We start from the raw sequence: 72,089 nt of genomic DNA on the forward strand, positions 1-72,089 counted from the left end.
TGGGGGAAAGTTCAGATTTTTAAGGAGCTATGGATGAACGACCACTCAAGTATGTCAAAAGTTTTTTCCAAATCAATTTTTAAGAGTAATTTTGCCCTAGCCTTTGGCAGGGTGACGTCTTTGGAAGAGTACTATAATAACATTATCTGCTGATCTTTTAGGAATGAAGGTGCATTGGGTTGGGTTAATGATTTTGTCAAGGTAGGGTCTAATCCTATTATGGATCTTATTAATAGTTTTGTACCCCGGTGTTGCATAGATTGATAGGTTTGAAGTGGGTTATGCTAGTGGGGTTTTTGATCTTGGGATTAGGGTGACTATGATCTTGTTTAGTTCAGGATGTTAGTTGTTAAAAGCATTAAAGCATAGCTTGCTTGTGCTACTTTTTGTGTCAGACCAGCAATCCTAATAGTGGGAGGTTTCTTTTCTTGTAGAAGATTGTTTTAAAAATATTCCAATTCCAATTGGTGATGTGTTCTGTGAAGGTTCTAAGGGCAGCATGGTAATTGCAATTGTTTGCCCAGTGTTGGTTAACAATGTTTTTAAAATTCGGATGACTTAACACATGATCTTAAATCTGAATCTATAGAAGGTTTTCCAATAGGTTTGTCAGTATTTAAAAGTATTGGGCAATGGTCAGAGTGAGTAGCAGGTAGGTGGGTAAGAGTCATGTCAGTGTAATGCTGCAACCAGTCAGAGGCCTTGAGTGTCACATTCTGCAATACATGCTCGAGGATGTTTGGAACTCGCCGTTCTTGGTTGTTGTTGAAGGGATTCTCCTTTGGTTGGTTCAGAGGGGATAATGGTTCCTCCAATAGTATCTCTAGCACTACTTGCTCTTCCTCCTTGATGTTAGTTGTTATGCATTTACAAATTTTGTTTCACTATACATAAGGTAATAGTGTAATTAAAGTTTGGTGATAAGACAATCTGACACGTCATGCATTGATCATTGCCTAAAATATTAAGGGGTCGCTTGGTATGATGAATAAGGAAAAAATAGTCCCGAGATAAAAAGTTAGTACCACCATATCCTTGTTTGGTTACTAAAAAGTAGTACTGGGATAAGTTATCCCTTGCAAAGTGTGGAATAACAATCCCGGGACTAGTTATCCTAAGATAAAATAATAAAAAGGACAAAAATAGCCCTGAGGTCTCTCAAAACCTTTTTTTTACTAATTAAGGTGGAGGGTAATTTTGTAAACAAACTACTTTTTCTTAAAAATTATGCAGTGCATGTTACTTTTAATATAACAAACCAAACAATCAATAAGAAATAATATCAGGATAACTAATCTCAACATAAATAATCCCAACATAACTAATCCTATCATAACTTGTCTTCAAACCAAACGACCCCTAAAGTATTTATTACATGCTAATTACTTGTCATAAATATTATGATATATGTAGATTGCATTCCTTTTTACTTGACTAATCTTGGAAGAACCATTACTAAAATTTACAACTAAAGAAGGAAACAACTTAACATTATTTCTACACGTGCTACAGATACTTGGGTAGATAATAAGGTATAACAAAATTGTGTTTATTCCTATTTTGCTTGAATGTCATTCCTATATATGTCCACTTGCATTCACTTCAAGAATCAGAACAACAATTATTGGAGAAATTAAAATGACTTCTTTTTTTCCTTCATACGTCCTTCTTTTAGTACTTGTTGCAAGCATTTACAATTTCCAAACCTCTTTGTGTACTATCGCTGAGGACGAGGCATTAATAAAAGGTATATGTAGACAAGTACAAGATCCCACATTTTGCTTAACCGTTTTCAGACAAAATTTACATAATCATCCATATATCCCTACTGATGTTACGCAAGTTGCTATCAGCCAAGCATTACACTTTGCTAACAACAATCGTGTCTTCATAGAGGATTCTAAAGCAAAAGCAAAAGACAAAGAAACCCAAGACTTGTACGCTATTTGTGATATCGGCTATGGATTCTTGGTAACCGAGCTCCAAGATTCTATACAATCATTAGCTAAGAAAGATTATGTTTCTTTGGAAAATGCACTTTCCAAGTGTCCCAGATTTGTGAGCGATTGTCAGAATGCACTTGGTAGCAAGACAACGCCTGATATGTTAGGAAGGAGTAGGAGACAGTTTGATCTTGTATTAATGGCAAAAATTGCTGAAGGCCTTATTAAGCAATAGATAGTTTAAATGACTGTTATAAATTAACTTGTCTTTCTTGAAATTTGGTATATTAAGAGAAAATTGCTCTTCCAAATAAATCGTTCTTATATCTCAAGTGACTTATCACATCATGTCTAAGTTTATCATTTTCGTTTCAACCTAAACAGATTTGTATAAAGTACTTTTAAGACCGCTTTCAATTACTCATTTGTTGCATTTATAGCCTGTTTGACCAAGCTTATTTTTCCCCCAAAAGTACTTATTTTTTCAATAAGTGCTTATTTGAAAAAAAATGAGGTGTTTGGCCAAGCTTTTGGGAGAAAATAAGTGCTTTTGGGGAGTAGCAGAAACAGTTTTTCAGAAGCTAAAAAAAACAGCTTTTGCCCGAAAGCACTTTTTTGAAAAGTACTTTTGAAAAAATACAAATAGAAGCACTTTTTAAAAGCTTGGCCAAACACTAATGAATGCTCAAAAGTACTTTTTTAATTAATTGGCCAAACACAAACTAATTTTCGCTAAAAGTGTTTTTTTGAAAAGTACTTTTTAAAATAAGCAAATTTTAAAAGCTTGGCCAAACAGGCTATTACTATCTTATAGGCAAGGTATAAGTTAAGTATGAGCCTCAAGACATATCATATTAATAAAAGAATGTACACCAAGATGTTAGTCTCAAGTTGTTATTTAAACGCATGTAAATAAGGAAAGACGCAAGGATTGATCATGACCCTTCATTCTTCTTTTCGAGACTCTTGATCAATGTCCTACGCAAGATCTCATAAGCTGATTCGAATAGAGATTCAGAATAAGCTTCGACGTTGATAGTTTTTTTGTAGTAAGGTGAATTGGGTCGCACCCAGTGACACAGTCACATCGAGTGAAGGATGATCAGTTGAACATCTTTCATCGGAAAATTACACCTTTCTATGTATATAGATATATATTAAACCATTAGTATCCTTAACGGAATTCATAGCTTCGCTACTGATTGCACTAGAAGGGTTTTGCCCACTTTTTTTCTTTTATTTTCTTCTCCGAAATGCAACCTCAAAACAATGTTGATTTGAGGCTGCCTTCTGAAAAATTGGATGCACAAAATGAGGCGATTGTTTGTTAGCACTTCAAACGTTTTCTTTCTAAAATTCTAAATCTACCTAAACACAAACGTTCCAGTTTTGTTATAAAACTATTTAATATTGTAATACCACCAAGCAAGTCCCAAATGAGTTACTATAATGCTGGGGCATTTTCTAGGATCCCTATGAATACTTCTACTTATTTTGCAATTATTCGTAGTTTGGATGATTGAATATTTCAACTCCTGAGAGGTGCTTAGAGTTTCTAGTCCTACTTATAAACTCTAGTTCATATACTAAATTAGGGTGTGTTTTTAGTGGTGATTTCTCCTGCGTGGTAGTTTAATGATTGAATTTAAGTAATTTACACCACCAACATAGCATTTTCGTTATACTATCAAGTTATCCAAATATATCTACAGGTAAACCTCCTTAACATGTGAAATTTTAATCTTATAAAACATGTGGAATTTGTAATTTCAAATATAAGATAAGTTACCGGCTACAACACATGAATGTGATCTAGTTGTTCATTACATTATTTTCAAAGTGGGGTTTAACGTTGGTCATATACCTAGACAACCCCTTAAAGCTGGCACGATTTGTCAGTTAGACACCTAAAGTGACGAGTTATTCCCAAAAACTTAAATCGTGGACAAGTTGTTCCTTTGAAACCAAAATTGATGCCAAAAAAAAAAAAAAAAAAAAAAAAAAACTTCTTTATCCTGATTTGCACATTTGAAAAAAAAATTCAATTAGTACAACAAAATATGAGAAATTTCAAGCATGCTCATATATTCCTCTCAATACTCTATTCTCAAAAACAACATTTACACTTAATTTTGATCAAGATTCAAGTCAAGATTCTTTTAATGTTGATAAAGCATCCTTTGTTGCTGCAGATATCACAGCATCTGAAGCATTTGGCAAATAATAGTACTTCCCTGGGGAAACAACAATTCAGAAATTTATCAGATATAGTAGCACTTGGAAGAAGTATATGAAACAAAACGAGTAACAACAAACCTTGAGCTACTCTTGCGATTTCTTTGGCAAAACCTGTAGAAACAAACTTATTTTCTGTATCTATAATGAGGAGAGACATTCCTGCTTTGTATATTTTACCAGCCACCTCGAGAATTTCATCCTACAAAAGCATTGCGATAGATCTTAAAAAATAATGATGCTCAAGAAAGCGTTCCTCTTAAAGAAAGGCGGATGGAACATAAGTTCAATGGATTTAACTGAACCCAACATTACAAAGCATCAATACCACAACTGCGTCTCAAAACCAAACAAGTTGGATGGGGTCGGTTATATGAATTCCCACTGGCCATTTGATATTAGGAAGCATTTCATATATATGTGAAAAATCACTAAAATTTAACAAATATTAAATTCTAAACCAGTAATTCTAAAAGCACAATGAGTTCAGTGATGCGAATCATAAAGGTTGAACTGATCAAGCTTAAAATCTGGATCCGCCTCTGTTCCGCTATATGCAGTGATTATGCTAAGGTGAGTTTTCTGAAGATGCTCCTTTGTACACAGGTAAAGATGATACTTTATGTCCATTTAATATAAATTTGGAGGAAATGGTTCTCAGTTCATTAACATGAAAATTCAGGTATGTAAAAAGACACTATAGCCAAGGCAATATGTTTCTGCCAACACGTCACCTTGACGTAAACATGAGGCAAGTCCTGTAGCCTTTAGAACCATGAAAAGCCATTTATCTTGTGTGGCAACTCTGAGGTATAGGGGTAACTTGAAGTAGGCGTTTCTAATTTCAAGTCAAAATGAGCAATTTTATTTCAAGTAGGGTACCAAAGAATTTAAAGAAAGTCAATTTGGTTATTTACCTTCAGCTCTTGAGCAGAAGGCCTGGGTACATCAGAAGTATCAGCTTCAGGATCATTGGATCTTTTAAGGGATATATTAGCTCTACCATCCGTAATTGCAACAATCATGATACGTCCAACATCACCACTCTTTTCTGCATTCATCCCAACTCTAACGGCCTGAAAAAGGTTGGCTCAAACAATCACATAACAGAAACAAAATTGAAGAAAAAGTCCGATATCATCCGCAGCACTAGAAATTGATCCAATTCACATACTGTTGTAAGCCCATGAGCAAGGGGAGAACCCCCACCACAGGGAAGTTTTTCAAGACGATTTCTTGCCATCGATATTGACCTAGAAGGAGGCAACAAAACTTCAGCAGCATCTCCTCGGAAGGGAATGATACAGACCTGTTTCAAAGTTTATCATTGAAAGTTAAGAAATTTCATATGGTCTCCCCAGATAATCCATGCCGAGGAGACAAGCTCATAGTTAGATACGATCAGCTGGAAATTAACCAATAGGAAAAGAAAGAGATTGAGAAAAGGATGAAATCAATGAACTGTAGTCATAAAGAATCTGAAAAGGAGAATATCTGATAAGTAGTTGACTTAAGGAACTTTTACTTAGTTTAGAAAACTAAAGCAACCGCTTCAGGTATATGCAGCAAGTGCATATCTGAAAAAATCACTGAATGGAAAGAGCATGAGATTTACTTTACTACTATAGTCTTTTACAAGCTGGCTGTTTCAGATCACTCACTAACTGTTTTCCATCTTCATAACACTCTTACTTTTTTGATTTGCAAGTGAAATATAACACCAAGGACTTATTACTGACTAAACTATTCAGGGCTCAGACCGTTATGAAGTAGAAAGAAATGCTTAACCCTCTTCTATGGGAATTTTATCTAGCTTCTGAGGTGATTAGTTTATAAAACATGAATTCTATGTTAAGCAATTCCAACTGATTCAGGTTAGACCCAGAAAGAGTACTCCTGTTCAAATATAATAAACACCTGCATGATAATTCTAACCTGTTCAAACATAACAAACTCCTACAGGATAATTCTAAGGATAACAGCTGAAGTTGACTGTGGAAAATGAGCATGATTCATCTTGCGGTTCATCTATTTGTTTCTCAAGGGATCTAATTTTTCCGTCCATGATCCAATTAAGAGCCCCCACTCTCACCTCAATATATGTTAGTTTTCTATATTAGGACCCAAGGCAGCGAAAGGACAGAAAAAGACTTGATTTTAGAAATGGATATAGTAGTAAAATTTGGGGCAAATATCACATTCAGTGACAACAGCAAACAAATGCTTCTATGACTGAAAGTTGACCTGATCTCTGCTTGTATAACTCTCTGCAAGTAGTTTAAGTGCTGCTCCTTTGGCATTCTGCATTCTATTCAATGCCATACTCCCACTAGCGTCGACTACGAATATCACCTGAAAGGCACAAATTCATAGAGAGCGGGATTAAGTCAATACTTGTCTACTTGTGTTATGTCCTTCAGTAGAAATCTCAAATATCATAACCGTGGTTCTCGATATACCATTTGCTAATTAACCAAATTGCTATCAAATATTCAAATTTATATAACAGCTAAGGTAACAAAGGCTAGCTTTAAGCTAAGTTACTCGGACTCGCCTACAATGTCATCGGGTGCATGTCGGATCCTTCAAAAGTAGTGTATTTTTGGAGGATCCGACACGGGTGCGGCAACACTTTCGAAGAGTCCGAGAAACTTAGGCTTTGAGTAGTATAGTTAGAATTGAAGCTTCTACCCATACTCTGATCAATTTGAAGATCTGCAAGTTTGAATGAACAATATCAAATTCATAACCATGATTCTCAACGTATATCATTTGCTCATTTACCACAAGTTATAAACTTATAAGTCAAATAATAAACTTAAAATATCAATTACGATAGCACAGGCCAGATTTAAGAAGCTAGTTTGAATAGAAGCTTCTATCCATAATGTGATTGAAGTTTCCAAGATCTGCAAGTTTCAATGAACAATATCAAGTGCGAATTTACTATATGTTCCATTATGCCAATCTCTTGCTTCTTTTTCATGGCATCAGCCTATCAGATGAAAGACCTAGTTTTGTGCATTAAGAAATAATAAGAATTATAAAGAATGTTTATTTTATTCGTTGCTTATCAAAAAATAATTATAAAGAATGTTGACATATAAGTACCTTAACAAGAACATAGCTGCAAAAGACCAGATGTAAACTTCAAGGAGGTAAATTTTTTTAAAAAAAATTAACTTTACCAGAGCTCCTGCTTTGCGTGCCATTCTTTTGGCTCTCATGTCAGTTTTCTCTACATAAACCTTCCGAGTTTTTTGGAGGTCCTTTGCTCTTCGTAACTTCTGATATGGCGCAGCTGCTCTTAGAGTTGCATCAACTGCCAATCTCTTCACTGGACCCTGTCTAGGTCAAACATCCTTGTTAGAAAAGACAATCAAACACTAGTTTGATATATGATAAATTGTTTGGTGTTTACTGTAACCATTAATTTGATCAATTCTGCAAGGGAAATCAATAAGCCAAAGAAACTAATAGGCATAATAAAGGAAAAGAACCAGTAACCTTTGGAAGCATCGGCTTTATATATCGACCTCTATCTTCAGAGAAGATCACATTCTTTGCTCGTCCAGCCTTTCCTTTGCGCCTTTGTGCTTGTTGTGCAAAGAAGAGAAGCTTTTCATCCACCAAACCACCTTCCGCATCAAAAATAAACTCGTCAGGTACTTGCGGTTGCTGCTCGTTTTCCTCATCTTTCTCATCCTGTTAACAAATTAAAAGGTCTGGTCAAAGAGATCAATCATTTCCCTTCCCTTCCCTCCCAGCTTCTTGTTGGTTGGGGCAGAAAGGAGCAAATGAACCCCCCAACCCCAACCCTCCAAAAGAGAAAATAGAGAGAGAGCCGAGAGAAAAAAATTCCTTGTCAACAAACCTCTTGATTTTCTTCTTCTTCTTCTTCTTCTTCTTTGTCTTCTTCTTCATTCTGCTCTTCTGAAGAATCTTGATTTTGGGGAGGCGGAGGGGGAGGAGGTGGCTGCTGGTTTTGCTGGTCTGGTGGGTTTTCCATTATAATCGAACGTGGGAGGATGACTAGCTCTACCTGCATCACTGGATTTATTAGCATATATATGCCGAATCGCTTGCCAAGGAAAAAGACTTCTGGATTGATGAGCAAAGCGCAAAAACAGACTAACAAATGCAACCTTACTGAGATGCATGATGTGGAAGCAAAGCTGCCTAAGGGTAAGGATTATTAGTATACATATTGAAATGAGATGGGATGCTTATTACCAATATCAGACATCATCCAAGAAACATGTTAGAAATTTGATTCCACTATGTTGTGCCTTCAGCTACCTTAATTCCACAACCAATTAATATAAGGGAGAGGGTCTCATCCAATCTGGTATTTAACACCGGTGGTCCCAGATGACACAAGGTTATGAAATAAATACAACAATCCAACTCCTTTCCAAATACTGAAAGCACACTGTATCAAATCATGCACTGTTGATGAAGACAATGTAGCACAGAGCTTTATACTTAGAACCCTTTTAAAAATAAAAAAAGGTCATAGCGAGTTCAAGGAAAATCATCTTTCTAACCTCCTCAAAATTTTATATGCAGAAATTTAAATGCAGCAAGGAACTTCTTTTTCCAAAAGAATCTTGTATCTCTACCAGAATCAATGCTATGAGCCCCATCGACTAAATAGTTCAGCAACAATAAGGGCTCAACCCTTGATAATAAGGATATGGATGATTTATGCAACAGATAATAATATCATCAACTGAAGCCCTCAAAATCAAAATAACAAAACCAAGATATCCAGAAGGAATGGAGAAATCAACAAGGTCAACTGCTACTCTTTTCTTAATTTCAAAAAAAGAAAATTAATTAATAATAATGCCTCAAGTTGATGATAAACATTATGTTATGCTCTCCAAATAGCATCGATTTAAGAACAAGAAACACCAAGAGACGGGCAGAGAATGGAACAAGCATGTCTGTGTGAATTTTCTGCCAAGGATTGGTGTGCGAAGCCAGATATACAATATCACAATTCAGACAACAAAGAATTGACCGAAGCAATACTGTACCATAATACAACATTCAATGAATAAAATAAAGAACGGTTATTTAATTATGTAACAGTTTGAGAATACGACTAAGGAAACACCAAACCAGCAAATACGTACAGCTTTTTTCAGGTCATCAACAGATACTCTTTCACGTCCATCGATGGCAGCTAAGCATTTGGCTACACGAGCAGCATATAGTTCAGCTCGGTGCCCCTGTTATTTGAATAAAATGATAATAGAATAAGTATGCCTTTACGTTAGATCAACATAAAGAATTCCATCAGCAGCAATATTAAATGAAATAGCCCTACCATCTTCTTTTCTAACTTCAAGTCAATAAAGTTTTTTGTCAAATATAAGGTGGCATCTTTAGTCAGTTTGAGATAGTGTGAATCAAGATCAGGTTGCACTTGATAGACTTCTACATGGAAAACTCAAATTCGTTGCATACTAGGGTTTTTCTTTAATATTACATTTTATGCTCTATTCTGCAAGGACTTTGAAGAACCCTCTCAACTTAGGATGTCAATAATAGGAGTCTTTCTGTGTAGGACGGATTACTTTGATCTAATGAAAGCTATTCCCAAGACTTAAGCTTCAGCGTAGAGCACTTCAACAGCAATTGAGGAGGATTTCAATATTAAATACCTGACAGCCACCACGGATGGCTTCCATGACCAGGTATTTCAGTTGATCTCTACTGATTGTGACATCCTTTAGATACTCCCTTGCCAAAATTATCTGCAGAAGAGCTATCAGATCATTGGTTGACTAATAGAAACAGGGCAAGTTAAAGTAACAAAATCATGTGAGCAGTAATATTAATTCATGAATTAAGAAAAATGACAGGTAATAGAAGTTTTCTAAACGCTTATAGGAATTTATGCATACATAAACTGCTCTACCCCAAAAGGCTGGACAGTGTAATGAAACAACTCCCTCAATAAAGCATAAATAATTAAATACCAGTATTCACTCAACAGACATCTATCTTTTACTTGGTTTCTACGAAGTGAGCATATCATGATAATATTCTGAAGCCACTTAATGATCAATGATCTAGAGTATATGTTTTCTATTCAGCACACAATACCTGTGTTTTTCCACTGTCTGTTTCTTCATCCACCATTTTAAAAACTTCGTTGCTACACTCCTGAAAACGCGTTGCTATGTCAACAGCTGCAACACGATCTTCAAAGCTCATTGGGAGATCTGCACTGCAGTACAATTCTATGATTATTAATTGAAGAAGACAACTGTACCTCTAACGGCAGGTTAAAATAGGACATGAAGCATAAGGATCATATGCACCTTAGCAAATGCCGGAACCCAGAAATAAGAGTTCACTGAGATTGAAACAAAATGGTAAAAGCTAAAAAGATCAGGTTCAGGTATATTTATACCTAGCCAGTAGCCATTGGATTATTCACCAAACATAGAAGTATCCTGAAAAGGTTTTTGCATAGTTATTTGAAAGGCTATTTTGTACCTTAAATTAATGGCTATACGGTCCAGCAGATGTTCACGAACTGCACCTTCTTCGGGGTTATATGTAGCAATTAGTAGTGGTTTGCATGGATGGCAAAAGCTGATTCCTTCTCTTTCTACAGTATTGACTCCCTCAGTCAATACATTAAGAAGTAGGTTACTTATACCTTCATCTAGTAGGTTGATCTCATCAACATATAGAACTCCTCGATGAGCTTCTGCAAGGAGGCCTGGTTGAAAGACAGTGGTTCCAGATTTCACGGACTCCTCAACATCAACAGATCCAATCAATCTATCTTCTGTGACACCAAGCGGAATCTACAATACACGTGTATGTTGGAAAATGTAAATGAGAAAAGAACCATCTCTACCTTGGAAAAGTATCTAGTGCACAATTACCTGAACAAATGGAGATTTAACTATTTGGGTCTTGAAATTTCCGTCAGAGTCATATTCTACCCTTTTAGCAAGCCCGTCTTCCCACCTGAAGGCTATCAACTATGTTTACTGTTCGCCAAGTAAATAAAACCAAAGACAATTCTAAGCCTAAAAAGCTAGAAATAATCTGGACATCTGAAGTTTTCCCATAGGAATTGTGATTTGTAGAGAAACGTTAAATGAGCTAGGGTGCAAGAACTAGCTACTATTAAACAGTAGGTTTCAACTTATATGATATCAAACAAAAAGAAATTTGATTCCAATGTTAAGGTTGAGTACAGATGCAAGCCAGAACGGCAGATGCAATCCTGCTCCAAAACACATAAACTCACCACCTCTTCATGTAAGAACATTCCTTCAGCAACAACTTTTGAGAAAGCAAAGCAGCTTGGTATATAAGCTAATAGAATATGCGATAAAACTTCAGAGCAAACTAGTTGAACATAAATTTGAAATAAACTAACTTTCAAGAGCCATGTCTTGAAGTTCTCTTAGTATCTCTTTTACTTCCAATGTCATTTCAAGAGTTCTATGTCATGCCATTTCAAAAGCTATCTTCAATACATAATTAATTAAAATTCAGTAAGCTTACTCTTCGGGACAGTTAGGATCAGCATTGGCCATTGATCCAACAACTACTTCAATTGGTGGCAGAATAGCATGCAACCCACGTGCCATCACAGTTTTCGCTGTTCCACGCTTCCCAGATATTGCAATTCCTCCGATCTCACGGTCAATGGCCCCAAGTAAAAGAGCCGTTTTAATAGCATCCTGCACAAAGTTGGTCCCAAAATAGACATGTTGATGAAAAACTAACTATTATGCATTTAAACATCAAAAAGAGCATTGAATACAAAGTCAACAAATATTGCATAGTGCAAAGCATTAAAAGTGTACGCCTTCCATAGACTATAACATGTGGGGAGAGCATAAAAGTTGACTGAACAAAAGCGAATTTTGGTTGAGAGCCGTGATCAAAATCAGTTCTTAGCATCAGAGCTGTTCCATTCAACTGCTTCCTCCCCACTTCTGCATAAGAAAACATCATTCTCCCCCTACATTTTGCCATTTCGAACGAAACTGACAAACTCTGCCATATCTCACCCTTGCCAGTACCAAGAAACTCATTAATCAGTCGATCAACTATGCCTCAATCCCAAACTAGTTGAGCCGGCTACATGAATCCTCTATATTGATTCCTCTCTAGACACATTTCCTTCCCAATACTATATAGATGTTCCTTTAACAAATTCAGAGTTTCTCTAGATTCACATTATTCCGCATATTGATACACAAATCTCTTACCGCACTAATGAAAACAAAAGTTACTCCAGTGACACTTGAATGTTCAACAACAACAACATACCCAATGTAATCCCACAAGTGGGGTCTGGGGAGGGTAAGATGTGCGCAGACCTTATCTCTACCTTTGTGGGGTAGAGAGGTTGTTTCCGATAGACCCTCGTCTCAAAGGAAGCAATCCAAACGGTAATGAAAGGAAAATAATAACAACAAAAGGCAGACACACAAAGCAAATAAAGCAACAGTAGTAGTAAGAAATGGAGAATACGTACGATACTACGTGAATACTAAAGATATAGTACTAAGCTACTAAGATTAAGACACTACTCGGCTACCTGCTACTCCAGTATAAAAAATACTACCAAGATTACGACACTACTCGGCTACCTACTACTCTTCTACCCTAGTCCTCGACCTCCATACCTTCCTACCTACAACTTGAATGTTCAATTCCCAAAAAGTCACCATGCGTCATTTCATAAATTTAGACAGACTCAAATAATTAACCAACTCGGTCACAAAATTCACTAAGGCAAAAATCACTTTGACTGAAGTTACAAGAGCTTTAAGCGTTAAATCAATAACTTTAGGAAGGTTACAACTTACAAACAAGGATTGATCCTTTAGAGATATCCATTGTGGCAAATTGGTATTTATGTGGCTTCAAAACAAGCCCCACACTGGTAAATTTCTCTACAACATTAAGATTTATGGTTCTTGAAGTAGCATTTGCACTAGCAAGTTTGATGGGAGATGTAGATAAACAATTACTAGAAGTCACTACAAAGCATTAGAAGCTTATGGAATAACGCATTCGATTAGTATTTACACGGATAACACCAAAGGCGAATCCAAAATTTATACTTAATAGGTTCAGCCTTAAGATTCTTAGCTGAACCCGTTGTACTTCTAAGATTATCGGTACAGAATTCAATATCTGTTGAAATTTTAGTAGTTTTTCACCTATTCTATTAAAACCTGTAGCCAATAACTACATCTTGCACTAAGCTTATTCTATTAATACGTCGAGGGCACCTAGATGTTAATCTTTGACGTTCATTAAGCAACATTTGCACCAGTTAGTTGTGATGGAAAGATTTAGATAGACAATTAGTACTACAAGTCACTAAAAAGCATTAGAAGCATATGGAATAACACATTTGCTTAGTATTTACACGGATAACAACAAAAGTGAATCCAAGATTTAAACTTGATAGTTCAACCTTACAGTTAACTAATTGTACTTTTAATATTATGGCTCAAAACTAAATATTTGGTGAAACTTTAGTAGTTTGCAAGTATTCGGTTGAACCCGTAGCTAATACACTACAAGTCTACAACAACAAATAGTACTACTGCTACACGTCAGTCCCAAACAAGGTGGATCAGCTATATGAATCCCTACTGCTTCATTTACGCTCATTTCATATCATCTTGCACTAAATTTATTCTATTAACATGCCTAAGTCACAGCAAACTATTACTCCCTTTGTCCCAAAATAAGTGTCGTTTTAGCAAAAAATAACAGCCGCTTTAGGAATTCAACAAAAAAAAAATTAGTAATTGTTTCCAACTACACCCTTATATTAAAGAATTACTTCTTCTCAATAGTCCTCAATTCTCGACAAATATCTACTCCCTCTGTCCCACTTTATGTGACACACTTTCCTTTTTAGTCTGTCCAAAAAAAATGATACTATTCTATATTTAGAAATAATTTAACTTAAAACTTTCCCATTTACCCTTAATAAAATGATTTACAGCTACACAAATATCTATGGCTTGTTTTAGACCACGAGTTTCAAAAGTCCTACTTTTTTCCTTAATTGAGACGGAGGGAGTAATAAATAGGGGTAATTTAGTAAACTATATATTGTATTTATTGATTTCTTAATGGGCGTGAAATGAGCTAAAGCAACACTTTTTTTTATGAGTCCGTACAGCATAAACCCCGCTCCTAGCCCGCAAACCACACAGGAGAGATAACCAGCACTAGGCAAGCCCGACCCAGAAGGCAAATCACCTACTGTTTGTAGATAGGGGAGCTAAAGCGACACTTATTTTGGGATGGGGGGGAGTAATACAATTAAGTATCAAACAGTTAAAGATTAGAGGAAATGTAAGTATACCTGTCCAACAACAGCAGCCAAAGGAAAATACTGTCTACCAAAAGAAGCATTCTTTTGTTTCTTTTCTTGAACTTCTACTGCAACAGCTCCATTAGGTGAATCAATAGTTGCAGTTGCATTTATTCTAAGGCCAAATCTTAGTTTATTTCTCCTTGTAAAACAAGTTGAAGATAGAATTGGACATGGTTTTAAATATGTAAAGAATGTTGAAGATTGTGAACTAGATAAAGATGTGTATGTTAGAGTTGAAGTTGAAGAAGAAAATCCCATTTTTTATAGCTTTGAAGAATTTTCTTTAACTGAATTTTGAAGAAGAAGAAGAGTTGAGTGATAGTGTTTGTTCTCTACTTTTGAGTTTCTGTTATCTATTTTTCTATCTTGTTGGATTTTCTTTTCTTTTTCTATTATTTTATTTTTCAGTCTAATTTTTCTAGTTGTTGACACGTAAGCAGATTGGATGGGGTCGGGTCGGGTCGAGCTGTTGCGGGTTAATATGTCCAATAATAAAAAGGATATGGGGGCGGGACGAATTGATTAAATGACACTCTACAAAATATAACAGATTGTCTATGTGTTGTGTCAGAAATGCCCATACATACGGAGGGTCATATGAGGGTCATATACATCTACTCCCTCCGTTTCAATTTATGTGAATCTTTTCGGAGTATGAGGGTCAAATTTTATTACTTTGATCTTAAATTTTGATATAGATTTTTCAAGTTTGTAATAATAAAATTTATATATTTAGAAACTACATTAAAAGTACTATACGTCATGATAATTTATAATTAAAATAATTTAGAAAAAACATAAGGAAAGCGTGGTCAAAGAGCCACCTCGTAGACTCTCCAAATAATAAAGGGTTCACATAAATTGAAACAGAGGGAGTATTATTTTTGTAAAGACCACTTTTAACTAATTTCCTCTAGGGCCAGCTAAAAGATGATGAAAAGAAAATGAAAATGGGTGGGTTCGGGTTAAACGGGTGGGTTTCTAAAAAAATCAACAACAACAATAACAACATACCCAGTGTAGTCTCACATAGTGGGGTCTGGGGAGCGTAAGATGTATGCTGGCCTTACCTCTACCTTTATAGGGTAGAGAGGCTGTTTCCGATAGATCTCAGCTAAATAGAACATAGTCAAATGCAGAAATGTAAGAGAAATAAGACAGCAAAATATGAAGATAACAAACAAAGGTAACACAGTCATACACACATAAGGATAATGATCTACGCGGTACCAAAATAAAAATATAACTACTAATAAAGAGAACAAGAAGAGATGGAAAGGCTCAGTGCAACGAAAATCAACTACCTACTAACCTTCTATCCTAATTCTCGACCTCCAAATCTTCCTATCTAAGGTCATGTCCTCCGTCAACTGAAGTTGTGCCATGTCCTGTCTAATCACCTCCCTCCAGTTCTTCTTCGTTCTACCTCTATCTCTCCTAACTCCTGCGACCGCCAATCTCTCGCACCTCCTAACTGGTGCATCATCGCTCCTCCTCTTCACATGCCCGAACCATCTCAGTCTCACTTCCATCATCTTGTTCGCCACAGACACCACCCCAACCTTGTCCTGTATATCTTCATTCCTAATCATATCCCTCCTAGTATGACCACACATCCATCTGAGCATTCGCATCTCCGCTACCTTCATCTTCTGGACGTGAACGTTCTTGACAGGCCAACATTCTGCCCCATACAATAAAGATGGTCTAACCACCACTTTGTAGAACTTACCTTTCAGCCTAGGCGATAATTTCTTATCGCAAAGCACCCCAGAGGCGAGCCTCCATTTCATCCACTCTGCACCAATCCGATGTGCGACATCCTCGTCAATCTCCCCGTCCCCTTGTATTACGGACCCAAGATACTTGAAACTTTCTCTTTTGGGTATACCTTGCGCCTCGATCTTTACTTCCATATCTGACTCCTGCGTTACGCCACTGAACTTGCACTCCATGTACTCCGTCTTAGTCCTGCTCAACCTGAAGCCTTTCGATTCTAAAGTCGGTCTCCAATCTTCCAGCTTACCATTAACTCCACTACACGTCTCGTCAATCAAAACGATATCGTCTGCAAAAAGCATACACCACGGCACCTCTTCCTGAAGATTCTTCGTCAACTCGTCTATCACTAAGGCAAATAAAAACGGGCTAAGGGCTGATCCCTGGTGCAACCCCATCACGACCGGAAATGATTCTGAAGCACCACCCACTATCCTAACCCGAGTCTTGGCACCCTCGTACATGTCCTTAATTGCCCTGATGTAGGCCACAGGCACACCTCTAGACTCCAGACATCTCCAAAGGACCTCCCAAGGGACTTTATCATATGCCTTCTCCAAGTCAATAAACACCAAGTGTAAGTCTCTCTTTTTGTCCCTATACTGCTCCACCAATCTCCTGACAAGATGTATAGCTTCCGTAGTCGAGCGCCCTGGCATGAAACCAAACTGGTTCTCGAATATCGACACATCCCTCCTCATCCTCATCTCGACCACCCGCACCCAGACTTTCATGGTGTGACTTAGCAACTTGATACCCCTATAGTTATTGCAACTCTAAATATCTCCCTTGTGCTTGTACAACGGGACCATCGTACTCCACCTCCAGTCCTCTAAAAGAATCGGATATTTAAAATTGGGTGAATCATTTGGTACTAAGCTTGACATGTGTCCCTCCGTTAAAAATAAAAACAAATTTGTGTCAAAGTATAATGAGAAGAGTATATTTGAACTGAAAGTATAATGGAAGGGATATATTTAGACTGAAAGCATAACTAGGGATATATTTAAACTATTTCTAATAGTACATGGGAATATTTAACCCTTTTCTAATGAAAAAATTGTTATGTGGTTACCAATAATGAGGAGTTTAATATATTAGGTGAATCAACAGTAGCGGTTGCGTTTTTTCTAAGCCAAAATCTTAGTTTATTTCTTCTTGTGAAACAAGTTGAAGATAGAATTGGACATGGTTTCAAATATGTAAAGAACTAGACCGCACATGACGGTGCGCACACTTTGGATTATAGTGTATTTATGTGTATGTAGTTGTGTTTGGTAGTGATAATATATATATATTATATTACTAATAAACATACATAAGTTGGCACTGTTTTTATGCATATATATATACTATGTTCAAAACAAGATTAATATAACATTATAGTTTGTGCTCCGTATCCAAAACTTTATTATATTAGTGTTTGCTACGAATACAAAGTTGGCAAAAATTTATTAATATTTTTTAAAAGAGAAGGCTTATTTAAAAGGAAACTATTTTCCTCTCTTTGAGATAAAATAATAGCAATATTTAAGCATTAATTGATACTTTGAATTTTAATTCGATTAATTTAAAGGTATAAAATATTCTATTGTTAATGTATGTAGATTGGACCTAAACAATACTTATTATTTTTTATCAAATTCTGATTTGAATAATTCTAATTCAAATTATTAAATTAATCTTCCATGTTTAAAACGAAACAAAGTAGAAATTTAAACGAAGAACTACTATTTTTTAATTTTTGGTAAATATTCTTGGTTTAGCTCATTTTACTTGTCATGTTGTCTTTTGCACTGTTTTTTAAGAAAACGTCAATTAGAATTATAATTTGACTAATTTACCTTATTAATTATTTGACCTCCATTTAATATTATTTTTTCTTTTACGACATTAATCTCTTTTCACATTTATTAGAGTAAGAATAAAAATGAAAAAGTAATTAAATTCTATCTTATTTTAAAATATAAATATTTTAAGTATATTTATTTTAGTAAACATAACAAATAAATGCCATAGCAGAATAGCAAATATAACAGTTAAATATATAGATTAGATCTCAGGCTAATATAAGAAAAGAAAGGAAATTGTATGGTTTGGCTACTTAACCTTTTGAAGAAAAGCAATAATATGGCGTTCATGTTTTTTGCTGTACAATAATTTCATTTTCTCCCACTAATGAGTTGATATACATGTGGCAATGAATCTACCATTATTGACTTAATGGGGATACTTTGGGAATTACATGAATATTGTTTGATTTTTAATATGGGGTGCACTTTTTTTTTTAATATGGGGTCCACTTTTTTTTTTTTTGATATTGCTTAATTTTTTTAATATGGGGTTCACTTTTTTTTTTACATGAGTTTGGAGATGGTGGAGTCCTTTTTTTCCTTTTTTTTTAATATTGCTTGGTGTTTTTAGTATGGGGCCCACTTATTTTTTTTTTTTTTTATCTGTGACTGACGACGAAACATGAGTTAAACCCATGCGTCTATATAGTAGTAATGTTGAAGATTGTGAACTAGATAAAGATGTATATGTTAGAGTTGAAGTTGTAGAAGAAAATACCATTTTTTATAGCATTTGAAGTTTTCAAGAAATGAAGAAGAAGAAGAGTGAATGATAGTGTTTGTTCTGTACTTTGGAGTTTCTGTTATCTTTTTTCCTATCTTCTTTGATTTTCTATTTTTCTTTTTCTTTTTTTATATACTCCATCCATCTCATTTTAAGCAGGTTATTTAACTGACACAAAATTTAAAAAATAGAGGAACATAGAAAATTTATATGGCTAGAAATTATTATAAAAAAATAAATTTAAGATTAAATTATTAATAAATATAAAAAGGTGTCACTCTTTTTTGGAGTCCGGAGCCAAAATGGCATATTTTTACAGCAATTAGACCAAAATAGGCTGTCTTTTTTTTTTTATACCCAAATGGGTATTTCGTTGATCATTCAACGAAATACCCCAGTTACTGTTCATAGCAGCAACTCTTTTTTTTTTTTTTTTTTTTTTTTGCTATTTCGTGGATTGTTCCACGAAATAGCTTTTTTTTTAATTTTTTTTTGCATTTCGTGGAACAATCCACGAAATAGCTTCTTTTTTTTTTTTTAATTTCGTGAAAAAAATGATTTTTTTTTTTACATATCATGACACAATCCACGAAATAGATGTTTTTTTATTTTATTTCGTGAATAAAAAAAGAAATAGGAAATTATAATTTTTTTTTTTGTTTTTGCATTTCGTGTATTAAAAAACGAAATAGGATAAAAAATTTTCTAATTTCGTTCGTATAAAAAGGAAATTGGAAAATATATATATATATATATTATTTCGTGTATTAATGAAGGAAATTGATTTGTTTTTTTATTTTTTTTGCATTTCGTAATCTAATGAACGAAATAGGTTTTTTTTTTTTTTGTATTTAGTGAATAAAAAAACGAAATAGGAAATTATATACATATATATATATATATATATATATTTTGCATTTCATGTATTAAAAAACGAAATAGGAATATATATATATATATATATTTCATTCATGTACCAATGAAATAGGATGAATATATATATATATTTGTGTTTCATTTATAAAAACATTTATATATTCACGAAATAAAAAAAAATCTTATTTCGTTTTTTAATAAACGAAAAAAAAATTGTTGTAAAGTCAAGACATAACTTTATTTTAAATATAAATATAATTCTAAAAAATATAGGGAGAAAAACTAGTTGTAAAGTCGTCAAACTTTAGATGGTCATAACTTTGCGCTCGGACGTCCGATTTACGCGATTTTTTTTTTGATTTTGGGTATTTTTCCGAGATCTATGCACACAAACCGCCACAGCCGATTTTTAAAAAAACGCCTTTTATCACATTCAATTTCAATGTTTCCCCAAATTGGCATGAAATTTTCAGTTTTATTTACTTATAAGATGATGATACGCAATAGATTTCAACGTAAAAATCCAGGGATAATGTATCTGTGAATGTCAATTTCACTTCTGCGGTTTCAATTTTTGAAAATAAAGCTGACTAATTTTCTCGATATATAAAGTTGACTAAAATAACCTTACAGTTAAACACTAAGTTTTTTGAAAAATATATTTTAAAAAAATTAAAAAATGGCTTTTAATCAATTTGGAATATATATATATATAAGATCAATTTCAAAAATATATAAAAAAACTGTTTTTTTTTTTATATTTCGTGGATTGTTCCACGAAATGCAAAATAAAAAATAAAAAAAAACAGTTTTAAATTAAAAAATAAAACAGTTTCGTTAATATAAATAAAACTGTTATTTTTTTATTTTATTTTTGCATTTCGTGGAACAATCCACGAAATATTTCATTGGTACATGAATGAAATATATATATATATATATATATATATATATATATATATATATATATATATATATATTCCTATTTCATTTTTATATAAACGAAATGAAAATAAAATTATTTTCCTATTTCGTTTTTTAATACACGAAATGCAAAATATATATATATATGTATATAATTTCCTATTTCGTTTTTTTATTCACTAAATACAAAAAAAAAAAAAAAAAACCTATTTCGTTCATTAGATTACGAAATGCAAAAAAAATAAAAAAATAAATCAATTTCCTTCATTAATACACGAAATAATATATATATATATATATATATATATATATTCCAATTTCCTTTTTATACGAACGAAATTAGAAAAAAATTTATCCTATTTCGTTTTTTAATACACGAAATGCAAAAACAAAAAAAAAATTATAATTTCCTATTTCTTTTTTTATTCACGAAATAAAATAAAAAAACATCTATTTCGTGGATTGTGTCATGATATGTAAAAAAAAAATCATTTTTTTCACGAAATTAAAAAAAAAAAAAAAAAAAAAAAAAAAGCTATTTCGTGGATTGTTCCACGAAATGCAAAAAAAAATTAAAAAAAAAGCTATTTCGTGGAACAATCCACGAAATAGCAAAAAAAAAAAAAAAGAGTTGCTGCTATGAACAGTAACTGGGGTATTTCGTTGAATGATCAACGAAATACCCATTTGGGTATAAAAAAAAAAACAACAACAGCCTATTTTGGTCTAATTGCTGTAAAAATATGTCATTTTGGCTCCGGACTCCTCTTTTTTGACTGAGAGTATATATTTTTCAGTCTATTTTTTCTCTCGTTGTGTTGATCGCGGGTGACAGGTAAGCGGATTGGACCGGGTCGGGTCGAAGCATGAAGCAAGCTCTACTGCCCAATACGAATATGGGACCCGGTAATTGTAAGGAGGTCAAGAGTGGCCATAAATGTGCCACGTTTTCAAGTTGTAAGGGTTTTGGTTTCACTTGAGGAGATTATAATGATGGAATTATTATTTTTTGGGGGTAAATAAAAGATTTTATTACCAAAAGGGAAGTTAATTACAGAGCATTGGTGACTAAAAGTTGGACAAATGAGTGAATTATTTATATGATAATTAATGATGAGAGAATTGTTATGGGTGATTAATAATGAAGAAATCATAATTTATGAATTATTTACTTTAAAAGGACACTGTCGTAATATATGAATTATTTACATTAAAAGAACACGATCACCGTATTGCTAACACACGTGGTATTATAACGCATTCTATCCCAATAAAATAATATATAAAATTATATAGAAATTTAGGCATTAAAATAATACATAATTAGCACCTCTAACTTGTCCATAATTGTCAACTATACATTTAAACTTTAATGTATCTGCTCTTATCAGTATCTATACTATGATCTTTCACATGAAAGTGCAAGTAATATCATTGTTTGTTACGTACTTTTTGTCTTTCACATTAAACAAAGTGCAATTAAAAAAGAACAGAAGACTATATATCCATGCTCCATGTTGAAATATTGGGTCCGGTTGAACCCGTTGATAATAAGCTACATCTGCCATTGGGTATATCAAGGGACAAAAATAGGCTGTTTAACATATTAATGATCTAGGCATTAACTATTCACAAATGAAAATACAATACAAAAAGAATTTCCAAAAATGTCAAAACCTAAAGCAAGTCATATAATTAATCTCTTTCCCCCAACAAAGATTCAAGAAGAGCAGCCTCTTCTTCCTGCGAAATGAGACATCAATTAGAACATTCAGTAGTTGATAAATTTTATAAGTTAACTAAAGTATAATGTACATACCACTAAAGCATTAAATTCAGTCTCCTCGTCTATGGCGCTGATGATGGCCGGGTCTTCCAAGAGTTCCTGTTGCAGGAAAGTATATAGACATTGTAACATACATGCCAACTGGAAAAAGTTCAAGCTAAGAGAAAAGTGTACGATCAAGAAACAGTGGCAGCTATTAGGGGACAGAAATAAGTTGCCCCAAGAAACAAGGATATTTTTTTATATATATCATAAGCAGGAGTTTGATATGCCACTTTTACCACCATGCTGTTCAGCCAAGTACCCAACTATATTCCATACCGCTCAGGTGAGATAAAACCGAGACTGTTGATCTCATATATCTGCTATTGAACACTTTGCTTCATGGCACCTTTCTTCAGTAAAGCATGTGTCTTATCTAAGATTTCTCTACCTTCAACAAATGTATTCTGAGGGGTTGAGACAGCTTGTCTAGTACCTTCTTTAATCTATTAAGAGCACAATAGCAATAATAATCTTATATATATTTCTTACGAGACTAAATAAGTCTCTAACCTTTGATGTTTTCTGTTTCACCCTTCTTTGGACTTGATTGCTACACAAGGAGACAGTTTGGAATTCACATTGTTCCGGTGCTTCTGCAGAACACTTTCAACTATTTCCCACTGTTCCTTTTTGGATATTGTCCTTTACAACCATTCTTTCACCTTTCCTCTCTCTATTGGGTTAATTCTACTCCGCGAGTGGTGGTCTTCACTACCTCTTCTTCCCACTGTTCCTTTTCAGCTATTGTACTTTACAACCATTCTTTCACCTTTCCTCTCTCTATTGGGTTAAATTCTACTCCGTGAGTGGTGGTCTTCACTACCTCTTCTTTGTACAATTTTTAAATAGAAACTCACTGTTGGTAACCTCCCCCCCCCCCCCCCCCACCCCAACACACACACACACACCGTCTTAGCTTCTCTCTTCCTCTCCTTAAGAAGTTAAGAAAACAGAATGCTGCTCGATTGAATAGACATTGTAAGAACCTCTCTAACTGACACCCCAGTCACAATGCCACCAACGTCTTCCCTACATTTCTATTGTTTTAACAAAGTTTGTCCTTCAATTCGCAACTGCTTGTTGATCTATGTTGCTCGGACTCGGTGTCGAGTGTCGGATACGGGTACGGATCTAGAGGTCGGATTCGGCATAATCTAAATTTTAAGATTCGGGGGTACGGATCTAGGTACGGATACGGGTGCGGGGATTCGGCTAAAATAATTCAAAATTATAAGAAAAATAACTAAATCTATGCCTAGAAATAAAAAACAAAAATAATTTTTTGTAGTTATGTTCATTTACTTGAAACTCTTCTAGATACAATAAGTGTCCACTCTTCAAGAGCTCTCCGTTTCTTTCAATTTAGCCTCAAATTTTTTCTCAGATTGGTCCATGGATTTGGTCAAAGTATCCAATGTCGTTTGACCAGATCCGATACGAATCCGGTGTCAGTGTCGGTGTCGTGTCGTGTCGGACACGGGTATGGCAGCAAAAGTGAAGGGTCCGAGCAACATAGTTGTTGATAGAACTTTTTGTTGGAGCTAAGGGGGCTCTTTATCAGTGTGTGATGAAGCTCAAAATAAGTGTGAACATAAAATAACTCATATTTGTATTGTAGCAACAAATTGCTATTGAAAAGATATAAACAGGCCATGAGGGGAATGCTTACATCATCAGCAATCTGCAATTGACCATCTTTGTCCTGCAATATTAAGTAACGCAAAGATTTTCTTATAAAATTTCAAAAACAATGTGAAATAATATGCAAGTTATCAAATTAAAACAAGAGGAAATAACAAAAGATGAAACCAGCAAAGCATATTGGACATAATAAAAGATGAATTTGCTTTTTGAATGAGAGATGAATAGCCTCTATATACAACTGAGAGATGACTCTCTACCTTCACTGCGACAAAGAGAAGTGGGTCCGAAGGTGTATAAATCATATAGTGGGAACCATCCTGCGAAGAGAAAATCAATATCAATATACATGACATGACATTTTGGCAATGAACTTAAAATGAGGGACAAAAGATAACTTTTGAGCTGCTGAGGAATTCATTAAAAATCATGAACATTGACAATAAGAATCAGAACTGACTTGGAGGGGAAAAGCTAGAACATGGGAATTTACAAAATGCAAACAAAAAAAATCAAAAATTTAATGCAAAATAAATATTAACAACAGAGATATCTTATGGTTGTGTCAGGCCTAAAGATCAATCTTAGAAAGAGTACGGAGAGACAGATACTGCCTTTATCCATTTCAATGTATCTTCTTATTGAAAGAGAAGAAAAAAAAAACAGAGGTAAATGCTTCTTTGGACCCTCTGTTATATGCATTCTCTACTTTAGGGTGAAAATCATGAGACACCGGCGGTTCAAATCCTAGTAGAGACAAAAAAAGTTATGTGGTTTCTTTCCATCTAAATTAAGCCTCGGTGCACAAAGTTACTCGGGTCTTATACTGGTGGGAGGTAGCAAGTACTAGTTGGGCTAATCAATGTGCATGCAAGTTGACCCAAACACCATTGCTATCAAAAGAATAAAAGAAGACAAAATGGAGCTCTACACCCTGCCTCCTCTCCCTCTTGCCCCCACCCTCTTTCTCCCCTCTCTAACCAACCATCCCTCTCACCCCTGCGACACTATCAATCGACCACCCCCAATCTCTCTATTGCACAACCTGCCTTCCCTCTATACACCATTGACTGTCGCCCCCAAGTCCCTTTCTGCCTTCCCTCTTGACTCAACTTCCCCGCCCTCTCGACTCAACTGCCCCACCCTCTCGGTACCACCCCCAACCCTATCTGGCCAGCCCCTTTCTTCCTTAAGCTACAAGTTGAGTGAGGTAGCGCAGGTTGTAGGGGCATGTGTGGTTATACTGTTCTGCTTTTTCTATGTTCATTAAGGCTCGGTTTCTCAAAAATTAGTCAGTTGTATCAGCTTTTCTGAAAACACCAGAAAACAAAAAACAAAAAACGTATTTTAATCTTTAACGCCCTTAACATGGTTTAAAGTTCCCATTATCAATTTGAACAAAAGAGAAACTTCAAAAATTTTGAAGGTTCTTATGCAATCAGTTAATAGAGAACAAAATTAATTGAAGATAACATATAGCAAAGGGATTAAAATGGGAATAAAAAGGAGCAGTAGTTGTCTAGACACAGGTTGAAGTGCATAATTTAGACCAAGAGAACACGTTTTGTTCAATTATTATCCCAGCTTAATAATGAACATTTAATACAATGGACAATTGATAATTTACCATGTGGAAGCATGTAATTTCTATGCCTTCACTGGGCAAGCCATCTACATCCTCACCATCATCTGTAAGAGTGCGACAACCTTTAGTAACAATTGGATATTATCCAGAACAAAGATTTGAACTACAAAAGATACATTAGGTCATAAATAAATAAGCTTCCTTCTAACATAAATGAACCATACACCATCATGACAGATCCAGATAAGAATAGAAAAGAATTGATCAGGTGAAAGTCCACAATTCAACAATGGCTTGAAAAACCAAAAATTCACATGGACAAGATATTAGCGCACTTAGCATAGACTCTTCTTTTTAAGGATCAAAGTCAAGTTTAAACCCCTACTGCCTTCCGCACAATCTGCCACCCCCCAAAAAGAACTGGTAAACCCCACAAATTAGTAGGGGGGAAAAGGCCACAAAGAACTCAAGCCTTGAACTATGGTCCTTTGAATTCTGAAGACGTAAACTTTAGCTGTAAAAATCCATAGTTCCGCACATTTGGTTGGTTCTGCATCACATCCTGAAATACATTATTGTGCCACCTATACAGCATATAATGAACTATTTCAAGAAACACCTATAGAGTATTGTTGATCCAACATAGAACCTAAAGTCCTCCACTGGATCTTAAAAACTTCATAAGTGACAAGAAGTCATTACAAACATCTCATCTTGTACAAAAACAAAAATATAAATCCTCGTCTAAGTTAGACTACAAAGCATTGTTACAAAACGATAACAAACAAAAGAGAATATAATGGCCTAAGTTCTAAACCAACTAGGAAACATAGCTAATGAATCAGATCCGAATTTTAATAATCACTGTATGAACTGTTCTTTAAGCTACAGTAACATGTGAATTGTCCATGAGCAGCAACACTCTTTTTGTTCCCTTTATCAGATTTTATCTTGTAGGAGCATCACACGGCTGAAGGTTAACATTAGCATCTAAATCACTAAATTATAGTGCAAAGTCAACCACTAAGAATAATAATCGTCATGAGTGCACGTTGAAGATGCACCAGCAACTAACAACGACATCTATGTTATGTCATTGAGTTGTTAAGCCGTGCTTCATCTTCAATCCGAAGTTTAACAACTAACGCACAACTATGAATTTTGGATTGATTTAACCAAAATAAAAAAGTATCTGGCATGAATATAAATACATTTTATTCTAATATTTAACATAGAGAAAAGGTCGGAACAGCTTCAGCAATACTACCTCCGGTCCATTTCAATATTGTTTACAGTTTTGACACACCCATTAAGAAAACCATTTAATAGCATTAACTATAGGATGACTTGACCAAGTACCCATCAAATTACTCTTTATCTATCCTAAGGCCTTTAAAATCATTTATTAGTTCTACAGAGTGGTGACCGACTATGTTGTATCGGGCGGAGTGTTGGCCTGTCAAGAACTCTCACGTCACAAAAGATGAGAGTCACGGAAATGAGGATGCTGCGATGGATGTGTGGGCAGACTAGGAGTGATAGGATTAGAAATGAAGATATCAGGGACAAGGTGGGAGTGGCCTCAGTGGAGGACAAGATGCGGGAAGCGAGACTGAGATGGTTCGGGCATGTCAAGAGAAGATGCACGGATGCCACAGTACGGAGGTGTGAGAGGTTGGCGGTGTATGGTTTCAGGAGAGGTAGAAGTAGGCCGAAGAAGTATTGCGGAGAGGTGATTAGACATGACATGGCACAATTGCAGCTTAGAAGGCTAGTAGGTATTAGAGCGTTGTCTCAGTTGTCCTTCCATATTAGTAGTCGTAGTCTTTCTCTTATAGTTTCATGTCCTTTGATTACATGTACTATCTGTTGTTTCTCCTACTTTGATTATCTTACTGATTTTTTTTACTACACTCTACCTTTCCCAGACCTCGTGGGATTACATTGGGTATGTTGTTGTTGTAGAGTAGCTGAAGATTTGGGGAAAAATTAATGTCTTCTTGGTTTCCTAAAACGACACTGTGGACCAAATTTTAAAGTTTAAAACAAATTTAAATTGGACCGGAGATAGTAACGATATTGAGTGCAGTAACACGCAGCTTTATGAAGACAAGAACATTGCCTGTTTTAAATTCAAATATGTCATCCTCTGTGTAGCAACATCCTCCTCGTGCTGTGTAACAGAATCTGATAAAAATAGCGAGATGACATCAGAACACATAAAAGTATAATCAGAATTTGATACATGCCAGGAAGATAATTGAAATAAAAGAACAACCAGGCTTGAGAAGAAGTTCTAGAGATTGTACCCGCTGTACACCAGATGCATGTGTATCTTAGCTAAAGCATAGGCTGCAGTGGGTAGGATAGCTTCAACTTCTTCATCACTTACCTACAAAACAGCATATAAAATCAAATGGAAGGAAGCAGGTTAGGTGCAAGATTAGTATATATTAAATCCATTTAAATACTAATCATTTGTCAAGAAAGTGAAATGAGATAGACAATCAAGATTCTTTCTAGCATGTCACCAAAAACACAACAGAAATTCAAGTTTAGTTCAGACATACAGCAGCCCACCCCTCAACATTTGTGCTCTTTAAGATCTGAACAGGCCTGCAGAGACAAAAACTTCTATTTAATGTACCGCCAGAAAAAAGGAAAAGATATCAAATGATAACTACAAACCTCACTTACATATCAACAGGACAGAGTAATAGACATTCTTCTCCTCGTGTACTTCTAAAAACCCTCCTGATTACACATTCCAGTGGGAAATTGTTGGTAGAATCAACCTGTTGCTAAGCCCGTTAGATAACTAAATTGTCGGAGACAAAGAGAAAGATTACTGCAGAAGAAAATACACTAGCACATGCACTAATTGTGAGGTGACTAAGGAAGTTGCTCGTAGAAGTCAAATTTAAGAAGATTATTTGCACCTATAAAAAGTCATCTTAGGTGGTTGCATATAGTGAATTAGGAGATAACAGGCGTTGTTATGTGTCCACAAAAACACTTTCAACTTCCGGGAAATTAAAAACCAAGTACTGGTACACATGCATTTTCTCCTCCTTTTGTAAGAAGCTACTACATTCTGTCAGTAACTGAACCTGGACCTCAGAAGAGATGAGTTGTTTTAAATGTAATACTGTCCTAGCTAGAGCACTCCACTAAACCTTTGTTAGATTGAAAATGGCCTGTCCAAACCTTTTCTTTTCTTACTTCAAAAGAAAAAATGAAAGGAAGACAAAAAAGAAAGACCTATAGAACTATCTTTTTGCTCCCTGACATCAGGTCTTTTTTCTCAATGAACTCTTGCATTCCTCAGACTGACATAGAAATGTGTTCCTTTTTTTTTTCTCTATATTGTATGTAATAATTACTTCTTGAAAAGGCCAGAATGCTAATTCCAGGATCCCAAAACTTATAAGTAAAAGATGTGGGAAATAGAACTAAAAAAAAAAATCCCAAATTCTCGATGCTGGCATTTACAGGGGAATTGCCTTCTTGTAACCTAGTTTATATTTTTTCTCTTCTCGACACCATTTTAAATCATTCAATAATAGATAATCCATATATGAGATGTTTTGCAGTTATATAGATAATCCATATATGAAATGTTTTGCGGTTAAACTAACTTTTGAGGAGGTTTATGTTTATCAGAAAGGCCCAGTATTGCATCGGTTAACAAACTAGTAACTGATTATTTAACGAATCTCTTCTATTCATGATTAGTGAATAGTTTTATCAGATTGACAATTGTAGCAGATCATTTCCCAAATAAGGCCAATTACTTGTCACTCAATTGGCGTGGAAACTTCAAGGTTTTGGTTCAATTCTCCAAGGCAGTAAGGCAGTGTAAGTGATACAAATAATCTTCAAAGTCACTCACTACTTGATTGCAGGTTTTTAAGTCCTAAAATTTGTACTTTAATTCTTCCCATCACTTAAAAGCATAAAAGCACAGACTGTTCATACTGCTAGCAGGTTGTTTTACCTTTTCGTCACACAACATAAACATATAGCACCATTTCTGCAGATTTTGTCTCTATCAGATACAATATTACAATGTCAAGTACTTCCGCATCCCAATTATATATTTAGTTATATATACTCAACAATGTAAATAATTTTTACATCAACGTTTTCAAACTGCTCCAACAGGATATCCTTTCTCTTTTCAAACTGATTTCAAGTTTTACCAACCAATTTTTTTTGTATAATCATCTGATATCCGCCACCTATTGGCTTGACTAATCCAGATTGCCTTTGCATAAAGCCCATTAGCTCCCCAACAGACTGCATTCTTAGGGCTTGAACCCGAGACCTCGAGTTAAGGGTGGAGCAATCTCATCCATCCCACCACACCCCTAAATAGTAGTTACCAACCCATGATAGTGCACACGTTTACCTGAAATTTACTTTTAATTGACCCGACTCTCAGCCCATAAAACTTGAAATCACCAATCCACATATACTATAATATCAATTTCAGATTAGCACCTCATCTACCTTTTCCAGCTCAACAGTTTAGCAGCTTAGCATACACATAAAAAACAATATTAGCAGTCAAAAAATATATTTACCTGAAATTTGCTTCTAAGCGACCTAACTGTCGTGCATAAAACTTACACTCCACATACTTTATACTATTATACAGTCAGACCTCTCTATAACGGCACCCGCATATAACAGAACCTCTCTAAAACGGCACCCGCATATAACAGCACCTCTCTATAACAACCAACTTTTTTCGGAACCGATTTTTTACGTAATATTTTACTTCTCTATACCAGCATTTCACCTATAACAGCAACAGCCAATAATAAGTGTACATATTTCGACCAAATATTTGATCATTTAATACACTATTACAATAAAAAAAATATTATATGAATATATCTATTTTGATCATTAAACGATTTTCCTTCGTTATACAAAGTGTGATTAAGCTTAGAATTTGGCAATTAAAAATGAAAATTAGATTTTATGCATCTTTTTTACCGATAACAGCAAAATATCATTTAAATGTCAATGCTCTTATAGGCTGAAAATTTTTGGATCCAACGATGCTGTTATAGAGAGGATTGACTATATAATGTTAATTAAAAAATTTAGCAGCTTAGCATACACATAAACAAAGGGAAACTTACTTAAATGTACCCTTCGGCCATTTACCAAACTTGGCCGAAGTGTACACTTCGTCTCTATAGATAGTGTATGGATATGTATAGCATATGTATATTTAGTATATTTTATACACTGTGTACATATACTGTAAACTAGTACTTTGATTATTCTATTTTATCTGTGTCACTTTCGTTATTTGCATTTTCATATCGCTTTGAATTTCTTAGCATTATCTGACCTCTTTCTATGCTTTTATTGAGCCGAGGGTCTTTTAGAAACAGCCGTCCTACCTTTGTAGGAGTAAGGTCTGCGTACACTCGCAGACCCCACGTTGTGGGATTTCACTGGGCTGTTGTTGTTGGTGTTGTTGTACATATACTGTAAACTAGATGACCGAAAAGTATTAGCAGTAAAAAAAGAACTTACAATTGTAGCAATACGTTTATTGGAAGCTATAAGAACTCTACCCTGGTCATCCAATACAAATCCAGCTGGTGGTTTAGGTAACGGTAAAGGATGGTAACTTTCAGATGACTGTTGTATCCCTTTTTCTTCAACTTCAACTTGTATTTCACCTTCAAAATTTGAAGGTTTCTTTTTCTTTTTAGTATTTGGTGATGTACGTTTTTTCACTGGTCCAGTTTGTTGCTTCGCTGCAAAGCAAGATAGTGATAATCTAAGTGCATTTTTACTGTAAGAAATTGGAATTGGAAATAGAGGGGTAATTTGGGAATTGAATGTTGATGAATTTGGGAAAATTGTTGAAGGAGAAGAGCAGAAGGAAGCCATTTGTTTTGCTGTTCTTATTCTTAGATAGGTGATAATGGAATGCTAAAAACATTATAGGACAACATAAATAATAAATATAAATAATAAACAGAGAAAGGGTCAAATATACCCCCATACTATTAAAAATAGTTTAAATGTACTCCTCTTTATAATTTTAATCTAAATATATCCTTCCCGTTATATTTTCGATCCAAATATACCCTAGTGTTATACTTTAAAATTCATATATCCTTCTTGCTATTTTTTATCCAAACATACCCCTCTCGTTATACTTTCAATTTAAATATATTCTTTCCATTATATTTTTGGTCCAAATATACCTCTCCCTCACGTTATACTTTCAATCCAAATACGAGAGAGTTATATTTAGATCGAAAGTATAATGAGGGGTATGTTTAAACTATTTTTGACAGTACAGGGCAATATATGGCAATTTTCCTAAAAATAAATGATATAAATCAGTTATTTAGATGGCATATGTCACATTCTTCTTTTTCTTTTTAGTATTTTGAGATGTACGTTTTTTCACTGGTCCAGTTTGTTGCTTTGCTGAGGAACAAGATAATGATAATCTAAATGCATTTTTTCTGTAATTGTTGTTGAAATAAAAAAAAAAATGGAATTGGAAATAGAGGGGTAATTTGGGAATTTGGAAAAGTTGCAGAGAGATTTGAAGGCGATGAAGAAGCCATTGTTTTGTGCTCTGTAACAATGACTCAAGATATTTTATTTCTTTGTTAAGTTAGGAGTAGACCTGGCAACCGGTTTGCCATTACCGGTTTTAACCGGTAACCGAACCGGTTAAACCGGAACCGGTAGAACCGGTTAACCGATTCCGGTTAACCGTTTAATGGTTTACCGGTTCGGTTCCAATATTTTGGAAACCGGAACCGGTTAAACCGGTAAAATCGGAACCGGACCGGTTAAACCGGTAAAAAATAAAAAAAAAATAAAAAGTATATAAGTAAGTATATATAGTATATAGTACATATATATAAGTATATATAGTATATATATTAAGTTATACACATATATAAGTATATATAGTATATAAGTATATATAGTATATATATTAAGTATATATAGTATATATAGTAGATATGTATATATATATATATAAGTATATATAGTATATAGTACATATATATAAGTATGTATAGTATGTATATATATTAAGTTATACATATATATAAGTATATAGAGTATATAGTACAAATATATTAAGTATATATAGTATATATAGTAGATATGTATATATAGTATATATATTAAGTTATATATATATATAAGTATATAGAGTATATATATAGTAGATATAGTAGATATGTATACATATATTTAGTATATAAGTATATGTAAGTTATACATATATATGTATACGAAAAACACTATTCTGTATTGCTGACTTGCTGTTAGTCAGTAAATATTTAAACTTTAATTATAAAGTTGTATAACATATGAAAATATAGCTACAATATACAAATAAATACTATAATATATATATATAATACAAAAAACAAAAAAAAAATAGATTTTAACCACTTCAAACCGGACCGGTTCCGGTTTGAGGTTTAAAACCGGTAAACCGGAACCGGCCGGTTCCTTAACCGGTTCCATAACCGGTTCCGGTTGGAACCGGTTGCCAGGCATAGTTAGGAGGGCTAAAAAGAGAATTTTGATCTAGAGCCCGTTTGGATTGGCTTATAAGTTGCTTATAAGCTGTTTTCAGCTTTTTTGAGTGTTCGGTTGGCTAGTTTAAAGTCATTTTGTGCATAAAATAAGCCCACAAAAATAATTGGGCCCGTTTGACTTAGTTTATCTAAAGCAGCTTATAAGCAAAAAAAAAAAAAAAAATTAGTCTACCCCAACTTATTTTTTTGGCTTATAAGCTGTTTATTAAATCCATCCAAACAGGTTCCTAATTGAAAATTGTCAAATTTGGTCCCTAACTATGGCAATTCAGCATTTTGTCTTCCCTTAGACTTTTTTGTTTTGTCTAATACGGTCAAACCTCTCTATAATTGACATTCATTATAATAACATTTCACTATAACAGTTTAATTTTTTTCGAAACTGATTTTTCATGTTATATTTTATTTCTCTATAACAACATTCTATCTATAACAACAGTGACATTAATTATAGCGATACACTCTTTATAAAACCACTCTCTATAACAGTCATACTCAAATATCGTGTTGAAAAAGTATCGAAATTCTACCCACAGTTGACAACCCAATGTTAGTGGTAAAAATTTAGAACTTGTTGAGGATGTTGGTAGTGTATTATCACTTATAGTCCAAATCTTATCTCATGACACAACCAAAATGGATGAAGCATTTTCAATCCTAGAATATATCCCCTGTACTATCATTTATTTGGAGCTTGATGCAGCATTTTCAATCCTAGAATCTTACATCGATGAAGAAATTATTGCAGTGATTCGAGTGGAAGAACAAAAGACAGCGGATACATAAGGTGACGATGAAAGTGTTGATGAAAAGCCTCAATCTACTGATACTTGGGTTGAGATAGAAGAGTCAATTATTAAGCTCTTAGACAACCTTCAAATAAAGTTAATGAATTCCCTTTTGCCGAAAGTTTGGACAACATTCTTCGTCAATTCAAGTTTTATATTATCACTGAGAGATTGAATTTACGAAACAGCCTACAATTGTAGAATTTTTAAGTCAAACTTGAAATATTTAAATTCTTAATTAATTTTAAATGCATATGTTCCTTAAATTTTAATTCTTTATCGGTATGGTACAACTAGTTATGGATTTATCAGTACTTTATTAGTCTTTTCAATTTTTAATTAATGAGATTTTAAAATTAACAAGTATATTGTTTTCGTTTATAACATAAAAAAGTATAAAAAAATAATTATTTGTATACTTTTGTTTATAACAGCTAAATAAGATCTAAACATTAAATGTCAATATACATACATAATAACACCTCACTATAATAGTCATCAAATTTTCAGAGAAACACTGCCATCATAGAGAGGTTTGATAGTACAGGGGTATATTTTTATTATTTTCGATAGTATAGGGCTATATTTGGCCCTTTTTCCAAATTATAAATGATATAGAGCCCGTTTGGCTTAGCTCTGTTTTCAGCTTTTTTGAGTGTTTAGCTGACCAGCTTATAAGTCATTTTGTGCTTAAAATAAGCCCAAAAAAATAAATTGACCCGTTTGGTTTAGCTTTAAAAAAGTAGCTTTTAACTGAAAATAGTTTATAAGAAAAAAAAAATGGGTAGCCACCCAATTAGGCTCATAATCAATTATTTAAGATTGGCATAGTGTCACGTTTTATGAAGAATCCAATTGGCCCTTTGGGGTTTTTTTTTTTTCTTTCGAGTCACTGTACTCCTTTTTCTTCGACTTTAACTTCTATTTCTCCTTCGAAATTAGAAACATTCTTCTTTTTCTTTTTAGTAATCGGAGATGTACGTTTTTTCACTGGTCCAGTTTGTTGCTTTGCTGAGGAACAAGTTAATGATAATCTAAATGCATTTTTTTCTGTAATTGTTGTTGAAATAAAAAGATAAAATTGGAAATAGAGGGGTAATTTGGGAATTTGGAAAAATTGCAAAGAGATTTGAAGGCGATGAAGAAGAAGCCATTGTTTTGTGCTCTGTACCACTGACTCAGATATTTTATTTCTTTTGATATAATTGAAAATTGTCAAATTTGGTCCCTCGCTATGGAAATTAAGCATTTTGTCCTCCCTTACACTTTTTTTGTTTTATCTAATATAGCAAACTTTTATTATGATTTTATTTTCTCTTAGACAATATTGAAATTGTAAAAAGAAGTGTATAAAATTTATATAATAAAATCAATAAAGAAAAACTATTTACTTTTTAAGAGAAATATTTTAGAACTTTAAAATAAACTACTTAAATTTCCATATTATTAAACAAAGTTTTACAACAACATCAAGGCAATGTAAAACACGTGCTAACATCTTATTAACTTAACTTAACGCTCACTATTACAAATATTAGTACTACTATGTGAAGTAAAAGGCAATAAGTATGAAAATAATAACAACACTAATTTTTTTTATGTGTATATATCTAAGGGCTCAGATTAAAATTTGATTTTAGGCCACTAACTTTATTGGCACGGCCTTGGAAAAAATGTTGTCTTGATTACGGGATTAACTATCGTTGTTTTATTCTTCATTTCATGTAGTACAAGAACGAAACTTGGTGAACAAAAATCCAAAATAGTCATGCCTATTTCGTTTTTAAAATAAGCGTTACACTCTTTTTGCTTTCAAATCCTTACATCAACCTCTACCCTACATTCTTTTTTGCTTTTAAATCTTTACATCAACCTCTCCCTGTACTCTTTTTTTCTTTCTAACTCCCTGCATCAATTCTAACTTCAACTCTTTCTTTAACCAAATAGAATTCAACTTCATTGTTTTCTTTTTACTTTATTGTATTCCTTTTTAGCATTTTGTGTTATCGTTTAGCACATGAGCTTTTAATATACGTACATTCACATCATCACAACGCGGCAAGTGTTCCAGTAATATGTTTACTATCATATTTCTTGTCTTTATCTATTCATACTTCATCAGCTTATGCTTTTCTTCTCCGTCTAACGTTAGAAAATATCTCACTCCGTCCTCATACCCCACTTGATTCCAGATTTAGAATCGGAAGAGTTTCGGTTATTTGTTATAATAACAAAAAATGACTCGTGCACTGCAAAAATTTCCTACACTAATAGAAAGACACAAGTCCAAAGAAAGGATAATATTAGGACAACAGACATAAATTGTAACTTTCATGCTTGTAGATTGATTGTACTTTGCAAACAAAGGACTAATGAGTATTGGTTACATGACTAATGAGTATTGGTTACTCAATAAACGACGAAGTTAACAAAAAATTATGTTATTAGGGTACACAATTAGAAAAAGCCTTTGACTTTTGTGATTTCTTAATTTTTTTGGGACAGTTACTCATAGAGTCATAGTCTTTGTGTCATTTTGTCTCTTATCTACATAACCATACCTAATTTATCGCATTAAATACATTTTTCACTTTATTATTTTTGTTGGTCATTACTACATCTTGACTTACAAAACTCCAATCTCACCTTTCATTCAGATGTATTTTTATCATTGCTACTTATGGGGGTTAGCTTAATTTTCAATGATACGGCTCTTCCTTCTAAAAGGCACTATCCTAATAATCTGATACATATATTCCATGTACTCATCCCGACAAGCCTTTGGGTTACTTATTTAGTATTTAAGAGGCTATTTGACGAATGGGGTACATTACTTATATGATGATTTGTAATTGGGACCCGGTGAGTGCTTTCATAAAGAGTTAAGTTGACCAGGTGGTGACCTTCTTAATCGTTGCAATGGCTTGACTGGGTAATCTGGCGATGGTTAAGCTAACCAACAATTTGGTATATGCTTAATGGCCCGACATGTTGGTATTCGTTTTATGTCTCGTTATGAATGTTTACACCAAATCAACATATGATTAACATGTGTTTGTACAAACTTCTTTCACTTAACTTTGATTAGTTTACATTTAGGCCACTCTATTAAATGACATAACTAATAAAATAGTCTACTGTAAACACCCAATTCGGGTAACTCTTTTTGGATATCATTTCATATTTGCCTTTGCCATTAATAGAGTACTCTAGTCGAAATGAGTGAACTTCACGTGTCCAGATTATTTGAGCAAAAAGGTTCAAGTTTATTCCTCAAATTCTGACTGTAATTTTGAATTAACTTTAGTTAAGCTAGAGCTCTGCAGCTCAGTTGGTTGGCTACCGAGCTTTCATCTTATTGGTGAGGGTTCGATTACTACCTTGTAATCCCCTATCCCCATTTTTTGTATAAAAAAAAAATAGACCAAAAATCTCTAAAAGGAAAGGAAAAAAGGCTACTCAATTTCAAATAGTGGAGAGGAGCAAAGTTTGACTTTTTCTTTTTCCAATCTAAATACGACAGTCTCATGCGCTACTAATAATTCTCTAACTAAGCTCAATGTAAAAATAAGAAAAAAAAAAAAAAAACCTCAAAAATTATGGAGTGATTTAAGATAGTGAGTTTCATTATTAGTACTACCATTAGTGAGTTTCATTATTAGTACTACCATCTTCTAAGGGAAAATAAAGGAATATTAAAATAGTTATGATTCCTTCACCTATAGCAAATTACTATAGAACGCTTTTCCTTTAATAAGTTTTATGCTAAGCAAATTCAAATTAATCAAACTCTTTTAAAATAGGTGTTAAATATAGAGTGAACCAAAAACGTAAATTTCATTTTAGTACTACCAACCTTTAATAGGAAAAGGAATTTCTAAAAATGAACCAATCTACATAGAATAAAGAATATCAAAATCCCCTTATCCATACTTTATCAGGTTAAGTAAAGGCCCTCATTTTTCTATGGCACTGAAATTTCTAAAGAACCTTTTTCATCTTGTATATCCACTAAACTTAGGAGTCGTTTGGTAGGAGGATAAGTTATCCGATGTAGATGGGATTGGGTGGGATAAAATGGGATTACTAATCCCACCCTTTATGTGGGATTACTAATCCCACCTTTTATCACATTTACATGGGATTGGAGGGGATATAAAAAAATTATCCCACCAACCAAACATAGGATTAATTCCAATTCCATTGAATTAATAATCCATCCTATCTCATCCCTCCGATCAAACGACCCCTTATTGTATTACTACATGATTTAAATATGTATATTTTGCAGTAGCACACTTGAAGTTTTGTATCCAAAAAACAGTTCTCTATGAAATAATATGGATTAGAAGAGCCCTAATACAGGGTGAAAGAGAAGAAGAGATATTGAAAAAGAAAGAAGAAGAGGGATTGATATTATTCAGAATGAAAAGAAAGTACAAGATATGTGATCCTTATATACACTGTATACACTGAGTAGTAATTAATTAACTAACTATGGGACTTTAACTAACTAATTACACAATTAAATAACTAACAGTGAAATGACTAAACTACCCTTGTTACTTAATTAACTTCACTGCTATATTTCTCAACATTCCCCCTTAAGCTAGGAGGTGCAAAAATGTTTTAAACTCCTAACTTGGAATGCAGATAATGATGATGAACTCTACTGAGCCCTTTTGTTAAAATATCAGTCGGTTGTTCTTGTGTTGATATATACTTAGTATTTACTAAGTCTTGAGTGATCTTCTCTCTTATAAAGTGACAATCGATCTCAATAAGTTTAGTTCTTTCGTGGTACACTGGATTTGCTGCAATGTGTATTGTAGATTTGTTGTCAGTGTAGATGCTAACAGGTTCCTTGACTTCAATTCCTAGTTCTGTCACCAGTCCTAGAAGCCACATGATTTCAGTAACTGTTGTTGCAGCACTTCTGTATTCAGACTCTGCTGAACTTCTGGATACAGTTGCTTGCTTTTTTGACTTCCAAGATATCAATGAATCTCCAAATTTAACTAAGTAGCCTGATACATATTTCCTTGAGTAAGGGCATGATGCCCAATCAGCATCGCAATATGCAGAAATGGTTGTATTTGGCTTGCTAGATAACAAGATCCCTTGTCCAGGCTGGTTCTTAATACACCTTACAATCCTTAAGGCAGCCTCCATGTGTGATGTTTTTGGCTGCTGTAGGAACTGACTCAAGGTTTGTACTCCAAATGCTATATCTGGTCTTGTCATGGTGAGATAAAGTAATTTTTCAATGGTTCTTTGATAGGCTCCTTGATCAGTTAAAGGATCATGTACCTTACCAGATTTAGTTGCATTGGCATGACCATTCTGGTTTTTACCAGTCTCAGTTGCACTAATATGATCATCATACTGTTTTGTGGTCAACTTGCAGTTGGTGTCTATTGGAGTAACTGTTGGTTTTGCACCACTCAATCCAACTTCAGAGATCAGCTCAAGTGTATATTTCCTCTGATGCATTAATATTCCTTGCTCAGATCTTGCAAATTCAATCCCTAGGAAGTACTTAAGTTCCCCTAGATCCTTCATCTTAAATGCTTGTTGTAAATCCTTTTTGGTTGCTTCAATAATATCCAGAGAATCACCAGTGATGAGCATATCATCAACATATATTAGGACAATAGCCATGCCTTTACCAGTTCTTTTTATGAACAAAGAGTGATCCAATTCACTTTGTTTGAACTTAAATTTCAATAGAGCTTCACACAAATTTTCATTCCACTGCCTTGGTGCTTGCTTAAGCCCATATAAAGATTTAATTAGCCTGCATACATAATTTCCCCCTTGGCTCTTAAATCCCAGTGGAAGGTCCATGTATATTTCATCATAAAGATCACCTTGAAGAAAGGCATTAAACACATTCATTTGGTGTATATGCCACTGTTTTTTAGCAGCTAATGCAAGCACAGTTCTCACATTTTTCATTTTCACAACTGGTGAGAATGTTTCTTGGTAATCTATACCTTCTTGTTGGCTGTACCCTTTTGCAACTAGTCTTGCTTTAAACCTTTCAATCTCTCCTGTAGACTTGTACTTTATCTTGTATATCCCACTTACACCCAATTGGTTTTTTTCCTTATGGCAATGGCACAACTTTCCAGGTGTTGTTGTTTTCTAAAGCTTCAATTTCATTTTGTATTGCCTCTTTCCATCTTGGATCTGTTAAAGCCTCAACAAATGTCTTAGGCTCAGTTACAGTAGATATATTTGCCAGGTAGGCTTGATACTTAGGTGTCAACCTCTTATATCACAAGTAGTTGGACACTGCATATGGAATTTCCTGAATATTCAAGGAAACAAAATCCTTCATCCATATTGGTGGCCTTCTTGCTCTACTTGTTATCCCATGCTCATTACCATTAAGTTGATCTGGTTGTATGATAGGATTCATGATATCTATAGGTGGAACTTCAGCAAGTTGATTATTTGGAACTGGTCCAACATGTATATCTTGGACCACCTGATCTTCTGGTTCAAGTTGCATAGTTTGCTCCTCCATTTCTTCTTGTCCTTCTATATTGATATTATGAGTGTCTGCTTCAGTCACCCCATCTGTGTATATAGTAGGTGGTTGTGTCATACTTGTTGGTGGCACATTGACTTGTGGTTCAAATTCTTCAATCAGCTATACTTGTGAACCATCAGTATCCATTTGGACATTTGTGACAGGAAATAAGGGTGTGCATCTTTGGTTCTGCATTCTGAATGGAAAAACATCCTCTTTGAATATTACATCTCTGTTGACAAAAAATATGTGATCAGTAATATCATATAGAAGATAGCCTTTCTGAATCTTAGCATATCCCATGAGAATAGCTGGTTTTGACCTTGGTTTCAACTTATCCTATTCTTGTACAGTTTTGGCATAACATAGGCAACCTATCACCCTTAGGTGAGCCAAGGATGGCTTTCTATTATAGAGTTTCTCATAGGGTGTTTTGTTACTGATTACAGTACTGGGCAACCTATTGATTATATAGACAGCTGCTTGTACACATATACCCCATAATTTTATTGGGATATTTGCCTGAAATCTAATGGCTCTTGTTACTTCAAGTATATGTCTGTGTTTCCTCTCAGCAAATCCATTTTGCTGAGGGGAATATGCACAAGACCTTTGGTGAATAATGCCTAAAGTTTTAAACAAACTGCTACATACTGAATTCACAAACTCAATACCATTGTCAGTTCTAACTATTTTAACTACTTTGTCAAACTGAGTCTTAACATAAGTAAAAAACTGTTGAATAATAACACATGTATAAGACTTCAATCTAAGTAAAAATATCCAGGTCATTCTAGAAAAATCATCAACTACGGTTAAAAAATAATTATAACCATCATATGTAGGAACTTTGTAAGGCCCCCATATATCCATGTGAACCAACTCAAAAGCAGTAGAACTCTTTATGCTACTAACAGGAAAATTCAATCTTATTTGCTTGGCACAAGGACAAATAGTACATTTGTTTAGAATTTCATGTATAATATCAGTACTAACTTGCAGAATTTTCTTAAGAACAGTAGAGGACACATGTCCATATCTTTTATGCCACAGACTTATATCAGCTTGTGAAATGGAAACAAATGCAGGATTTAAATTGTTTGTTATTAGAGAACAGATATGAGCTTGATGACTTGGCAGTATGTATAAACCTCCTTCTTGTCTACCAATCCCCCTCACCTTCCCAGTGTAGAGCTCCTGAAAAACAAAGAAGTCAGGAAAAAAGGAAGCTGAGCAATTCAACTCCTTAGTTAGTTTTGCTATAGACAGCAAATTGAATTTGAATTGTGGTAAATAAAACACATTTGTGATGGTGATAGATTGTGTTAGTTTACTAGCTCCTATGTGAGTAACTAGTGATATGTCACCATTTGGCAAGAAGACCTTTTCTGAAATCTCAGGTTTGTTTATAGAACTCTTATCCAACAGGTTTATATCAGATACCATGTGGTTAGTGGCACCAGTGTCCACTATCCACTCTTTGTTGGATTCAGTAGTTGCTAAAGCAGTAGTGATTGTCAATTCATTGTTATTCTCAGTAGTTAATGACCTACTAATGATACCTGTTGTATTAGCAAATTGAGTATATTCTGATGAATTATTTAGCAACTGGAGCACATGTTGATATTGATCCTTGGTGAGAGTGCAGGCCTCCAGTTGACTCTTTTGAATGTGATTTAGTTGATTTATGCTTGAACCTATTCCTATCCCTGAGCATATACTACCTGATTCTCAGCCCCTTGCATTTGACCATGCATCATGTGACTTCCATAAGTGGAACTCTCAGAACAAACATTATGTGCAGTACTACTGTTATTTCTATTATATCCAGTATTATTGCCCCCATTATATCCAGTGTTTGCTCCTATCCTTTTCTTAAATTTGAAATCTGCAGGATACCCTACAAGGTTGTAACAAGTCTCTTTGGTATGGTCTTTCAACTTGCAGAATTCACATTGTAGGTTGTAATTCTTCTTGAACTTTGGATTGCCTCCATTTCTTGAGTACAAAGCTGTGTCTCCTGACCCTTGTACCCCACTCCTTGTGTGCATAGCATTATCATAGAGATTTTATCCAATAGCAGGATTTGCACCCAAGATGCCAGAGTTAGAAGTCACTGATTTCTGACTTTCATCACTTATAACCATAGAGTAGGCTTGATTAACCGACGGTGAGGGGTTCATTAACAAGATTTGGCTCCTAGTTGGCATGTAGGACTCATTTAACCCCATTAGGAACTGGAACAACTTCAACTTCTGTAGGTGTAACATATAATCGTTGGACTTGGGGCAATCACAAGTAGAGGCAGGGATGATTGCTTCAAACTCTTCCCATAGAGTTTTCAACTTAGTAAAATATGCAGAAACAGATGCAGTCCCCTGACTAAATGTGGCAATTTCTTTGTGTAAATTGTATGATCTTGAACCATCTACTTTAGTAAACCTCTCATGAAGTTCATCCCACACAGTTTGTGCACATGTTGCATACATAATTCTACCAAGAATGCTACTAGAAACAGAATTCATTACCTAAGAAAGTACAATGACATTTACCCTCTCCCATCTATCCCCTAAAGATACAGGAAATTTGTCTTTAGCACTAGATCCATCTATAATTCCTAACTTGTTCCGACCTAACAAAGCTATTTTCATGGAATTGTACCAGATACCATAATTTTCGATACCTGTTAACTGGAAGGAAATTATCTGTATGCCACTAACATCAGCTAGGGAGAGGAACAACGTGTGGTTGTAGTCAATTTCTGCAACACCACCAGCAGTTGTTGCATTTCCATTCCCTTGATTCTCGGTCAGACCATCATTCATGTTTCCACTCATTGTTTATCAAGATTGAATGATTTAGCACAAGAGATGAACAATGATTTCAAGATTTGAATTGACGGTGAGTGAATTTTCAATTCACAGTGCGGAATAAAATTGAACCGTGATTAGCCAAGACTACGAGCTCTAAGACTCTGATACCATGAAATAATATGGATTAGAAGAAGAACCCTAATACAGGGTGAAAGAGAAGAAGAGATATTGAAGAAGAAAGAAGAAGAGGGATTGATATTATTCAGAATGAAAAGAAAGTACAAGATATGTGATCCTTATATACACTGTATACACTGAGTAGTAACTAATTAACTAACTACGAGACTTTAACTAACTAATTACACAATTAACTAACTAACAGTGAAATGACTAAACTACCCTTGTTACTTAATTAACTTCACTGCTATATTTCTCAACAAGTTCTATGTTCTATCAAAGTATGAGTTGAAATTGCGTAAAATTTATTTGCGCTCAACATTTACATTATATCAAAGAATACACTATTATATGTATCTTTTGTATACATATATATCACTTAATCATGGCTAAATAATATGCATCCTTATGTTCAATTTTATCCATTAACGATAGTTTGTTTAGTTTGATGTCTACACAGGGTACAATAAATATATATCAAATGAAGAAGTATTTTATTAGTAAAATTGTTACTTGCTGTTTAGGAGCGGAGATGTGTATTAAGGAAGGGTGTCATCCAATATTATTTTGCAATTATTTCATTTATATGCGTATATATGTCAAGAATAATAAAAAGTTAATATAAATTTGGGATAGCAAATAAAAGTCTTTAAATTAGATAGTCTCATGTATGTTAATTTATTTAAGGGTGTGACCTTCTAGTAAACAAAGTGGAGAAGGTTATGGTCCAAATCAAAATAAAGATATAACAGAGTAGATGATTTTTTCTTATCTATCTAAACTTTGATGAACAAAATTAACTTATATTTATGTAGATGCTTGAGCGATGTAATAAGTTTTCAAGTAAAATAATTAAGATGCTTACAAATTGGTCCGTAAAAACACCATCATTGCAAAAAAGAGCCTGAATTTTCTGATGTGCTCTCCGAAATTGCTCAATTCTACCTTTCATTTCACTTTTAATCCGATCTTTACCGTTAGCAAATTTTTCTCACTCTACTCCACACATCCAAATTTCCCAATTAAAAAAAGTCCTGCTTTAATCATTTTTCTTTATAAAAAACATGATACAATCTAGCAAAATAATTAACAAAAGATTTATGTTTTTATAACAAAATCATGAGAAATGGGTGCACGTCGCCAATTTCCCTTAGTCACCCACTTCCCACTCATACATTATGAAGTCGTCGTTGCTTTTCTTTTTGCTTTTTTTAAATTTAGAAAATTAATTAATTATTATCATATAATTTATTTTTGTTATTATTCTTACGGCTTGTTTGGATGGCGTTACCTATTAGATAAAATTGTGTTGTTAGCTAAATGCAATTTTTGTTTTAATTGTTACTCAATTTTTATTCTATCAGATCGTCGAGTTCATCGTTACGTAAAACCGAAAAGCCCAATTTTATGTAACGACCAATTTGGTATTTTCCCGTCTTACCTTAAATTTTTCTTCTTGTGTCTTTACATATTATCTAATAATCATATTTTATCTTTTATCCTACCTTTTATTAATAATTCTATCCCGTTTTCTACTTTTCTTGTAGCTTTGTTCTTCAAGTTGATGATGCGTGATATTATTAAATAACGAAAAACATACAATCTATCCAAACATTAAACTCATTAAAGCAATGCATTACAATACAGTATAACACAAAACACAAAACAATACAATATACTATGATGAGATACAACCATCCAAACAAACTGTTAGGGGTCGTTTGGTTTAAGGTATAAGTTGGGTTATCCCAACACTAATTTTTATATCATGTTTGGTATAAGGTATAAATTAGTGCTGGAATAAATTTATACCTTGTACCAAACATGATATAAAAATTAGTGCTGGAATAACCCAACTTATACCTTCTTAACCCACTTATACTGAGATTATTTTATACCATCTAAAAGATGGTATAAAATAATCCCAATAGATGAGATAAATTAGTCCCGGGATTATAATCCCGGGACTAATGAGTCCTTAAACCAAACGACCCTTATAGGATTCCACTTTTTACATATATATACAAAACGTAACAAAAAGCAAATAAAACAAAAACGAAACGCATTTCAGACAACAAAATTCTAAAAAGCTGAATTATGCTGAGTGCCCAACAATACCACCAAAAATTTTCAAAAAAGCAAAAGTAAGAAAGAGAAAGAAAAAAAAAAAATAACATACAAAAATCTCAGTCTCCGGTACCGACACCGGCAATGTCGTCGGTTCCAACTACTCCAACAAACACAGTAGTATTACCTATGTGAAGTAAAAAAAAGGCAACACTAAATTTTTTGTATATGTGTATATACTTGTACTACTGTTAGTAGTATGACAAAGAAAACTACTACTACTAACCTGGATGAAGATAACAACGGAGACGTTGTTCTCATCCCCTCAGCGTTGTCTACATCAGCTAATAATCGGTCTAGATTATTATTACAAGCTAATTCTCGGCGCATTATCCCTACGGACGACGGAGATCTGTCGTTCTTGGGAAATGTGCCGGAGCTAAGGCAGTTACCTAATGGAGATCTATATACAGGTACTTTTTCGGGTAAAGTGCCACACGGTAACGGTAAATATTTATGGTGTGATGGATGTATGTATGAAGGTGAATGGAGAAGAGGTAAAGCTAGTGGTAAAGGTAAATTTTCATGGCCATCAGGTGCAACTTATGAAGGTGATTTTAAAGATGGTAGAATGGATGGTTATGGTACTTTTATTGGGGCTGATGGAGATACTTATAGAGGATGGTGGGATAGTGATAGGAAGCATGGATTTGGTGAGAAGTTATTTGCAAATGGTGATTTATATGTTGGTTTATGGAAATGGAATTTACAAGATGGTGAAGGGAGATATGTTTGGGGTAATGGTAATGAGTATATTGGTGAATGGAAAAAAGGGGTTATGTTTGGTAAAGGTGTTTTAATTTGGGCTAATGGGAAAAGATATGAAGGTGATTGGGATAATGGAATGCCTAAAGGAAATGGTGTGTTTAGTTGGCCTGATGGTAGGACTTGTTATACTAGTGGTTCATGGGGAGATAGTAATAATAATAATAATTCGTCGAAACAAGAATTTAGTACTGGTACTGGTGGTGGTGGTGGTGGTGGTGGTCAGGTATTAAGGAGATCTTCTGTGACGATGAATGTGCGCGAAAGGAATGTTAATTTACCGAGGATTTGTATATGGGAATCGGATGGGGATGCGGGGGATATTACTTGTGATATTGTTGATAATAGGGAGGCTTCGTCGATGTTTGTTCCTAGGAATGATGATGAGGAGGGCGAGGATGATGATGATGATGAAGAGAGTGAGAGTTCTGAAGGAGATGAAAATGGGGATTTTCGGAAGAGTCCTTGCCGCTCTGAAGCTGTGGAAATGAAGAAGCCCGGGCAACCGATAACCAAGGGACATAAGAATTATGATTTGGTGCTTAGTCTTCAGCTAGGCATTAGGTAATGCGACCTTTTATTGTTCTCGTCAGCATTTAGGCCATGACTTTTGCATTTTAAGAACCTTATATAGTTGGTTGTGTATTCATATATACGCATATATACAGGTATTCTTTTCAGAAGCATGCCTCAGCTTCCTGAGAACTAATTACTCAAAAGGGTAACTTACTCTATAGCTAGGAATCAAAAGTTTAGCAAAGTTGGAGAAGATACTTGCAGGCCAATTCAAATGCTAGTGAAACCCCTCTTAGTTTGCAAATGTAAAACCTTTTTTTAGTGTCGTCTCTTTAACTACAAGTAGAATAAGTTCAATTTTACCAAATTCACTTTTATTCTTAGCTAGCTACTACCAAATTAAGCTTCCCATTTAGAGGTTCCAAGAAGTTTGTTTACGCAAGTCGTTAGAAATCTGTGGGATTTCTAAATTAGGTAAAATCTTTGCCACTTTCAAGTTGTGGAAATGAAGAGGCCTGGGCAACCAATAACCAAGGGACATAAGAATTATGATTTGGTTGTTAGTCTTCAGCTAGGTATTAGGTAATGCGACTTTTTGTTGTTCTTTTCAGCATTTAGGCCATGATGTTTGCATTTTAAGAACCTTATATAGTTGGTTGTGTATTCATATTATATGCGTATATACAGATATTCTACTCAGAAGCATGCCTCAATTACCCGAGAAGTAAAGAATTTGGATTTCGATCCTAATGAGAAGTTCTGGACAAGGTTTCCACCTGAGGGTTCCAAACTCACACCGCCTCATCAGGTCCTGGACTTCAAATGGAAGGACTACTGTCCCGTGGTTTTCAAGTATGTTTAGTGGAACTCCATCATCCAAATTTTGCCATGTTTGGAAGAGATTGAATTATCGTTATTGTTTAGCTAATTATTGGTTTTCGGTATTAGCACTACTGGTATGTGGTTGAGCTAAGTGCAGGATTGTATTAATTGCTGTTTCCTTTTCGTTTTTGTTGTTAGGAAGCTTAGGGAATTGTTTGGAATAGATCCAGCTGAATACATGCTAGCTATCTGTGGAAATGATGCACTTAGGGAACTGTCTTCCCCTGGGAAAAGTGGCAGCAGCTTCTATCTAACTCACGATGACCGATTTATCATCAAAACTTTGAAAAAGTCCGAAGTTAAGGTCAGTGACTGCAAGCAGCTTAATACTTTAGGGTAGGAAAGAAGAGATACAACTATTTAGTTATTCGAATAGGGCGTACTTATTGATAAAACGCTTACACGTTTAATTACTCTTTAGCAACACATTGCTGCTGTAGAAAATAGGATTGATTTTACTGATTTTCCATGTTTCTCAGGTGCTCATTAGAATGCTTCAAAATTATTATCGACACGTTGGTCAGTACAAAAGCTCATTGGTGACGAAGTTTTATGGTGTACATTGTGTTAAAATGGTTGGATGCCAAAAGGTGTGTTTCGAAATTCCTTTAATGGTATATCATATCTGGATTGTCGAAGAAGATCATGCATAGTTCCTTATGCACTTATTTTTCTAGGAGTTCTTACATTCTCTTATTCAATGTATAAAACAGACACGTTTTGTTGTTATGGGGAACATGTTCTACTCTGAACGTGTGATCCATAAGCGGTTTGATTTAAAGGGATCCTCTTATGGCCGTACAACCGATAAGCCAGGAGGAGAGGCTGATGAGACTACCACGTTTAAAGACCTCGATCTCAACTTTGTCTTTCAATTGCGACAATCTTGGTTTAAAGAGCTTATAAGGTGATACATACTTTTTGTTCTAATTATCTTTTATTGTTGTCTTTATATTCAGGGAACAACCTGACATTATTATTCTGGTTTTCAGGCAAATTGATATAGATTGTCAGTTTCTGGAAGCTGAGAACATTATGGATTACAGTCTTTTAATTGGTGTTCATTTCTGCAACTATAGTAACAATGGCGAGATGAATTTGTCACCTTCCGGTAACAATTCTGGAAATTTTTGTACATCCATATTGCAATTATTACATCTTTTTTTCTGCTTTATAATATACTTTTCGGTCAACTTTGTCGCATGACTCCTGAGAATATTCGCTAATATATTGTCAGGCAATGATGCTGCTCTAGATTCTTGCTTATGTGATGCAGAGAGTCATGATAAGGGACAAATCCTGGAGGAATGGTATGTCCAGTATGCTTTTCTTTTTCGGTTCCCGAACTTTAAAGGAATTACCTCTATAATTTTCCAATCAATAAAAGAAATTCAATAGTATGGAAATGCTGAACATTGGGTAGGCATCCCCTCTTTTGATACCAAACTGCACTTCATTTCCAAGAAGTGTTTGTCTAGTAGTTTCTAATTCTTCTTCTCATGCTTGGCCAGCGGAACAGAACAATATGAAATATGCTTAGAGAAAGATACCTCGGCAATTTGAAGTTTTATTTCATTTAATTTTGCTTCCAATCTCACTATGTGCTTGATATGTCTATGTGTTCTAACAGTTTTCTTGTGGGCTACTGCATTAATCTGCCATCAACTTCTCTTTCTTGTGCATGTAAGCGTACTTTTGTTCGTAGTATCAAAATCCAACGAGCTAGTTTTGGAACCGAAAAAGACCATTTGCACATCAAAATGTACCGATTCAAGATCCTTGAACAATTAAGGAACCGTTAAAATCAACCTCTTGTTCCTTAACTGCCGAACTACTCTGGACACTCGTAAGAATGTGCATGTGAAGTTTTTTGCAGTTTGATGGTCAAACTGTTCAAGTGATTGGTTAAACAAATAACCTCTAGACATATAACATAAGGTCTTGCTTATGATAGCAAGGACTGGTAAGTTTGGAACCTTTATTGGTCACTCGTTGAATGCTGGGCTTTATGTTATCTCCTCAGTAATTTGGAGCTTTGTCTGTGCTTATGTGGTTTCCAATAGAAACTGTCTACCTTTATTAAGTGCAGTTAAGAAATAGTCATTTGGTTTCTGTGTCTGAATGATGTGTTAATCTTCTAAACCTTGATTGATTCTCTTGCATGAGTGTTTGATCATTTCCTATCAATTCAATATTCTTCAATCATGAAGTTGAAAGATGAAAAGAAAACCATTTTCAAATTTTTTACGAATGTGAAAAGACTTCAACCACGGCTCTTGTGATGTCTTAGGAAGCCTCCTATAAATTCAGCTGCAAACGTGCCTGCAAGGGCGGTGTGCATATCAAGGAGTGGAAGTGAGTCAACTTCCGGACAGGGTGGCGATGGGGCTAATAATACTATCCTTTGCTTGGGAATCATTGACATTCTTCAAGATTATGATATCAGCAAAAGGCTAGAACATGCATACAAGTCATTTCAGGTGGATCCCACTTCCATATCTGCTGTTGATCCAAAGCTCTACTCTAAAAGATTTCGAGATTTTATAAGTAGAATCTTTAAAGTAGACGAAGGGTAAGGAACAAGGAAAGAGCACGAAGATAAGGTAATTGGTCATTGCGTTTCTGTTTAATGCTTTGGCAGCTTATGGAGACGGGCAAGTGAGAAACAAGAAGAGACCGGAATTAGTTGAATCGGTGAACGTCCTCGTTTGCTGATTATATGATGACTGGTTTTTGTGGAGATCTTGGCCATTGGTAAAATGTGAATGAATGGTCTGATGAAGTTGGCGATGCCCGATTTTATGTTATTCCTTTTTCCTCTTGCTATCTATGTCAAGGGTGCTCAATCTAGGCAAGCTATGTATATCTTTTTTCTTTCTCCTTTTGGTCACTCTCTAGTTGAGTTGAGTGAACATAAAGATTTTGATCAAATGTACAGTAAAGGAAATCTTTTTGGTTGTATTTGTAGTTACCGTGTTCTACGACGATAATTAATGCTTAGTTCCTCGTTTAATTGTGTTAGGAATGACTTGTAGATTAAGGGAAGTTGAAGAAGTGTGTTATCTATCTTTTGTTAAGAAAATACGCGGGCTCATATGTCCATGTTTCTTATTCTTTGAAAATATGCAATTCATCACCTTTCATCATTTTTTCTTAATATTTCTTATTGCTTTTTATTTTACATCTTTGCCTTTGGCATGAACAGTGTTCCTACATGAACTGGGTGATTCGCCCTCCGCTATGATTGACCCTAAAGTGTAGAGTATAACGGAATGTAAACTTAAGATATCTCGTATAATTGAGGGGGGAGCAGCAGCAACAACATACCCAGTTGGATCCCATAAAGTGAGGTCTGGGGAGGGTAAAGTGTACGCAGACTTTACCCCCACCTTGGAAGGTAGGGAGGTTGTTTCCGAAAGACCCTCGGCTCAAAAGAAAACGAGGGAAAAGAGTCAGATACGGACAAGCAAATCAAAACCATGTGAAAATGAGAAATAGCAAGAGCAACGAAGTCATGATAAAACAACAAAGATAGACAAGACCAACACATAGAAGCAGGATAAAAATACTCCTAATACGAGAAAGGAAACCTCGCGGCCCCCCACTAGCCCTCTACCCTGATACTCGACCTCCACCCCCTCCTATCATCGGTCATGTCCTCGGTAAGCTGGAGTAACGCCATGTCCTGCCGAATCACCTCTCCCCAGGCCTTCTTTGGCCTACCCCTCCCTCTCTTCAGGCTCACCACAGCCATCCTCTCACACCTCCTCACTAGCGCATCTCTGCCGTGGCCGAACCACCTCAACCTCCCTTCCCGCATCTTATCCACCACAGGGGCCACACCCACCTTATCCCGAATCACTTCATTTCGAATCCTATCTCTCCTGGTATGCCCGCACATCCATCTCAGCATTATATAATTGAGGGAGCATCTAATAATATTGCAGCGACAATAAAAGGGCTTTTTTAGTCCTCACAAAACTTCCCAGAAATTATCAAACTTTTCAATTAACTATTTCTAGGTCCTGATCTTATTTTTTAAAGTTAAATTTATTTTTGGTTCTTATGGTATATTTTTAAAAGCTGTCGAACAGTCTGCCTTATTTACTTATTTTCTATCCGATATCTGGTATCCGCATTAGAGCTCGCCTAATCCAGATTCGTGTCGCATAGAGCCCAATCGGGGGAAGCGCTCCCTACCAAGGATTTTTTCATACCCAGGCTCGAACCCGAGATCCCTAGTTAAGGGAGGAACAACCCCATCCGCTACACTTTATTTTTCCTATTGCTCTTTTCTATTGATCTTATCTATTAACCTAAAAATAGTCATTTCTTGGCTAGATATTCTTGCTTCTTGTTGTTCTTTGTTTTCTTCTTTTTTCATTTGTTGCTTATTATAGATTTTTAAATGTAAGCATTTCTTTTACTTTATATTTATATTATGAAATTTGAAAATTTCTGAAAATTCTTTTACTCATATGTAGGGATTTCTTTTACTTTATATTTATAATACTCTAATGAGCTCATATATGTTTACCAAGAATAGTACAAAAATGATTTTTAGATAGTTTTAAAAATTATTAAATGATGCCATAAAATGTTGAAAATGAAGACAATATTATCAGTCAAGATCGGGTTATCTTTAAAATCTCTGGCTTGGTTAACTAAAATTAATCTTTTAAACACAAAATGAGTTTGAAGTAGGGTGAAATTAGAGTGTCAGCTACCGATTTGATCGGATTCGGTAGCACTTTGGTTCAAATTCTGTATGTCTTAAAAGTTCATTAAATATGTATAAATTATTAATTTAAAACTAAATAACTTAAAAAATTAGGATTCGAAACTCATATATTTCAAATTATGGCTCCGCATTTAATTTGAAGTAAATAATTTCATCAAAATAAAAGTTAAGATATTAAAGGAGTGAAATGTAATTTTTGCTTTTATATATTGAAAATATACTTATTTGAAGTTTAATTATTACCAACATAAATTATATTTCTTTAATTAAAATATTACTTTTTATATCTGGAGTTGGGCCCGGGCTTAGCACGGGCCTCGTGAAACTAGTTTCTACAAGAAGGATCCTATGCTCCGAGGAAGATTTGCCCCTTGAAGTAATCATGAATCATGTTACATTCTAGTACTAAACTATCTGAATCTATGTTGCACGGCCTCTCCAGGTCCTCCAAAATTATACTACTTTTGAAAGATCCAACACACACCCTGTGGCACTTTGAAGAGTCCGAACAACATCGATCTTAGTCTTGATCATCAGAGATGATGCATATAGTTAGTTCCCATGTGATTAGGAGTCATAAGTATCTAAATATTCCCCATGAAAACCAGCAAATTTCTGTAACCAATAAACAAAAAGATCTGCTCTTAAATTTATAATATGTACAAGATATTGAATATATTACAAACTTCTAGATCTACTCTTTTTACTGCCTCACAAAAGAGGTGCAAACAGCATATTATAACTATATCAATGCAGTATAGGATAACATATTGAACTAAATTACAGATTTGCTAGTGTTATCTAGGACCTGAGACTTGCTGTGAAGACATATAAGATAATGAATTGTAAGAACTACTAGTAGTACTGCTAATGTTCCTGTTTTGTTGATGTAACTCAAACACATTAACCTCTTGATCCCCCTCGATTGTCGATGCTTCAGTAAACCTACGACCATAAAATCGCAGAAAATTGAGTGATTGAACCTCTGGCTCACCCAAAGGTAACACACCTTCTAACATGCCAACAATATTGGCCATTGTTGGTCTCAGAGTTGGCTCTTGATGCAAACAACACAAAGCCACGCGTACTAGCTTCTCAACTTCCTCACTTTTGGCACGCCCCACAACCCGCGGATCCACAAGCTCCAGGTACTTTTTCTGTTCATGCATTTCCAATGCAAATAATGGGAAGTAGATTGGTTGATTCGCTGAGCCAAGAGATGATGGAGAAACCATATTCCTCTCACTACTATCGCTTTGAGAAGTAGTGTCATTCGGTGGTTGGAATGAGGAGTTCTTCTTCCCTCGTACTATTTCTAGTAACACCATTCCGTAGCTGTAAACATCTGATTTCTCCGTAATGGCTGAGCTAGTCAGCCATTCAGGGGCTAAGTAGCCTCGAGTTCCTCTCATCGTGGTAAACCAACTTGATTGCTCAGGATTCAGAAGCTTGGAGAGCCCGAAATCTGATATTTTTACCTGCAGGTTGTCATGGAGGAGTATGTTTTCTGGCTTAACATCGCAATGTATGATCTTTTGCTCACAACCGCCATGCAGATAAGCGAGCCCACGTGCTGTTCCAAGCGCGATTTCAAACCTGGTACGCCAATCTAAGCCAGGTCCATTCCCAAAAAGGGTACGATCCAACGAGCCTTGATTCATATATTCATACACCAGAAACCTTTCTCCCCTATGTGCACAAAATCCTTTCAAACTAACCAAATTAACATGGTGAACTCTCCCAATAATCGCGATCTCCGTGCAAAACTCCTTTTTCCCATGAGCCCCGAGACAATTCATCTTCTTGACAGCGATAACCGCTCCATCAGAAAGAGTACCTTTATATACTGTCCCAAATCCGCCCGAACCAATTTGAGTTCTGAAATATTCCGTGGCTACCCGAATCTCTTCATAATCAAATCTCACAGGCAATCCCAGTATGGACATACTCTCGAACTCACCAGAAGAATAAGAATCCGCACCACCAAACTCTTTGCCGGAATTTTCCAACAATTTTTTTCTCCTCATCAACCATATTATCCCAGCCATAATCACAAGGATAAACAGAACACCGGATAAAGGAAGTAAAACCATAGCAACGACGGGGAATCTACTCTTTTTACTTGAGTTATCAGTCGGATCAAATGAGGACGGTTTAGAAATGACCTTAACGTATCCCAATCTATCAGAATCTGAGCCCCTCAAAATCGAACCAAGAAAATTTTCAATCATATAACATGACCCTGAGGACTGATCATGAAAAACTCCCAAGCAAGAACAATTCTTAGAGCAAAGATTTTGACAAACAGATAAATTAACACCATGCATTTTCGCCTCATTAAAATCATTAGCAAAATAGTCCATACCATTCTCCAGCCTCAGGTACGAAACACGATTTCCAAATTCAGTAACGTTCGCGTTCAAAGATGCATTACAAGAAGCTGGCATTACTAAATTTCTGTCAGTTGGAGCACAACTACCATTTTCCTCAGAACTAACACGAAATCCCGGTGGACAAGAACATCTTCCTCTATCACAAACTCCGAGCTTCTTGCAAGTGAAAGCAACCCGACAACTATCAGAAGGAGTGTTAAATTCAGACAACCAATTTCCATCACTAAATCGTTTGACAGTAAAATGTCCATTTTCTTCCAATTTAGCAATCCTAAAATCAGGAGATTTCAGGTCCTCCAAAACCAACTGGATTGCTATTTTTGTTCCATTAGACCCCAAAAGAAACAATCCATTACTCTCTATCATCATATACTCCACCGGAGTATTTGTATCTCGAAAAACTTTGGTCTCCATGGTTAATTTCCAGTAAGTCATTTCATTCCACTTTAACATTGCATCATTGTCTGCCACAAAGAATTCATAGTCGCCTTCTGCAAGTTCATCATCTTTCAACGAACTAACCAACGATTTCCTAACAGGTAATCGTTGGCCTACAACAACGGTATCTATTGGAAAATCAAAACTTTCCCACACACTATTATTGAAATCATCAACCAAAACCAAGTTCCCGGATTCAAGAAGTTGCAAAGAAGTAATAGAACTACTAGTATTTCGTGAATGAAATGGCTTTGTTGACCAAATGGGGTCACCTGAATCATCAAAAAGAGCAAGGCCATCGACAGATAGGCGAAGCTGAGCTGAATCAGAGACAGGTAAATTTCGATTCGCAGACCAAACAACGACATGGGAGTTAGAGTGTATGATGACAAAGTAGTAGGATCTTTCTTGGGGCTTTATGTTTGTAATTGCTGCTTTGAAAGTTCCATTTGGTGATGACAAGAAAGCACCAGAATTATCAATGAACAAGAGAAATGTAGCAGTGAAATTTGGTGTTAATGGTTGAAAAGAAAGAGGACCACAGTGTACAAGAAAACAAGATAACAAAAGGGTACCAATGAATAAGAAGAAAGAAGATCCCATACCCTTGAGATATTACAGAGAGAAATTATAGCAATAAGAACAGTTGCCTAAAAGAAAAATGGCTTGAAATAAGCAGTTTTTTAATCAAACAAGCATGTTCTTGTTGCATTCTTTTCTCTTTTCCGTCTCCTTATTTGGTAGGTAAACTGGTTTGTACCTACTTTTACCTAGGAGAACGAAAAACGAATCGGAGCAACAAAAAACTGAATCTCAATTGATTGTGGTAGCAATGTTACCCTATCACTTACAATATATGTAATTTGTGGAAGCAAGTCTACTCTGTTACTTGAAATTTTTTGAACAGAAGCAACAAAGAACTGAATCTCAATGGTCGCGGTAGAAAAATCAATTTGTCACTTAGAATCTGAGTGGATATTGGCAACAAGACTACTCTGTCACTTAATGTTTGACGAGGAGAACAAAACTTTGGTGAGCATGAATTGAAGCAACAAAGAGCCGAATCTCAATTGGTCGTGGAAGCAAGATCAATATGCCACTTACAATCTCAGTGGATCGTGGCAGTAAGGCTACTCTGTCACTTAAAATTTGGCAAGATGAACGGAACTTTTTTTAAAATAGAATTGGAGCAACAAAGAAGGTCACTCTATGACAAGGCCACTCTGTCACTTACAGTACCCTTGTCGCGTATAGAATAACGGAAATTGTTTCTATTTTGGAGTTTTATAAATTTGACTTTGGTGCTTCTTCAAAAGTATGGCTATAATTTACTAGATTGAAGAAGCCAGTATGTGTGTGAATTATGGTTTTGCAGAAAGGGTAAGATGATCTATTCTTCTTTGATTTGTTCACTTTTATTATTATGTCTAAATGTTAGTAACAGGTAGTTGTTGAGTTGGTGTTAGTTGAAATCTTGAAGATTGTGTTAGGGAGTTTTCCTTTTTTTCTCCGCGTTGACTAAACTGTACAGTATGCAGGCGGCGCCATAGTCATTGATGGGGCGGCCCCATTTTCATTTAAACTACTATGTCCAAAAATAGAGCTAGTACTAGAATAATCTTTTTTTTTTTCTAAACTACTCTCTCAGTTTCAAATTATGTATAGTGGTTTTTAAACATAATTATCTTAAATTATTTGTTATTTTAAAAATTTAATATAACATTAATTATTATTTTCCTATTTTACTCTTTGTAGTTATTATTCTTGAAGACTACAAACACATCAATTATGAAGTGATATAACGATTGCTCAAATATCAATGAAGGATAGAATAGTTAAAAACTCTTCCTAATTAATGGTTTTAACGGGCGTGTAACGACAAATAATTTAAGACGGAGGGAGTATTCAGAATTTGAAATTTATAGCCCGACTAATTCAGATTTGCATCAAATAACCACAATGGGCTAAAGCACTTCTACTAGTAGAGGTGGATACAAGATTTGATGGGTATGAAATCTGGCGACCCATTGTTTGTCATTGAACCCCTAGCGCATTTATGCTACTTTGGTTCACAACTTATTATATGTACATACAACATATTCAGTTAATTTCTGAGCATACATATCAGGTTTGAACTAAAGTTATTAAGTTATGTCGAACTTGTATAATGGAAAATATATACCGCCCTTACCTCTTGAGAAGTTTTTTATTTTTCAAGGTTCAAACTCGAGAAGCCTAGTTGATAGTAAAATGGTCTCGAACATCCCCTCGGTGGTAGTATCGGACTAACTTTTACATATCACAAAGGCGATTGCATTAATAGAGTTCGAACTCGAAATCAAGAATGAAGGAATAATCTTTGGTGATAAGACTTTTGCTACATATCATAAATACCGTTAGAATTTATGATCTTGAACAAGCCACTAATATTTTTTATGAATATAAGAGAATGCCATTAAGATAAAACATGAAAGTTAAAATTTTAAAAAAATCCACTAGAAAAAATTGTCATTTTTCGAACATATTAAAAAAGCAAAGATGTCTGGTAAAAGGAATAAAAGCGCATTTGAAATATAAAAGCTCCGTTGGATCTCACGCTGTTTTAACCACAAAAGAATCAACACAGGCATACCTTCTAAATTAAAATAATCCAGGGGGACATCCTCTGTGTAAGCAGCCAAAACAATCTTTTATTTATTTATTATGGAATTTAAATTTATAGTAATAATAATAATAATAATAATATACTTTATCAGTATTTTTATTATTACAACCAGTATTGATACTGTACCTGTTGTATAAACTTACTACAAATTGACACAATAAGTACTTGGATATACTTTACTCGCATTAAATAAATATCCATGTTCTATCCAAAGATGTAACATGCCTCATAAAACAATTCACAAAAAAATATTTTTCGTACTTACTCTTCTTACTATTTTTTTTTTATTCATTTTATACTACTATAATGTTAAAAGAATAATCGAGTGACCAGTGCTGAATTTGAACCTAGCTATAACCTAAATAATTTTTTAACCTCCTTCCCACTTTAGGAGACTCTTATAATAAGGGACACTATACTTGCTTGGAAATAAAGTAATGCTAGTAAATTGAATTACACTGATAAAATAGAAGCATAGTATAATATATTTTTATGTTTTTTAAGATGATGTCAATTTTATGTATTAATATGACGTATTTATAGCTACATATTATCAACCTTCAACCTACCCCAATCAGTGGCGGGGTCAGAATTTTCAGGAAGGGGGTTCAAAAATATGAAGAGGTAAACATACACCAAGCCTATTCCGAACAGCCACCAAGCCTATTCTGAACAGGCATGTTCGAGGCTATATAAACTGAGGCAATGCCTCAATTTTCGACTACTGAACAATTTTTCCTTGCATTACATATTCTGCATTCTTTCTCCACAAATAAAACTATCGAGTCTTACTGTGTTTCGTTGCCAGATTTGAGTTCGCCGAAGTCGTAGGCGTTTGAGGTACTGCCACTCCTACGACAGGTATATCCGTTATATCCTGGGAGGAAATAATCCGTAACCTCGGGTACAGTGAGGGGGTTAAATTCCTTAAGGACACACAGTGAATTCTGTGGTCTCGGATATTTGTTAATTTTATTCACACAGTTTTTTTGTTTTTTTTTTCATTTTCTACTTACTGGTTTTATTTCCAGTTTCTGATTTTGCTTTACGACAGTTCTGAACACGGGAGGATAACAAGCTTAAGGGATTTAACAACTATTTCTGTGTTCATTTGTTGTTGTTTAACGATTACAGAACGTTATTTCAAAGGGAAAAAAAAATTGTTTTCGTTAACAGAAAACAGTGATGTCCACAAAATAAAAGAAACTTGTGTCTTTGTTGTTTGCATGTAACGAACTTGTATGTTGCTTGGAGACTAAAATCTTCAGATTTTCTACTCCGGTTGAGATTAAAGTTTTCAGAACTTTCTACTCATTTGGATACTTGATTTGAAGATATAAAAACTTCATCAAGTATACAACATACAGTTTCCTACATTCTGTTTAAAGGTTTTAAATCTGTCTTGTGTAAACTTGATTCGGTTTGAAGAAATAAAATCTTCACCGTTGTGTATTATATTTATTGCTATCAAAACAGATTCAGTTCGAACATTTTTTGAATTTAAACTGATTCACTGTTTATTAAATTTTCTATTGTTTCCTACGACAGAAATGGGAGACCAAATTCCAAATTCCAAATTTGAATGCTACTGCTACTGCTAATGCCACACCAGCCCCCGTGGTTGGTTCTACGAGCAATGCTGCGTCCTCCAGTCGTACCGCACCAGCACCGGCTCCGGCAGAGAAGCCCGGAAAATTCACCGGGATTGATTTCAAACGATGGCAACAAAAGATGTTCTTCTATTTAACTACTTTAAGCCTTCGAAAGTTTATTAAGGAGGACGTTCCGGTTCTGCCGGAATCAACACCTGAGAATGAACGTTTTGTTATAACTGAGGCATGGAAGCACTCAGATTTTTTGTGCAAGAATTATATTCTTAGCGGACTGGAGGATGATCTTTACAACGTCTATAGCAATGTGGGAACATCAAAAGAGCTATGGGATGCGTTGGAAAAGAAATATAAAACAGAAAATGCTGGACTAAAGAAGTTTATCGCTGCCAAGTTTCTGGACTACAAAATGGTAGATGGCAAGTCTGTTGTTACTCAAGTTCAAGAGTTGCAGGTTATCATCCACGATCTCCTCGCTGAAGGTATAAATCTGCTTAATACCTTTATCAAAAGTATTCAGTACACTATTACTTACATATTGTTTGGTGTAGGTTTGGTGATTAGTGGGGCGTTTCAAGTTGCGGCAGTGATAGAAAAGTTGCCTCATTCATGGAAAGACTTCAAAAATTACTTGAAACACAAGCGAAAGGAGATGACACTGGAAGATCCCATTGTTCGGTTGAGAATCGAGAAAGATAACAATGCAGCGGAGAAGAAGGCAAATGGGAGATCAACCATAGGGGGAGCACATATTGTTGAAATTGGCCCAACTAATCTGAAAAAGAGGAAAAAGGCATCGGGACCAAGGAACTATCCCAACAAGAAGAAATTCAAGGGAAACTGCCACAATTGTGGAAAAATCGGACACAAAGCTACAGACTGTCGTGCTCCGAAGAAGGAAAAGAAGAAGGGTCAGGCTAATATGGTTGAAACAAACGATGAGGTTGATGACTTGTGCGCTATGTTGTCTGAGTGCAACCTAGTGGGAAATCCGAAGGAGTGGTGGATTGACTCTGGCGCCACTCGCCACATTTGTGCTGTTAGAGAAGCCTTTGCTTCATATGCTCCCGCCGGGCCCGACGAGACCATTTACATGGGAAATTCTGCAACGGCCAAGATTGAAGGTTATGGAAAGATCCTGTTGAAGATGACCTCTGGCAAGGTGGTGACCCTCAATAATGTCTGTCATGTTCCTGAAATTAGGAAAAATCTAGTATCTACCGGACTTCTAGTGAAGAATGGTTTTAAGTGTGTTTATGTTTCTGACAAGGTTGTAATAAGTAAGAACGAGATGTACATAGGAAAAGGTTACCTTACAGAGGGCCTTTTCAAACTGAATGTAATGGTTGTTGCTAATAATAATAAAGTTTCTGCTTCGTCTTACTTGATTGAGTCAAATGATTTATGGCATTCACGTTTAGGACATGTCAATTATAAAACTTTGCGAAAAATGATTTGTTTGGAAATATTCCCTAAGTTTGAATGCAATCAATCAAAATGTCAAATCTGTGTTGAATCTAAGTATGTTAAACATCCTTATAAGTCAATTGAAAGGAATTCAAGTCCTTTAGACTTAATCCATACAGATATTTGTGACATGATGTCAATCCCATCTCGCGGTGGAAAGAAGTACTTCATAACTTTTATTGACGATAGTACGCGGTATTGCTACGTTTATTTACTTAATAGTAAAGATGAAGCAATTGAAGCATTCAGGCAGTACAAAACTGAAGTTGAGACTCAACTTAACAAAAAGATTAAAATGATAAGGAGTGATAGGGGCAGTGAATATGAATCTCCTTTTGAACAAATATGTTTGGAATATGGTATTATTCATCAAACGACTGCCCCTTACTCGCCACAATCAAACGGAATTGCAGAAAGGAAGAATAGAACACTAAAAGAAATGATGAATGCCCTGTTAATAAGTTCTGGGTTACCCCAGAACTTGTGGGGGGAAGCTATTCTAAATACTCAATCGAGTGCCCCATAGCAAAACAAAATCAATTCCATACGAAAAGTGGAAAGGAAGGAAGCCCAATTTGGAATACTTCAAAGTGTGGGGGTGTTTGGCCAAGGTGCAAGTTCCTAAACCCAAAAGGGTAAAAATAGGACCTAAAACCGTTAATTGTGTTTTTATAGGATATGCCACAAATAGTAAGGCATATCGGTTTCTGGTTCACAAATCTGAAAATCCCGACATTCAGGTGAATACAGTAATTGAATCAGATAATGTTGACTTCTTTGAAACCATATATCCGTATAAAAAGGAATGTGAGTCGTCTAGCAAAGAATCTAAACGACCTCGGGAAGAAACAAAGGAAAATATTCCTGATAAGGAAAATCCAAGACGCGGCAAACGTCAAAGGACGTCTACTTCCTTTGGACCAGAGTTTCTAACATTTTTGTTGGAAAATGAGCCTCGAACTTTCAATGAAGCTATGTCTTCATCGGAAGCTCAATTTTGGAAAGAGGCAATCAATAGTGAGATAGAATCCATATTGGACAACCATACTTGGGAATTGGTTGATCTTCCTCCAGGGAATAAACCTTTAGGTTCCAAATGGATTTTCAAGCGGAAAATGAGAGCTGATGGTAGTATTGATAAATATAAGGCAAGACTAGTTGTTAAATGTTTTAGACAACGAGAAGGTCTTGATTACTTTGATACATACTCGCCGGTAACGAGGATTACATCTATTCGGGTGTTAGTAGCGTTAGCCGCCGTGTACGATCTTGAAATCCATCAAATGGATGTGAAAACAGCCTTCCTAAATGGAGAGTTAGAGGAAGAAATTTACATGGAACAACCTGAAGGGTTTGTAGTTCCAGTGAAAGAGAAGAAGGTGTGTCGACTTGTTAAGTCTCTTTACGGACTAAAACAAGCACCCAAACAGTGGCATGCAAAATTCGACCATACGATGCTGTCAAATGGATTTAAGATAAATGAGTGTGATAAATGTGTCTACATTAAGAACACTCCGAACCACGTCGTCATTGTTTGTTTATGCGTGGATGATATGTTGATAATGAGTAACGACATTGCTAACATAAATGCTACCAAGCGCATGCTTGCTAGCAAGTTTGATATGAAAGACTTAGGAGCTGCCGATTTAATTCTGGGAATTAAAATCCATAAGACTCCTCAAGGTCTAGCATTGTCACAATCTCATTATATTGAAAAGGTACTTGAAAAGTTCAAATATTTGGACTTTAAAGTTGCAAAGACGCCAATTGATATGAACCTTGCTCTTGCAAAGAATAAAGGTGAAAGTCACTCTCAATTGAATTATGCCAGTGTGTTGGGAAGTTTGATGTATATCATGAACTGTACGCGACCTGATTTTGCGTGTGCTATAAGTAAACTAAGTCGCTACACTAGTAATCCCGACCAAAATCATTGGCTGGCAATGAAACGAGTTTTGGGGTATTTGAAACATACTCAAAACTTTGCTTTGCATTATAATAGGTATCCTGCAGTTATTGAAGGATATAGTGATGCAAATTGGATCACCGGTTCAACTGAAACTAAATCCACGAGTGGATATGTTTTTACCATAGGTGGAGGAGCAGTGTCTTGGAAGTCATCCAAACAGACATGTATCGCCCGCTCTACAATTGAATCTGAGTTCATAGCTTTAGACAAAGCCGGTGAAGAAGCTGAATGGCTCCGGAATTTCTTAGAAGATATTCCATTTTGGCCCAAACCGTTGGCTCCTATATGCATACATTGTGACAGCCAAGCGGCAATAGGAAGAGCCGGGAGCGTTATGTACAACGGAAAGTCTCGTCACATACGACGAAGACATAATACCGTTAGACAACTACTCTCTAGTGGAATTATCACAATTGACTATGTTAAGTCAAGAGATAATGTGTCGGATCCACTAACTAAAGGCCTAACTAGAGAGGTGGTTGAAAGATCATCGAGGGGAATGGGACTTTGGCCGAGGACAAGTCATCATGGCGGTAACTCTACCTAGAAGACTGGAGATCCCAAGATCTAGGTTCAAAGAGATCAAACAAAGTCATTGATGACGGTTCAACATTGTCACAATAACCTTTTGGTCCATTCTCGTGATGAGACAATATTCAGTACCAGGATAAAGTATTACGACTTTTTAATGGTTTCTAAGTTTGATACGGGGTATATAAAATAGTGTATCTACGGGATGACACATTTGGAAATCACATATGTAAGTGTGAAGTGTAAGCCGCTTCAAGGAGAATTCTGTGAGGCCAATTCTCTACGCACTTATGAACCAGGCAGTGTTCATGGCTGAAACGAACAAAACAATGAGAACCAAAGATGGTTAAAGGGTTAATTGTGTGACATGTGGTTGTCTAGGTATACACCAAAGCTCGACGGTTCAAAGATATCAAATCTACCGATTGACCGAGTATATCCGACATATGTTCACTACGGAAAGTTCAAAGAGAAATCTACTTATCCAGATGCGATTAATCCTTGCTTACGAATCACACAGTATTTTTGTCATGCATGTTTTTCCATCATATAGCCATTCCCCATTCATGTGGGGGATTGTTAAAGCTAGTTAATGATTGAAGCTAGCTAAGTTGGTGTGAATGAGAAATGGATGGAAAAAGATAATGGAAGGAAAATGAAGTTCAAAGCAAAGTTCCTTTGAAAAGGAGCCTTGTACCACATTGGTGGTAGAAAGGGAAAGTTATGTGCTTATATTAGAAAGCACTTCCTCTAGCTCTTAAAGGGTCAAGAAGAGGGACTCCCCTCGCGCCGTCGTCGTCGCTTGGCTCGGCTTCGGATTTGGATTTGGTCTGATTGATTGATAATCTTTTTAGCTCTTAAAGGGTCAAGAAGAGGGACTCCCCTCGCGCCGTCGTCGTCGCTCGGCTCGGCTTCGGATTCGGATTCGGTCAAATGATCTGATTGATTGTTTATTTAAATTCAATCTTCATTTTCTGAAATTATTTTGTTATTTTCGCCGTAAAATATTAATTAAAAATAATTAAATTTTCGCGGAATAAAATTTAAAGGAGAAAAAAAAATTCCCAACGTTCTTATTTTTTCGGAAAAGGCATGGCCTTTCCGAACAGCCACCAAGCCTATTCTGAACAGGCATGTTCGAGGCTATATAAACTGAGGCAATGCCTCAATTTTCGACTACTGAACAATTTTTCCTTGCATTACATATTCTGCATTCTTTCTCCACAAATAAAACTATCGAGTCTTACTGTGTTTCATTGCCAGATTTGAGTTCGCCGAAGTCGTAGGCGTTTGAGGTACCGCCACTCCTACGACAGGTATATCCGTTATATCCTGGGAGGAAATAATCTGTAACCTCGGGTACAGTGAGGGGGTTAAAACACACAGTGAATTCTGTGGTCTCGGATATTTGTTAATTTTATTCACATAGTTTTTTTTTTTTTTCATTTTCTACTTACTGGTTTTATTTCCAGTTTCTGATTTTGCTTTACGACAGTTCTGAACACAGGAGGATAACAAGAATTTTAGTATATATTTGCGGTCTTAAACAAAACATGGTATTTCAATTGATATAAGAGAATGTCACTATGAAAAAGTAAGAAATTTAAAATTAAACAACTTCTAAATATATAAACGTGTCATTCTTTCTAAAATAAACAGAGAGTATCATATAAACCAAAACAAACAAAATAGTATTTTAACTATTATTTCTCTTTTTATATTGCCACTTTCGTACTCGGATGCAAACAAAACATAATAAATTAAAGAACACACTAGGAATTGATTAAGAATGGGCGTCACTATTATTGATTATGTTCTTTTCGCGACAATTATATTTTGTCTTGAAATGTTTTTTCGCTTTACGATGAATAACTCATCGGAAAAAGTCAGGTGACAAATTCACTGAAATCAGGTAAACTCTATTTAGCTCGAAGCATTAATTTTCATAATTCACTAATATTCAACTAATTCAAATTTGCAACGCGTACGATTCTAAAATGAAAAAGCACTCATAAAAAATCTCTCTTTCTACTTGTCGAAATAGAACTTCTAACTTTTAATTAAACTATCTCATTCAATGTATCATCACGCACTATATGTTTTTCGGTGCGGTGTTGACAATTTCGCGTTAGACATGTTGTCCTGTCTTTGGATAGAAAAAGAAATCATTTGGCAAAGACTAGTTGGAAGTTGCATGCGTCTTTAATGCATAAACCTATGTCAACGCCCAAATCATATTTTATTCCCTTTCACTTGCACACTTCACAAATTAATCAAATGACAAGACAAGTTAACCACAAAGGTGCTTTGGTCAAATGCTCTGCTGTAAATGCTGTGGCAGTGTTGATTTGCCAAATTGCACTAAGTCCAGGTTTTGGTTCTTCTTTTGCTACCCGTTTTCTTGGTCGGTTTCAATGGTGACATGTTAGTCATGTGAAGTACTTCTATATACTAACTAGTTGTTTGAGATCCGTGTTAAGTTCGAGCTCAAACTCAATAAATAAAAATAGATATTTTAATTAAAAAAATATAATTTATGTTAGTAATATTCAAATCTCATATAAGTAAATTTGCAATATATAAAAGTAAAACTTTTATTTCATTCCTTTAATATTTTAACTTTCATTTTGATGAAATTATTTACTTCAAATCAAATGCGGAGCCAAAATTTGACAGTCATGAGTTTTGGATCCTATTTTTTTTTAAAGTTATTTTGTTCATTAATAATTTATACATAGTTAATGAACTTTTAAGACGAATACAAAATTTGTGCAGCCGATGGGGCTGCTCATCCCTTAAGTAGGGGTCACGGGTTCGAGCTTGGGTATGAAAAAATCTTTGGAGGGAGTGCTTTCCCCGAATATGCGCTACACAATGCGAATTATCTGGATTAATCGGGCTCAAATGCGGATACCGGGCACCGGATAGAAAACCAAAAAAACAGGAAAAATGAGGTAAAAGGTTCGACAGTTTTTGAAAAGTAGACCTTAAGAACAAAAAGTAAATTTGATTTTTAAAAATAAGATTAGGACCTAGAAATAATTAATTGAAAATTTTGACATTTTATTGAAAGCTTTTGTAAGGACTATAGAAGCCTCTTAGTTGTCCCTTATATATAATAGTAATATTTATTTTGAACTAAGTATAAAAGTTAAAAATATTGCTCTATAATATAAAACCGAGGGAGTAAAGAGAAAGAAAAAAAAACCACAAAAAATTATTACAATATCAATATACAAATTAAAGAGGGAATGAACTTAAGAAAAATAATTGGTGTTAAGAATTGGGAATAACCAACCAAAATGCAACAATTGGAACACACTTGGTGTAACATGAATGGTCAATAAAAAATGTGAGGACTACAAAACTTGCATATTCTCCCTTATATGTAAGTATAATATAGTACCCATGTCTTCATTTATTCTTCTCAATTTGTTGCTTATATGCTCCTGATGCTTTATTTTAGATATTGATGATTGATGGAACACCGAATTTAAGAAAGAAAAATAATGTGCATTTATTAAAAGTATAGTAAAATACATCGATCTATAGGTGTGAAAGTATGATAAATGAATGGTGACGCACATAGCTTCGGTTATGCCCCTTCTCTTGCCTCACCTCTTAACAGACAAAGCGAGCCACTTCATTCTGAATTAATAAAACTCAAAATCAGTAAAATTCTCCAAGTAGAATTCGAACCTACAATCAATAGTTGAGAGTCGACTGCTCTACCACTGAGATACTGAGAAATAACAGGAAATCCGATCTCATAGAATTAATTCATTCACATTCTCAACTCATAACCAATATGAGCTTGATAATTCCTTCATAACTTCCGAAACTTCTTTCATATTGGCTCATTTACATGACTCATTTTAGAGGAAACCTCTAAGTGACTCCATCTCATTATATTTCTTTCATATCCCAATTTCAGCTTAAAATTACATGGAAGGAAGTAGGTTTGTAGAATGACCTACCATTTCTTGAAATCTATCCAAACTCAACAAAAGATAAGGCATAATGGAAAAAAATCTATATTATTTTTACTCATGTTAGTACATTTACTTTATATCCTATAATTACTAAGAGTTTGTTGTTCTAGTAGAGATTTTCTGTAGTAGAAAATATAGAGCACATATGGTGCCTTTTTATATGTATTATTTTTGTATAATGTTAGCCTAAATTTTAAATGGGAAATATGGTCAGTGAAGATTTATATAGCCGTTCATGACTTTTTGGTAATGCGGCGTAGGATTAGTAATACTAGTAGTAGTTATTGATCAAAATTAAACTCAGTAATTGTGGTCTTAAACATGTCATGACATATTTATAATAGTAAGATCATTTCATGGAAAATAAAATGAGAAGTAAAATTTTATTTTTAAATAAAAAAAAGATGTCATAAGTTTAAATAAATGTAAAATAAAATAAAGGGTGTGGTTCATTATTTAGTGGATTCTGTACAGAAGAGAAAACAAAGCATGTGAGAGAACATATTGTTTGTTCCAAACACGAATGGTCCTTTGAGATTACAAAATGCAAACCCATGTTCTACTCTGTTTTCATTCCAAATGTATCATATACATTAGTAAATGTTTGTTCTGTTGAAATGTAGCAGAAAAAGGGGTCATTTGCACGATAGTCCTCCAAAGGCACTGGTCTTTAATTTTTAGCCCTCATATGGGTGGTCTTTAATTTGTCTTTCGCTAAAAATCTCTTGGTTTCGGGTTCGAATTCCCGTTTAATCAAAAATTGAAAAACAAAAATCGCAAGGTAGAGTTTGGATTCACAAGGCAGAGTTTTGCATGCAAAACTTTACCTCAGACAGAGTTTCAGGTAGAATTTCGCCTTCAGACATTTTTTTTTTTTTTTACTTAGTTAAAATTTTATAAACCTTTGCCTTAAGGTCTAACTTTTGCCCGAATAGGCCTAATTTTGGATAAAAGTTTGCCACAAGGCCTAACCTTTGCTAATAGGCCTAATTTTGCTACAAACCTCTACTTTCTGATTTTTTTTTTCTTTACTGAGCTGAAGTTTTAGCTCAAAACCTCAAAATAGTAGGCGAAGAACAAAAATTAAGTATCAGACCAATGCCTTTGAAGGAAATACGCACAAAAGAATGGCAGAAAAGGGCCCATTTAAATTACAAAGATAGAGGCCCGTTTCCTTGAGAAGTCCAAGTTGGCACTCTCGCTTCGAGCTGGTTAATTTATGCAAAGGGACAACTATGTATATATATAATGTGACTATAGTTTTATATTTACAAAACATAACATTACAAACCCTATACAAAACATGTTTTTTTTAAAAAAAGTTTTTTTTTTTTAAAAAAAAATTCGCTCATAAATTTATGTATGAAATGTGTATATCTCACTCAAGGCTTAAAAAGTTCGCTCAAAATTTAGTGTATGAAAAATGTATGAAATGTATATATCTCGTTCAAGGCTAAAAAAATTCGCTCAAAATTGTGTGTATGAAAACAATATGAAATCTGTATCTCGCTCAAGTCTTAAAATTTCGCTCACATTTTCGTGTATAAAGTTCATGTTAGATTTCTGTAAAATTAATACAACTACAATAACATTATATACAACTTTGACACCACATTCAAGACTTAAAATAATCGCTCAAATTTTTTAGTATGAAATGTGTATATCTTGCTTAAGGCTTAAAAAGTTCGCTCAAAATTTATGTATGAAGATCGTATAAAATGTGTATATCTCGATCAAGGCTTAAACATTACGCTCAAAATTTTATGTATGAGAATGGTATGAAATGTCTATATCTCGCTCAAGATTTAAAATTTTATTCACATTTTTCGTATATAAAATTCATATTAGGTATCTAGAAAATTAATACAACTACAGCAACATTGTAACAACTTTCATATAATATTCAAGGCTTAAAGTTTTCGCTCACAATTTTGTGTATGAAAATTATATTAAAAATTTCGCTCACACATACACATTTCATACACAAAAAATTGAGGTAATTTTTTAAGTCTTTGAGCCCAAAAAAAAAATTAATAAAAATTATCTTAAAAAAATATAAAAATTATTTTAAAAAATTAATATATTTTCTGAAAAAAAAAACGAAAAATATATGAAAATCCGTCATGTTTCGTAATATATCATTATATTTTGTAAATAAGCAAAACTATCTATATATTTTGTAATAAAGAGTCTTAAGTAGGCACCCTATGTAATTTTCCCTTATGGGAATGTAACTTTTTAGGCCTTCATTTAAATTTTATCCATATTTTTAAGAATTATGTACAGGACAATTTGCACGATTTCCCTTATTCAGGGGTGGTCTTTAGTTTTTCTCCTTCACCTAAAATACCTCGAGGTTCTGGGTTCTTACCCCCACTCAGTGAAAAGAAGAAAAATTTCAAGGCAGAGGTCTGTAGCAAAATTAGGCCTAACTTTTGTAGAATTCCGACAGAGTAAAAAAAAAAATCTGTCTTGCAAAATTTCGTATAAGGCAGAATTTTCGCGAAGCCATTCCTTGCGATTTTTTTTTTTACTGACCGGGAGTTTGAATTCAGAACCTTGGGCTATTTTTGGCCACTTTTTTAAGCGAAAGACAAAGATTAAAGACCAGTAATTTGAGGGGGGAAAAAATAAAGACCAGCACCTCTGAAGGACAATCCATGCAAAAAAAAAAAAAAAAAAGGTATGCAAATATAATCCTTGAAAAATTACTCCCACAAGTCTAATAGTTGCTTCTATATTGCTCAATCTCACAGACCAAACATTAGATTATCATCTAATGTTTGTAATAACTTATAAAATTCTAGACCTTGTTCTATTGTTTTCACATAAACTTTCTATTTACTCAAAAGATATTATAAACTGTGATCTAAAAGGTTCATAAGCTACAAAAAATAAATAAAAAGAAAGTCATTTACTAAAATTCAATATTAGGAGCGCTTGTTGATATCGGATATCAATTTGCAATTTGTGATTCTTCTGAATTTGCAAATTAATTAGCTTAGTGCATTTAACTTTCAATTAATTGAGATGTATATAATTGATCCTTCGTCATCTTAATTTTAAAAATTTAACCAATTATTAACTTTTTAATCATTTTATTACTTACATATTAGGAAAATTTTATATTTTTTTCTTACTTTATACTTGAAGGTAATATAATTTTACTAATAATCTAAATATAATTATTTTCTATGTGTGAAGGACTAAAATGATACTCCCTCCGGTTCAAAATAAGTATACACTTAGCTTTTAGCACAACCCATAAGAAAATATAACTCCTAGACAAAAATAAATATTTTAATTAAATTATCCTTAATTAAATACTACCTAATTAATATAACTTTTTTTTATTACATAAAGCCTCACTTATCTAAATAGGGGTAAATTTAAAAGAAAATAATTAATTACTTAAGTAACCACTTATTTTAAACCAAAATAAAAAAAATTAACGGACACTTATTTGAATAAGAGGAAGTACTCCTTCCGTTCACTTTTACTTGTCCACTATGGACTTTACACAATTCTTAAGAAATAATAAATGAAGTGCATATTTTACCATGATATCCATATTAATTCATGTATAATTGCATTGAATTTGAAAAATAATTTAGAACGAGTAATTAATGCTAAGGGCAAAACAGAAAAAATAAATTATTTCTCTTGATATGTGAAAGTGGACAAGTAAAAATAAAAATTTATTTATTAAATAGTGGACAAGTAAAAGTGAACGGAGTAAATATTTTTATCTAAATGAGAAAGACCAAAAATTAGAATTATGATTGATAATTTTTCTATCGTTTCATCTTGTGGCTGAAAAACAGATACACGAAGATATAGGCAGTTCTTCCTCTTAACTGTCTAACAGTGCGCCATTCGAAATGGCCGCTGCTATAAATAACTTTTGCCGCCCCAAATTCATTCATCAATATCCAAATGCTAATAGAACTCATCATCATTATAATAATGGAGCTCAGTCCATAATACTACGACGTCGTCATAGCTTACGTGTCTATTGTCAAACAGCTGCAACTGACATTGAGCTCAACGCACGCGCCGCCGGTAAAGACCGTCTCTTAAAGGTGTGTTTCACGCGCCTCCTCTTTTTTTTTTTTCCTTCGAATTTTATTTCTATTTACTACTGATCGTATTAAACAATATTTATAATTATATAGGGAAACATAGTTAATTTTTTTGGCATAATAAATAGGTAGACACCTTAACTTTGGCCTTAACACTTCAACTTTGACGATGACGACGACAACAACAACAACCCAGTGAAA

General features: G+C 34.6%; 6 protein-coding genes across 6 annotated transcripts in view; 2 read left to right on the plus strand and 4 right to left on the minus strand.

Annotated features, from left to right (window-relative positions):
* Window positions 1-4,004: 4,004 nt before the first annotated feature.
* On the minus strand, window positions 4,005-14,925 carry LOC132614258 (magnesium-chelatase subunit ChlD, chloroplastic). Its single transcript, XM_060328672.1, has 15 exons — window positions 14,560-14,925; window positions 11,721-11,899; window positions 11,090-11,174; window positions 10,692-11,008; window positions 10,296-10,419; window positions 9,851-9,943; window positions 9,320-9,415; window positions 8,053-8,220; window positions 7,686-7,883; window positions 7,367-7,522; window positions 6,423-6,530; window positions 5,353-5,487; window positions 5,096-5,254; window positions 4,260-4,380; window positions 4,005-4,177 (listed from the first exon to the last, which is right to left on the minus strand). The coding sequence occupies exons 1-15, from the start codon at window positions 14,827-14,829 to the stop codon at window positions 4,092-4,094; spliced, it is 2,295 nt and encodes a 764-aa protein (XP_060184655.1). The 5' UTR covers window positions 14,830-14,925; the 3' UTR covers window positions 4,005-4,091.
* Window positions 14,926-15,878: 953 nt separating this feature from the next.
* Window positions 15,879-17,057, minus strand: LOC132613435 (uncharacterized). The gene is made up of 2 exons (XM_060327457.1): window positions 16,805-17,057; window positions 15,879-16,699 (listed from the first exon to the last, which is right to left on the minus strand). Exons 1-2 carry the CDS (start codon window positions 17,055-17,057, stop codon window positions 15,879-15,881), a joined length of 1,074 nt encoding a protein of 357 aa, XP_060183440.1.
* Window positions 17,058-22,206: 5,149 nt separating this feature from the next.
* On the minus strand, window positions 22,207-31,755 carry LOC132614548 (uncharacterized). Its single transcript, XM_060329017.1, has 10 exons — window positions 31,341-31,755; window positions 28,482-28,579; window positions 28,355-28,400; window positions 28,094-28,176; window positions 27,907-27,971; window positions 25,827-25,888; window positions 24,460-24,519; window positions 24,228-24,260; window positions 22,547-22,612; window positions 22,207-22,470 (listed from the first exon to the last, which is right to left on the minus strand). The coding sequence occupies exons 1-10, from the start codon at window positions 31,701-31,703 to the stop codon at window positions 22,423-22,425; spliced, it is 924 nt and encodes a 307-aa protein (XP_060185000.1). The 5' UTR covers window positions 31,704-31,755; the 3' UTR covers window positions 22,207-22,422.
* A 14,005-nt stretch (window positions 31,756-45,760) lies between these two features.
* LOC132614273 (phosphatidylinositol 4-phosphate 5-kinase 1-like) lies at window positions 45,761-51,122 on the plus strand. Its single transcript, XM_060328688.1, has 8 exons — window positions 45,761-47,166; window positions 47,806-47,970; window positions 48,139-48,304; window positions 48,480-48,590; window positions 48,714-48,907; window positions 48,993-49,111; window positions 49,238-49,310; window positions 50,291-51,122. The coding sequence occupies exons 1-8, from the start codon at window positions 46,037-46,039 to the stop codon at window positions 50,574-50,576; spliced, it is 2,244 nt and encodes a 747-aa protein (XP_060184671.1). The 5' UTR covers window positions 45,761-46,036; the 3' UTR covers window positions 50,577-51,122.
* Window positions 51,123-53,538: 2,416 nt separating this feature from the next.
* LOC132613436 (G-type lectin S-receptor-like serine/threonine-protein kinase At5g35370) lies at window positions 53,539-56,175 on the minus strand. The gene has a single exon (XM_060327458.1). It carries the CDS (start codon window positions 56,173-56,175, stop codon window positions 53,539-53,541), a length of 2,637 nt encoding a protein of 878 aa, XP_060183441.1.
* A 15,436-nt stretch (window positions 56,176-71,611) lies between these two features.
* Window positions 71,612-72,089, plus strand: part of LOC132613488 (translation factor GUF1 homolog, chloroplastic) — a 14,808-nt gene continuing 14,330 nt past the window's right edge. Inside the window, exon 1 of the mRNA XM_060327520.1 lies at window positions 71,612-71,888. Within this exon, the coding sequence (XP_060183503.1) occupies window positions 71,688-71,888 (201 nt within the window). The 5' untranslated portion in view covers window positions 71,612-71,687. The remainder of the gene's footprint in view (window positions 71,889-72,089) is intronic.

This window comes from Lycium barbarum, chromosome 10, assembly GCF_019175385.1.
Source record: "Lycium barbarum isolate Lr01 chromosome 10, ASM1917538v2, whole genome shotgun sequence".
Lineage (NCBI taxonomy): Eukaryota > Viridiplantae > Streptophyta > Magnoliopsida > Solanales > Solanaceae > Lycium > Lycium barbarum.

Coding starts and splice junctions, on each gene's coding strand:
- LOC132613436 (XM_060327458.1), bottom strand. CDS start 56,175: ATGGGATCTTCTTTCTTCTTATTCATTGGTACCCTTTTGTTATCTTGT.
- LOC132614273 (XM_060328688.1), top strand. CDS start 46,037: ATGACAAAGAAAACTACTACTACTAACCTGGATGAAGATAACAACGGA. Junction 47,971..48,138: donor TACTGTCCCGTGGTTTTCAA/GTATGTTTAGTG, acceptor TTTTGTTGTTAG/GAAGCTTAGGGAATTGTTTG. Junction 49,311..50,290: donor GGACAAATCCTGGAGGAATG/GTATGTCCAGTA, acceptor GTGATGTCTTAG/GAAGCCTCCTATAAATTCAG.
- LOC132613435 (XM_060327457.1), bottom strand. CDS start 17,057: ATGAGGATGAGGAGGGATGTGTCGATATTCGAGAACCAGTTTGGTTTC. Junction 16,700..16,804: donor AATTAAGGACATGTACGAGG/GTGCCAAGACTC, acceptor TATTTGCCTTAG/TGATAGACGAGTTGACGAAG.
- LOC132614258 (XM_060328672.1), bottom strand. CDS start 14,829: ATGGGATTTTCTTCTTCAACTTCAACTCTAACATACACATCTTTATCT. Junction 9,944..10,295: donor CAGACAGTGGAAAAACACAG/GTATTGTGTGCT, acceptor GCTCTTCTGCAG/ATAATTTTGGCAAGGGAGTA. Junction 7,884..8,052: donor AAGAAGAAGAAAATCAAGAG/GTTTGTTGACAA, acceptor ATTTGTTAACAG/GATGAGAAAGATGAGGAAAA.
- LOC132614548 (XM_060329017.1), bottom strand. CDS start 31,703: ATGGCTTCCTTCTGCTCTTCTCCTTCAACAATTTTCCCAAATTCATCA. Junction 28,580..31,340: donor ATAAACGTATTGCTACAATT/GTAAGTTCTTTT, acceptor GCTTAGCAACAG/GTTGATTCTACCAACAATTT. Junction 28,177..28,354: donor ATGTTGAGGGGTGGGCTGCT/GTATGTCTGAAC, acceptor GCTGTTTTGTAG/GTAAGTGATGAAGAAGTTGA.